At 44.7% G+C, this 72,089-nt stretch overlaps 1 protein-coding gene across 1 annotated transcript; it reads right to left on the reverse strand.

The window, feature by feature from the left end:
* Positions 1-4,782: 4,782 nt before the first annotated feature.
* Positions 4,783-31,422, reverse strand: SMIM13 (small integral membrane protein 13). Its single transcript, XM_069730656.1, has 3 exons — positions 31,341-31,422; positions 24,907-24,996; positions 4,783-10,193 (listed from the first exon to the last, which is right to left on the reverse strand). Exons 2-3 carry the CDS (start codon positions 24,980-24,982, stop codon positions 9,985-9,987), a joined length of 285 nt encoding a protein of 94 aa, XP_069586757.1. The 5' UTR covers positions 24,983-24,996; positions 31,341-31,422; the 3' UTR covers positions 4,783-9,984.
* Positions 31,423-72,089: the final 40,667 nt, after the last annotated feature.

Raw genomic sequence — 72,089 nt, forward strand, 5'->3', positions numbered from 1 at the left:
ATCCGTTGGGTTTCCTACTTTCATCTTTGGAGAAGTGAACAATTATGGACTCACGATAAGTGAAACAGTTAAATGCCTAGACTGGCCTTAAGTTAACCTGTTCTTTGCATTCTGTAGCCTAAAATCTGTTTTAATCCCTTTAGCTCCCTGCGAGGAGAAACCTCTATGTGTCAATTTAGTTGAGTTAAGGTACCGTCACACTCAGCGACGCTGCAGCGATATAGACAACGAGCCGATCGCTGGAGCGTCGCTGTTTAGGTCGCTGCAGAGACGTCAAACACAGTAACTCCAGAACGATGCAGGAGCGATCCAGTGACGTAACGGCGACTCACTTATCGTTCTCGCTGGTTGTTAGCTCCATGCAAAACATTGCTGGCATCGTTGCTTTGATGTCAAACATGACGATACACGCCGACCTGACGACCAAATAAAGTTCTGGACTTCTAGCTCCGACCAGCGATGTCACAGCGGGATCCAGATCGCTGCTGCGTGTCAAACACAATGAGATCACTATCCAGGATGCTGCAACATCACGGATCATTGTCGCTCTCGTTGTAAAGTTGCTGAGTGTGACGGTACCTTTAGTTGCTGCATCCAATTTACCTGCATTACATAGACAAGGTGCTCATTGCTATCAGTACTTTCAGTGTTTGTCTGTTCTGAGCTCAGCTATTTTACGGTGATAATTATTTTAAATATTTGATTAAAAGTTAATTTTTAATAAGTTAATGAGATCCTTTGGCTGTGGATTCGCAAAAAAAACTTCCACATTTTTTTATGGATTCAATTAGTCATCCAGTTTATCATGCTTTGTGTAAAATTACGGTGGGTTAAAATTTTTAAAAACACTTGGCCTGGTAAAGTTCACAAAATATTTTTGTAAAAAGAAATTGACTATTGTCAAATATACTGTAGAACCTGCTATGTGTGAAAATTTGTTGGTTTGAAATAAAAACTAAAATTGGCCTGCTACAAATGTGGTTGGTCAAATATTGACTATTGTCATATATACCGTAGAACTTGGTTTGTGTTCAATTTTGTTTGAAATAAACACCAATACTGGCCTGCTACAGCTGTACAATTTTGGACCCTCGGTACTCAGTCCCCATTCGCCACTATTTCTCTTGGTGTGGCATTACCGCCTTGTACCAGCATTTGTCCAGAAAAATCACTTGTGTGCTTACCAACAAGGTTACTGGGATTGTCCACTTAGCAAACAACACATTGGCAAGCGCTTCTGGCCAGGTAAGCTACATTTCATTGACGACACACTGGGCGAACATTGTGGAGGCCAGGGCCAAGTCCCACTCTGGCACAGCATATGTGCTACCAACGCAGAGGATTGGTGGCCCTACTTCTGTCAGGGTTTCCTTCACCTCTTACACCAGTTCTCGCAACCCCTCCTGCTCCTACTCATCCAACATCTCCAGCGTGCTATCTCAGAGAACACTTCAGTTGGAAGCCCGGCAGCACTGCCTCAGTGAAGCGGCAATAGGCTCTGCTGAAACTAATTTGCTAGGAGACAAACCACACACCATGGCACAATTATTGAAATGAATAACAGACTTGACAGATCTGTGGCTTTTGACGCTATACCTACAACCAAGCATGGTCTAGTGTGATAATGGCTGTAACCCGGTGGCGGCTGTGAAGCTTGACAAGATCACACATGTACCATGCTTGGCCCATGTGCTCAACTTGATGTGGATGCTTCCTCTTTAAAAGGGATATTTCCTTTTAAGGGAAGGTACCGAATAATTCTTCCTATCTGGCCTCCCCATTCTTTTTTAATTAAGGCCTGGATATTCTCATTAAGTGGAAACACCCTGCATTTCTTTTGGCCTAATCCTCCAAACATAATATCCTGGACAGATTTATCAGGGCGAGGGTCCACCACCCCCATAGTGGATATAACTGCCTTTACTAGCGTGTCTACCTCATCCAGGAGAAAACAATGATGTCCCCCCATTACCTCATCCTAGGATGAGGAGGAGTCTGACATATTCAAGTCTATGCCCCCTGAGGAAGAGGGGTCAGATTGGGAGGAAATTATGGTATCCCTATTTTTAGCTTTATCCCCTTGTTTTAGGGATGAAAGGGCACTCTGGACCTCTGATCTGTTTACAGGTCTAAGTTCCAAAGCAAAATCCGGGGTTTCCTCACAAAGTATTTGTTGTGTACAAGACTCGCAGAGTTTCTTGTTCCAGGACTCCGGCAAGGCTCTGTTACAGGTGGGATAACTCCTGTTTTTCCATTTTACCCAGTCTCTTACTTCCCTAATAAGGGGAAGAGAAGGGGCCCACATTACAATGGTGAACTTTCTCGAAGGTCACTCACCAGTGGATGCTGTCGTAAGTACCAGGAGGAATAGGATCCTGTAGAGGATCATTTATAGTCCTTTTACTAGGCACTGCTCCCAATAGCCAGTTTCCTACTCCACACTGATGAGGGGAAAATACCCCGAAACAGCTGTCTGTGGATGGATACCATGTTTTGGCATAGGTGGCTTTCCTTTTTGGCTGCTGCCCTTCCCGTGGTTGTTCCTTCCCGGTGAAAGACCTGGCTATTTATTACTTGCATTGAGAAACATGTGATGGTGTCTCCACGGCTTTTCTACATGCATTTGCATATTTCCCATAAGGGATGGGAGCAGTGTTCTGGATCACTGCGTTGAGAAACACGTGAGGGTGTCTCAGCGGTGTTGGATGTTTTGATCTCCCTGAGGTCATTCATCCTTATGTTTATAGTCCTTTTACTAGGCACTGCTCCTAATAGCCAGTTTCCTACTCCACACTGATGAGGGGCAAATACCCTGAAACAGCTGTCTGTGCATGGATACGATGTTTTGACATAGGTGGTTTTCCTCTTTGGATGCTGCCCTTCCCGTGGTGGTTCCTTCCCGGTGAAAGACCTGGCTATTTATTTCTTGTGTTGAGAAACAAGTGATGGTGTCTGTGCGGCTTTTCTACATGCACCTGTAGAGGATCATCCACGGAAGGCGACTTGCTCATCACAGATCTGCTGCACTGCATGGAGTGGCTGCTGGACTGGCTTTTTCGTCAATGCTTCTGCCCATCTGTTTGTGGCAGCAGTGCTGCTGCTCCTGGTCACTGTCCTCCATTTTAAGAGGGACTACCTTCAGCCAGGAATACTCTATTGCAGTTTTTAAATCTGGAGCGCGTGTGACGTCACTTTCGGTCCTCCCCTGCACTGCATTACTTGGGAGTGTCTATGTGCATGCGTCTGCCAGTGGACCCGGAAGGAGTACTCCGTTTCCAGAGCGGTGGCCATCTTGCGCCACCTGCGTCCTCTGGCACCGTTCTCATGTGCCTCTGACCGAACCCCGGTAGCCCCTGCCTCCTCTACGAAGAGGATCGATGGCCCAGCTTCCCCTGCTCACCCTACAGACACATCAGTCCTAGCGGTGGTGGCTTCAGGCACCGCACCAGCTGTGGCCTCCCTGCTGCCAATACTCGGACTGGCCAGTCCCGGATCTTCAGCTCCTGCCTCTTCTTCCCAGGTACCGCACACTTAAGGTTTACCAGTCAGGGACAGGAAACCAAATGACGCGAGGGAGAGGTACCGCCCTTTTATATGTAGGTTTCCTGTCCCTGAAGGGCGGTCCCCCTCTCTCCGTGGTGCTGGCATGGTGGGCTGAGAAACCACGGTGAATTTATGTTTTTGGGAGAGAGGGGATTACTTGTTTACACAGCCTTGTAGATTTGGATCTCTCTTTCCCTTAATAAAGACCTGCCTTTAAAAACTGCATTTTGTGTTAGCCTTGTCTAATATTTAAATTTGTTTTTTTTAATCTGAAACATTTAAGTGTGACAAGCATACAAAAGAATAGGAAATCAGAAAGGGGCAATCACTTTTCCGAGAAGGCTCAAAGATTAAAGGTACCTTCACACTGAGCAACTTTACAACGAGAACGACAACGATCCGTGACGTTGCAGCGTCCTGGACAGCGATCTCATTGTGTTTGACACGCAGCAGCGATTAGGATCCTGCTGTGACATCGCTGGTCGTAGTTGAAAGTCCAGAACTTTATTTGGTCGTCAGGTCGGCGTAATTCGTCATGTTTGACAGCAAAAGCAATGATGCCTGCAATGTTTTTTCACAGAGCTAACAACCAGCGAGAACGATAAGTACGTCACTGGATCACTCCTGCATCGTTCTGGAGTTGCTGTGTTTGACATCTCTACAGCGACCTAACAGCGACGCTCCAGCGATCTAGTTTAGGTCGGATCATTGTCTATATCGCTGGAGCGTCGCTAAATGTGACAGTACCTTAACTTTCGCCACACGTCGTAGATAACAGCTGTTTTCACAGCCCCAGCTGAAGGGAAGCTCTAAACGCTGCAAACTCGTTTGTTCACCTCAAACAAGGTTATCACCTAATGACTAGTGATAATCGAACGTGCTCGTATAAGGGGTTATCCAAGAATGCTCATGTGCTAAACGAGTGTCTTCGATGTGGTTGAAAAATATTTTGAGTCCCCAAGGCTGTTCGACAGCCGCAACACATGCAAGGAATGCCAAACAGCCACGAGACAAGCAGCTGCAGGAACTCCAACATATTTTTCAAGCACACCAAAAAAACGCTCATGGCACCTTATCTGAGCACGTTTTCTCATCATTGCCAATTACTTGACAGGCAATCCAATGTTACATTTCTGTGGGTCCCACTATACAGACCCCTAACCAATCCCACAATTTACTGAACAGATGTATAAAATGTAAGCAAAGAAAGCATTACACAGAAATAAAAGCAAAAAAGGAGAGGGTGCAGTTTACCTTTAATGAATGCAACAACATCATAAATAAATCTGAAATTTCAGTAAAACACACAAGGTTTTAACTACTGTCTTTTCTATAAAAGGTACATCGCCTTTAATAATGGTTTATAACACTGAAGAGGCATATTCTAAGACAAGACATTCCTCAGCGAGCCTTAATAAAATGCCCTATGAGAACAAAGACCCACATGGTGTAAACATACAGTGACGCAGCAGGTAATAGTGTGCATAATTCTGCTGCTTGGTGCCATTACTTGCTATGAAGGATCTGCCATCATTGCTTTAAGATAATTAAAGACTAAAGAAATACAAGCTGTCATATCCATGTAAAATATACACATCACACTGTCCGTATGTATGTACGTACAATCACTTAACGTACAAGTTAAATTCTTAAAACGCTAGTGGTACAGAGTATAAAGTGCGTTTGGTGAGGCACAGACAAGTAATTGACACAATTATCCAACATTAACGTGACACCATTGGTTTAAACTGTATTCCTAAGGCAAAGTTCCTGAATCTTAAACAGAGTGTTTGGATTTCCCCACTTAAAAATTAAATACATCCAAATCTAAAAACTTCCCTTATACAAGATTTGGTCTAAAAAAAAACCACAAATAAACAATTATACAGTAGTGTTCAAAATAACAGCAGTCCAATATGACTAACCAAATTAAATCACCGCTATTGGTATAAATTATATTACCACATGTCAAGCAATTTACTAATTGGTGCAGCGGATTCTAAGAAAACCAACAGACTCGGCATTCATGATCTGTATGTTTTTGCATCTATGTATTAGATTCAAAATAATAGCAGTGTGGAGATCAATTAGTGAGGTCAATCATTCTGTGAAGAAACAGGTATGAATCAGGTGGCCCTTATTTAAGAGGAACCTGTCACCAGGTTTGTCCGATACGACTTATGGCCACTGCCTTTCATGGCTTATATACAGCATTCTATAATGCTGTAGATAAGCCCCCGAGCCGACCTGCAAGAGAAGAAAAAAAAAAAAACTTAAAGGGAACCTGTCACCTGAACTTGGCGGGACCGGTTTTCGGTCATATGGGCGGAGTTTTCAGGTGTTTGATTCACCCTCTCCTTACCTGCTGGCTGCATGCTGGCCGCAATATTGGATTGAAGTTCATTCTCTGTCCTCCGTAGTACACACCTGCGCAAGGCAATCTTGCCTTGCACACGCGCAGTATGCTTTGCCCAAATGCGGGCAAAGCCGAAAAGCATTAGTGCGCATGCGCTGGCGCACTTTGTCCCAGAAGTATTTTGCTGTGTTCCGGGACATAGTGCGCCTCTTTTTCTCTGAAGAAGCAATTTGCATATTATATGTCCCCAATGCATGGAAATAAAAAGTAGCATAAAGATTTTGTGATTAACTCATTATTTAACATACTGCTATTATTTTGAACACTACTGTATATATTTGCAATTATCAAACTGGCCACCGGGTTGTTTTTGGACTACTACACCTCAATACACAGCTGACAACACAGGATCCACCAAAAACAAAAAGGTTGTATTGCAGCTCCACCTTCCTTCACAATGACCTTTGCACACGTTCATTAGACACTTTAATAAAAAGATAGGGTCAGACCTTGACCCTTGCAGCTATGTACATGTGTTTCCTAAAACATAAAAAGGAAGTTAGGGTCTGAAATAGTCCTGATGGCCAATGTAATTTTTTTCTTCTTTAAAAATGCAGATGATATGTAAGAGGAAAAAAACAACGAAATACCCCAAAAATTAAAAACAAAAGCTTGATTTACTCAATTCAATAGGTAATATTCTGATGATCACTTCCATTTAATTGATGTAACGCCACAGCACAAAAATTAAAAAAAAAAAATTGACAAGAAGTCAGTTGCCTCTGGTCATTTGGGTTGAAAAATGAAAAAAATGCAACAGTTAGAGGTTAAATAACATTTAATAGAGTTAAAACCTATAAACTTACTTATTGTTGATAGCCTCTGTAATCAAGACCTCGCAGAGCTTGGCAGCAAGTGTTTAATTCCTCTGCAGCAACAACACAGGATAAGTGGAGCATTATACAGGTCCTATTGAAACAAATGACCGGGATGCATAATGCACACATTAGATCTTTCAGAATTCTCAGCTTTGACTAAAGGTACCGTCACATTAAGCGACGCTGCAGCGATCTAGACAACGATCCCGATCGCTGCAGCGTCGCTGGAGAGCTGTCAGACAGACAGCTCTCCAGCGACCAACGATGCCGAAGTCCCCTGGTAACAAGGGTAAACATCGGGTTACTAAGCGCAGGGCCGCTGCGCTTACACAGTGCAGAGAAGCAGAGCGCCGGAGAGGACAGACGCCGGAATATAAGTATGTAGTGTTTGGTTTTTTTTACATTTACACTGGTAACCAGGGTAAACATCGGGTTACTAAGCACGGCCCTGCGCTTAGTAACCCGATGTTTACCCTGGTTACCAGTGAAGACATCGCTGAATCGGCGTCACACACGCCGATTCAGCAATGTCTGCAGGAGGTCCAGAGACAAAATAAAGTTCTGGACTTTCTGCGCCGACCAACGATGGCACAGCAGGATCCTGATCGCTGCTGCCTGTCAAACTGAACGATATCGCTAGCCAGGACGCTGCAACGTCACGGATCGCTAGCGATATCGTTCAGTGTGACGGCACCTTAAGGCCGGTTTCACACCTCTGTATTTTACGGCCTGACAGACCAGGCGTGGATCTCCTGATCCAACTCTACAGCCACATTCATCTAAGATTACCTCCGTCACACATTTCCAGTTTAGAAAACTAGGAGAGGTCGCTTATTGTTTGAGGAGAGCTGAACCAAGTAAGGGGCTGAAAACATGTAGGGCTCAACTAGTCAAGACTGGCATTTTATACCCCACAGTAAAATTTAAAAAAGGCAGTGGTAGTGCAGAACCACAAGAACGTCCTTCAGTCAGGTCACTGACTGGAAATGAGATCATTTAGAATAAAATTGAGCAATTTTTTACAATAATTGAGTTACTTTTAAGAGCTTTATTTTAAGCTCTTTCCTTCATTCAGCATCAGCACTTACTCTACCACTAAAGGACCCCATGTACCACCATTAGTGATGAGCGAACATGCTCAGATAAGGTCTTATCCGGGTATGCTCAGGTGTAACCGAGTGTCTTCGGCAATCCCTGCACGTGTTGAAGCTGTCTAACAGCCACAAGACATGCATGTGTGGGGACTCGAACATATTTTAAGCACGCTGAAGACATTCTGTTAGCACCCGAGCACATTAGTTCATCACTAACCACCATATATTGCCTCTTTTCTGGGGGAAAATACCTCTATAGTATGGTATACCTAGCAGTATTCATGATTCCCCCTCCCCCCCCCCCTTATTGCTTCAAACAATCGATGAGAAATAAATAAAAAATAAAAAAACATGATCCTCTAAAGCCGGAGATTGACAAGTTTTGGATTTCCCGCAGGATATGGCCACCATGTTTGTACATCTGTACAACAGAGATTTTAATAGAGTCACGTGCAAATGCTCTAAATCACGGGCTGTGCATTACAGTCACATTTGCATATAGATTTTTTGTTTAATTAAAAAATTAGTAAGTTGAACATTTTGCAATCTTATGGGTAGGTAAAAGCAGATGTACAGAACTATGCATTCAGAACCTACTCTCCACCTATATTATTTAGCTTATGTTGGCGTCCAAAGAAAAAAAATAAAAAATACGTCTCACTGATGCTCCAGTACACAGAAATATTTACATTGAGGAGTTTCTGATCAGTCAGTAATTGAGTATTAGTTCCAATTCATGATCTACAACCGTGGCCATTGATATCATACGCATGTCAACATCATTATACACTTGTTAGTATAGATAGTAATGTTAGCTTATTATATATTGGATCTTGTCCTTATAAACTGCCACTTTTCAATATAAAAAAAACAAAGAACAAAAGAAAAAAAAAAAAAAAACACAACAACATCCAAACTTGAACCTTCATATAACAAAATCCGACCTTCCAGGATTTTTGGAAACACATTCAAATTAATTTGCTCTGCAAATACATGCGCCATACATCAAGTGTTATCCAAGAACCTCTGCTCTGTATTATTACAGATACATGAACCATTAGTAATAATGCGTTACAGTACTTTAAAACCTAAAAAAAACCACATCTATAAATGTAGAGATCTATGGTTACTGAGAGTATGGCGTAGGGGGTAATAATTTGCCTTTATATTACAATGAATGGATATGACGACTTACGGAGCGCCACAGACCGTACTACTGTCATCATATCGCCAATATGCATGTCTAACTGGGAGATATGACCGCCTCTGGATTCTGTATGGAGCGAGAAACATTCCGCAATGTAAACATACGAATGGAAAAATTACACCATCATCGTCACTGATGATCATTTCACAGTAAGAAAGGAATAATATTGCATCAGTGCTACTGATAATGGCCATGTAAATGCCCATTATGATGCCACATCCAGTGTGAAATTAGAGAAGTCCAGGATCAAGAAGGAGTAAGATACTTCTTGAGGCTGACGAGTGGTGACAATGGTATGCTGCATCAGACGGAATAGTGAAGGGGTTTGTTCCGTATTTAGCGAGTAACATGCCGCAGCTCTGACGTTGATAATCCTGATGTTCCCATAGTGCTTTGAACTTGCTGGGGGAAGAAAAATAAAAAGCAAGACAAATGATACAAGAACAAGGCAGAAATAGCAGCCAGGCAAACCGTAAACCAGTATGGTGGAGGCTGCGGTCCGTCACATGACATCATGGCTCTAGAACTGATCAATGATTTCGTTACAAGGCGTCTTAGGCTGGTGTTTGGTAATCCATAAAGTACTAATGGAGGCGCATACTGACCGCTCTGACATACTATATAATCCAGCATTTGTAGATGGAGAGCAGATAACGCTCGAGCAGCCAAGTGAATACAGTGAAGCTAGTCCGAGAATCGCTGCAGCTTTACAATGTAGGTTATGTCTCCATGGCTAAGGTCATGCGATGAATGATTTCTACCCATTGACAACGCTTCATACGTATTTCAAAAAGATTTGATGATCAATGTGATATAAGCTCGGCTTTATTACCAAAAGTCATAGTGTTGCCGCCTACAGTGCATATGCTAATATAAGAGATTTCCGATGATGAAGTCCATGGATCGTTAAGTTGCTTCATCGGCTGGGATTTTCCTCTGTCGTGCAGTCTTTGGTCTTGTTCTTTGTGGCGTGGATGAAGGTTCAGACTCTGATACAGATGATGAGGATGATGATGATGACGACTCGCTATCTCCTTGTAGTGATCCGCTGTCACATACAAGTTCTCTGAGGAACTTAAACTTAGACAAGAACAGATGCCACACAACGTACCAACCTAAGGGCAAGAAAAAGGTTATGTTACTTCCAATATACGTTTTGAAACCACTATCCTAAAGAGGCAAAAAAAAAAGCCAAAATGTAAAGCAAGCTTGCTGTGGATAGTCTAAGATCTCTTAATTATGGACAAGGGGTTCAACTGCATACCATTTGTCACATCTGTTTAACCTCATAAGGATCAAGCAATTTTTAAATTTTTGGGGGTGGCTTTCGTTTTTCCTCCCCTTATTCCAAGAGCCATAAAACTTTTTTATTTTTCTGTCGACATAGCCATTGAAGGCTTGTTTTTTTGCGGGAAGAGCTGTACTTTTGAAAGGCACCATCCATTTGATCGTGTGATGTACTGGAAATGGGAAAAAAAAAATCCAAGTATAGTGTGATAGCAAAAAAAAAAACAAACATGCAATTCCACAAGTTTTTTTGGGTTTTTCATTTATAGCGTTCATTTTTCGTAGAAAATTACCTGGCAATAATAATCTCAAGGTCATTACGATTATGGACCTCCAGAAGAAAACCATATTTGCCAAAACGTACATCAGGGTCTGGCACCACACTCCACAGGAGCAGGAGGTCATTTATACCTTTCTTCTCACTTTTTTCCCCATATTTTCTTCCTTATATGCAATACCTAAATTGCATTGTTTGTACTCTGCGGCAGCCATTTTTTGGTTATCTATCTATTTCTAGTAATATAGTGTACATAATACTAGTAGTAATTTAAAGTAAGTAGTTTATGTCTAACTTATTGCTAATTAAAGATCTTTTCACAGACTGTAGAATTATGACTGCCAATATAATGAAATTAAATTTTTATTTTACATAGAACCAAAAAATTCTGCAGCACTTTACAGTCACGCGGGGACATATACAGGCAATAAATTCAAACACAAGGTCAGACAGCTTAACCCCTTTACCCCCGAGGGAGGTTTTCACATTAATGACCGGGCCAATTTTTAAAATTCTGATCACTGTCCCTTTATGAGGTGGTAACTCTGGAACGCTTCCATGGATCCCGGTGATTCTGAGAATGTTTTCTCGTGACATATTGTACCTCATGATAGTGGTAAAATTTCTTTGATTTGATTTGCGTTTGTGAAAAAAAAAAAAAAGAAATGGAAATTTGGCGAAAATTTTGCAATTTTCCAACTTTGAATTTTCATGCCCTTAAAATCACAGAGATATGTCACACAAAATACTTAAGTAACACTTCCCACATGTCTACTTTACATCACCACAATTTTGGAACCAAAATTTTTTTTTGCTAGGAAGCTATAAGAGTTAAAATTTAAACAGTGATTTCTCATTTTTACAACACCATTTTTTTTTTTTTTTTTTTTTTTTTATTAGGGACCATATCACATTTGAAGTCACTTTGAGGGGTCTACATGATAGAAAATACCCAAAAGTGAAAGCATTCTAAAAACTGCACCCCTGAAGGTGCTCAAAACCAGATCCAAGAAGTTTATTAACGCTTCAGGTACTTCACAGGAAATTTTGGAATGTTTAAAAAATAAAAATAATTTTAACAAAAATGTTTTACTTCAGATCCAATTTTTTTTATTTTACCAAGGGTAGCAGGAAAAAAATTGGACCTCAAAAGTTGTTGTACAATTTGTCCTGAGTACGCTAATACCCCAAATGTGGGGGTAGACCACTGTTTGGGCGAATGACAGAGCTCGGAAGGGAAGGAGCACAGTTTTACTTTTTTTAACTTAAAATTGGCTGGAATTAAGATCGGATGCCATTTGGAGAGCCCCTGATGTGCCTAAACAGTGAAAAAAACCCACAAGTGAGACCATTTTGGACACTAGACTCCCCCAAGAAACTTATCTAATGGTGTGGTGAGCACTTTGAACCCCGAAGTGCTTAACAGAATTTTATAACATGGAGCTGCGAAAATAAAAAAAAAAATCTAATTTTTTTCCCCACAAAAATAATCTTTGCACCCCAATTTTTTATTTTACCAAGGGTAACAGGAGAAATTGGACCCCAAAAGTTGTTGTTTAATATCTCTTGCACACACAGATACCCCATATGTAAGGAAATACTACTTTTGAGGCAGTGCAAAGCTCAGAAGGGAAGAGGCACTATATTGGAGTTCAGATTTTGCTGGAATGGTTTGAGGGTGCCATGTCACATTGGCAGAGCCCCTGAGGTGCCAGAACAACAGAAACCCACTATGTGTGAACTCATTTTACAAACTATACTCTCCAATGAATTCATCTAGGGGTACAGTGATCATATTAACACATGTGCCTCACAGAATTTTATACCACTGAGCGGTGAAGAAAGAATATATTACATTTTTACCACTAAAATGTTGTGGGTAAAAATGGCATCACAATTTCTACTGAACGTGGCTGTACAGTACTACTTAGCCATATGGAGAGACTCAGGTGGAACGGAGTGCTATTTGCTCCTCGAGTGCAGATTTTCCTAGAACAGTTTGCGGACTACATGCACAGAGGCCCTAATTGCTAGAAAAGCAGAATCCCCCTCAAGTGACCACATTTTAGAAATTATATTGCTTTGGGAATTTATCTACAGATGTAGTGTTGATTTGACTCGTTATGCCATGGGGTCTCAGATCCTAGGGCAGAGGGGCTGTCATCCCTCTGCCAGCTCCAGGAATGCTGCAATCGCGTTCAATTGCAGCATTTAGGGGGTTAAAGTGCAAGGAGTGGCGATTGACCACTCTCCTGGCACTTAGTGCTGGGTGTCAGCTGTCAGAATCAGCTGACACCCGCCGGCAATCACGCACAGCCTGTGTGTGCGCCCGATCGCCTAGACTTAATAATCCATCCCTGGTCAATAAAGCCCAGGGACACATCATTATGTCCAATGTCAGAAAGGGGTTAAAGAAGCCTTAAAACGTAGGGGCTAGGTAACAGCCGGATAGTGCATTCCAGAAAACTGGTGCAGCACGGGAGAAGTCCTGCAGACGGAGGTGGGAGGTTCGAATTATGGAGGTTGTTAGTCTTAGGTCAGTTTCAGAACAGAAGGAACGTGTAGGGTGATAGAGATGATAGGATGGTGCAGAAGTGTGGAGGGCTTTGTGGGTGAGGAGATATGAGTTTACATTGTATTCTGTAGCAAATGGGTAACCAGTATAATGACTGGCACAAGGAGGAGGCTTCGGTGAAGCGGCTGGACAGAAATACCACCCTAGCTGCTGCATTCAGGACGATTTGGAGAGGAGAGTTTACTAAAAAGGAGACCAATCAGAATAGAGTTGCAATAGTCCAGACTAGTGTGATTAAAGAGCGACAGTAAGAGGTTTAGCAGTTTTTGAGAGGTGAGAAAAGGCTGTATTTTGGAAAAGTTTTTAAGATGCAGGTGACATGAGCAAGTTAGTGATCGGACATAGGGAAAAAAGGGAAGTTGAGTGCCAAGTATAACCCCAAGACACTGGGCATTCTGCTTGGTAATGTAATTTCAATGTCAGGTAGAGTTAGGTTAGTAGAAGGAGGAAACACAAGAAGTTCAGTTTTGGAGAGATTCAGTTTCAGATAGAGGGAAGGCATTATGTTAGAGAAAGCAGACAAAGAGTCCTTGATATTTTGTTTTAGGGTGGGAGTGATGTCAGGAATATAATTGGGGCTCATCAGCATATAGAAGATACTGGAACCCACATCTATTGATTGTTTGTCCAATAGGTGCAGTGTATAGAGAGAAGAGAAGGGGGCCCAAGACTGAGCCCTGAGGAACCCCTATAATAAGGGGACAAGGAGAGGAATAAAAGCTGGCAAAAGATACAGTGGTCAGAGAGGTAAGAGGAGAACCAGGAAAGAACAGTATCCTTGAGGCTGAGAGTGGAGCATAGTGAGGAGTAGTTGGTAATCCACAGTGTCAAATGCAGCAGAGACATCCAGGAGAATCAGCAGGGAGCAGTGACCATTAGATTTAGCTCTTAATAGATCGTTAGGGTCTTTAGTAAGAGCAGTTTAGGTAGAGTGTAAGGAGTGGAATCCAAATTGTAGAGGGTCAAGAAGAAAGTGATCTGAGAGATAGTGGATTAGACAGGAGAGGACCAAACGTTCCAAGAGATTAGTTATGAAGGTAAGATTAAAGACAGGTCTATAGCCAGCAGCACAGTTCTGGTCAAAGGAGGTTCTTCTAAATAAAGGGGTTATGATGGTATGTTTAAATGAGGAGGGAAAGATGACAGAAGAAAGAGAGGTTAAATATTTTGGTTAGGTGAGTGGCGACAAATGGTGAGAGACTGCAGGAGATGTGAGGGAATTCAGTCACTATTGCATGTTGTAAGCCAAGAAGAAGTGAGGAGCTGGGTAACTACTTCTTCTGTAACAGGATCAAAGAAGGCACGTGGATCCAGGGTCTGAAGAGATTGGGCAGAAATGTCCAGATGGATTTGGTTGATTTTTCTAGAAAATGAGTGGCCAGATCCTCACCACTGAGGTTTGTGATGGGGGCCTGTGCTTTAGGGCTTAGGAGAGAGTTTAGGGTTTCAAAAAGTAGTTTTAGATTGTTAGCTAGTGAAGTGATGAGGGTAGTGATGTAGGACCGATTGGCCAGATGAAGGGCAGAGTTTAAGTTTTGAGCTTGAACTTATATTGGATGAAATCCTCTGCTAAAAGCAATGTTCTCCACTGATGCTCAGCGCACCTTGAGTAACAATGAAGAAAGCTCGTTTGCATGGTGTGCCAGGGTTGCTGTCATCTGTATCAGGAAATTCTGTGTGTAGCAGGTGTTACTTCATACAGGGTGCTCTGCAATGTATTATTGTAGTGTGGCAATGCTTGGACAGGAGTGGGAAGGAATGGGAGCTACAAATGAGTGTAGATTATCCATAAGCTGCTGGGTGTTAATGGTACGTGTATCCCTATAGGTGTGCTAAGTGGGGGTGTCCCAGGAGAGGGGACAGTTCTTGACAGAGAAGGAAAGAAGGTTGGGGTCAGAAGGTTGTGGTAAGAACAGGAAGGGAGAGTTAGTATAGTTGTGCAGTGAGTAGAGTCGGGAAAAGACCAAGTCCAAAGCATTCACATCTTCATGCATAGGAGAGTTAGAAAATTGTGAGATGCCAAATGAGTAGGATAGAGAAAGATGAGAGGTAGATTGGGAGAGTGGATCATCGATAGGGAATGGATATTAACATCTCCAATCATGACAGCGTGAATGTCACAGGATAGAAAGTGAGGAAGCCAGGTGACAGTGATCCAGTGACCGATTGGAGGAGCCCGGAGAAAATTTTAGACCACCAAACAAGAGTGCAGCAGCGGCAGTGTCCGACTGCTGGATCCAGGTTTCTTTAAGAGCTAGAAGGTTAAGGTAATTAGAAACTAAAAAAAAAATCGTGAATGCTGACTGCGCTCCAGAGGGCACAATTAAAAGAGATAGGTGAGGGCAGGCACTTAATGTTAATAAGGTTAGCAACGTTTCTATATACAGCTGGAAGCAGGGGATACTCCTTACTATTGGAAGGAGGCCCAGTGTTGGGGGAGATGTGACCAGCGACTAGAAGGAAGAGGGGAAAAAAAAAAAAAAAAGATAGCGTAGGTGATGCAACGATTTGTATGAGCATTTTGAGTGCTTTCATGGTGGTAGTGGATGGTTTGGAATGAGTGAGAAATGTTAGTAGAGCCTCAGAGTTATACAAGGGAAAGGGGAGAAAGGAAGGAGGGGCTGAAATGGAGAGAGTGCACAGAATGTGTAGGAGGGCGGGAGATAGTTGAGAGAAAGCAGAAGTTGAAAGACATATGAAGCAAAGCGATATGACGACTACATAATGCCGTACAACTGATCAAGAAACACGTTTGTTAGAATGTCTGGTTCTGGTGCAACTTGTCTCCTGCCCAACTGGCATGTATACCTGCAGAATACACTTTAAAAGTATAGCACGTGACCGAGCACACGTGCTATCCCCTAGCCAGAGAATGTGAGTATATTATATAACAAATACACACGTATAAGTACCATTGACAATGGACATTTTGTGTCCTTATGGGAGGAATACATATTGTGATTGCCCCTGCTATGTAATTTGCTGGTTTTCCAACATCTTAACCCCTTAACGACCACCGATACACCTTTTAACGGCGGCAGTTAAGGGGCCTTATTCCTCAATGATGCTTTTTAGCAGCGCTGACAAATAAGTGTATAGCGCCCCCCACACCAACATCGGAGAATCTCCGGGGTCTCGGCTACCAGGGGTTGGGTTTTACCGTCCCCAGTCAAGTGATCGCCTTTACTCACCAAATAACGGCGATCACAAAAAAAAAAAAAAAAAAAAAAAAAAAGTCAGATTTTCCATTCACTTCTCTCTCCTCTGATATGAGCTAGCATATCAGAGGAGAGAGAAATGGGGTTCCCCAAGCATCCCCCGGTACCTCCACCATACCCGGCCCTCCTGCTCCGTCCCCCGGCCCTTCGCGTCCTCCTCCTGGAAGAAAATGGCGGGCACATGAGTAGTGCACCCCCCAAGATCTTCCGGCCGATACCCTGCAACAATAGGAGATTTTAACTATTGGTTCATTTTGATCACTGTGATAGATCCTATCACAGTGATCAAAATAAAGAAAAAAAAAAAAAGTACCGTAAATCAAACACCTACTTTGTCACACCCTTAGCTAGATAAAAATAATAAAATAAAAAAATGGTATTTTTTTCCCCATTCGCTGGGGTTACGGTTGGGGTTAAAGGGAATCTGTCACTCCCCCAGGCGTTTGTAACCAAAAGCCACCTTGTGCAGCACAAATGCTACATTGTGATAAGGTGGCTCTTTTAGTTCTTGTTGCTGTAACCGCTGAAATAAATCGTTTATGAAATTTGTCCTTCATACTTTGAAATCGTCCTGGGGGCAGGTCTTTCCCCCCTAATCCAGACGCACCACAGCCGTGACTCATGGCCTCTGCGCACCGCATCCTCAGCGTTATTCAATTGTCCCGGCGCCTGCACTGTCATATTAGGCCTTGGGCGCTGCCCGTCCACTGACATCACTTGATGTCTTGCTTACTGCGCCTGCGTGCATGCAAGGCCCGAGATCCCGCCCCACAGTCTCTTATGATTTACTAGATGGCAGCCCGATTCTAAAGAATCGGGAGTCTAGAATCCATATATACTTTATTTATTCAAATGTAAGAATAATACAATTAATAAATAATAGTAAGAAAGAACAAAAATAATAGGCAGTATATGGAGAAAACACCAAACAAAAGTTCAAAATTGGTGTGAAAATGTCACTGAACCACTTCACAACTAAATATATATAGTTTTGGTAAATGGTATTATAATTTTTTTGACGAAATTCGGCAGGAGCTTGAAGAGCAACGTCACTGGGCCCGCCTCCACGCAGTAGAAACTTGCTGTGAGGTAAAAATTCAAAAATCACACCAAAATGGCGGGCGGAGTGTGTCACAGTACGGCACGTTTCTGATTGGTCGCTCGCAGCAGGCGGCAACCAATCAGACACTGGACACTGTTGACGTCACTTATCTCCGGACATTAGCTCCGGACATTATCTCCGGACATTAGCTCCGGACAAAGCCACGGAAGTTGGCACAAATTGCAGGAAGTAGTATTCTAGGCAATTAATCTCCGGACATTAGCTCCGGACATTAGCTCCGGACAAAGCCACGGAAGTTGGCACAAATTGCAGGAAGTAGTATTCTAGGCAATTATATATTAGATTTACACTGCGGGGCTGGGATTCTTGGGTATGCGCAGTACTTATCTGCGGCTCTCCCTCATCTCCTTCCGCCTTCCTCCTACTGTGCAGAGTCATAGAAATGGGAGAGCTGCAGATAAGTACTGCACAATTTTTATTTCTCTTCTGTGACTGCATTTTTCCGAATTCCAGCTTGAGACTCAGTGACTTTTACTCATTTAGGATGCGGGAAAAAAAAAAAAAAAAGTGTACTTTTTTTTTTTTAAATGTACCTTTAAATTACCAAAGGGAATTATTTTGACTCCCTACTATATCTTGCTAGTCTTTCGCTAAAATGTTATTATTTATTTTAGTTTTCATTTTCTTGTACGCTTAGAATAGATGTTGGCTTTGACTTAGAATAATTAGCATTTTTGCAAATATACTCGACATACACAGGACATCCGTCAGTGAACTCTCGAGTGGACTACATAATTTCTGTAGAATACGGCCTGCAGTTTTGCTAATTGCTAATATGGCTAGAAGAAGTGCTAAAGTCTGACGATATTCTTGCTATTTTGCATTCTATACATTCTATATACACTCTATAAATTAAAGTTACAACAATAACAGGAGCAAGAAAATCTAAAAATAAACAAAAAGAAGCCAGGAGTCAAAATGACTCCATTTGGTAGTTCTGGGGGGAAGGGGGGGACCAGTCTGGTAGTCATAGTGTTAAAGGGAATCAGACAGCTGATTTACATTGTCTTAACCCCTTAGTGACCAAGACAATTTTTTCAAATTTGACATGCGTCACTTTATTCTGCAATAAGTCTGGAATTTTTCAACATATCCCAGTGATGCCAAGACTGCTTTTTCGTGACATAATGCACTGCTCAAAAAAAATAAAGGGAACACAAACAACAGAATATAACTTCAAGTAAATCATACTTCTGTGAAATCAAACTGTCCACTTAGGAAGCAACACTGACTGACAATCAATTTCACATGCTGTTGTGCAAATGGAATAGACAGCAGATGGAAATTATTGGCAATTATGAAGACACACTCAAAGGAGTGGTTCTGCAGGTGGGGACCACACACCACATCTCAGTATCAATGCTTTCTGGCTGATGTTTTGGTCACTTGAATGTTGGTTGTGCTTTCACACTCGTGGCAGCATGAGACAGACTCTACAACCCACACAAGTGGCTCAGGTAGTGCAGCTCATCCAGGATGGCACATCACTATGAGCTGTGGCAAGAAGGTTTGCGGTGTCTGTCAGTGTAGTGTCCGGAGGCTGGGGGCGCCATCCGGAGACAGGCCAGTACACCAGGAGACGTGGAGGGGGTCATAGGAGGGCAACAACCCAGCAGCAGGACTGCTACCTCAGCCTTTGTGCAAGGAGGAACACTGCCAGAGCCCTGCAAAATGACCTCAAGCAGGCCACAAATGTGCATGTGTCTGCACAAATGGTTAGAAACCGACTCCATGAGGATGGTCTTAGTGCCCGAAATCCACAGATGGGAGTTGTGCTCACACCCCAACACCATGCAGAACTCGTGGCATTTGCCACTGAACACCAGGTTCGGCAAATTTGCCACTGGCAACCTGAGCTCTTCACAGATGAAAGCAGGTTCACACTGAGAACATGTGACAGACGTGACAGAGTCTGGAGACGCCGTGGAGAACGATCTGCTGCCTGCAACATCTTTCAGCATGACCGATTTGGCAGTGGGTCAGTAATGGTGTGGGGTGGCATTTCTTTAGAGGGTCGCATTTCTTTAGAGGGTCGCACAGCCCTTCATGTGCTCGCCAGAGGTAGCCTGACTGCCATTAGGTACCGAGATGAGATCCTCAGACCCCTTGTGAGACAATATGCTGGTGCGGTTGGCCCTGGGTTCCTCCTAATGCAGGACAATGCCAGGCCTAATGTGGCTGGAGTGTGTCAGCAGTTCCTGTAAGATAAAGGCATTGACGCTATGGACTGACCCGCCCATTCCCCAGACCTGAATTCAAATGAACACATCATGTCTCGCACCATCCACCAATGTCACGTTGCACCACAGACTGTCCAGGAGTTGGCAGATGCTTTAGTCCAGGTCTGGGAGGAGATTCCTCAGGAGACCATCTGCCGCCTCATCAGGAGCATGCCCAGGACTTGAAGGGAGGTCATACAGGCACGTGGAGGCCACACACACACTACTGAACACCATTTATTTGTCTTGAGGCATTTCCACTGAAGTTGGATCAGCCTGTAACTTTATTTTTCACTTTGATTTTGAGCATCATTCCAACCCCAGACCTCCATGGGATATTAGTTGCGATTTACATTGATAATTTTTAGGTTTTATTGTTCACACATTCCACTATGTAATGAATAAAGATTTACAGCTAGAATATTTCATTCAGTGATATCTAGGATGTGGGATTTTAGTGTTCCCTTTATTTTTTTGAGCAGTGTATATTATGAGTCTCGGAAAATGGTGACAACCCCCAATTTTATTTTCTTTTGCAAACCTTCCGATTGTACTTTTCACCACTAAATACAAAAAACTGGACATGTTGGATATCACCATAATTGCATTGATATATCGCATAGTCATTTTGACCACAAAGTATATACCGTAAAAACTATTCGCAAAAAAAACAAATGTCAAAATTGCATTTGGTTTTTTTTCCCCCTCCTCTCCACAATTTCACCACACTTGGGATTTTTTCCCCCCATTTTCCAGTAAACTGTGTGGTAAAACGAATGGGGTCATTCAAAATTACAACAACCCGCAGAACACAAGCAGCCATATGTCAATGTGGACAGGAAAATTAAAAAAAAAAAAAGTTATGACTGAAAAAAAAAAAAAAAAAAAAAAGAGGGAAAAAACAGATTGGCTGTGAAGTAAAGGAGTTAACGCATGAGATGACTGTGCTGCACTTTATGCACCTGCTCAGTAGTGAGGCAGGGCTGTGGAGTCAGGGAAATTGAAGAGTCGGTGCTGATGGGCGACTGAGACAGTGGTAATGTTTGATGTAAACATACAATAAAGGCACTTAACCCCTTAGTGACAGAGCCAATTTGGTACTTAATGACCGAGCCAATTTTTGCAATTCTGACCACTGTCACTTTATGAGGTTATAACTCTGGAACGCTTCAACGGAAAGTTGACCAGCAATTTCTCATTTTTACAACACCATTTTTTTTTTTAGGGACCACATCACATTTGAAGTCATTTTGAGGGGTCTATATGATAGAAAATAATGAAGTGTGACACCATTCTAAAAACTACACCCTTCTAGGTTCTCAAAACCACATTCAAGAAGTTTATTAACCCTTTACGTGCTTCACAGGAACTGAAACAATGTGGAAGGAAAAAATGAACATTTAACTTTTTTTTGCAAACATCTTAATTCAGAACCATTTTTTTTTATTTTCACAAGTGTAAAAACAGAAATGTAACCATAAATTTTGTTATACCCCATATGTGGGGGTTAACCACTTTTTGGGCGCACCGCAGAACTTAGAAGTGAAGGAGTGCCGTTTTACTTTTTTAATGTAGAATTGGCTGGAATTGAGATTGGACGCCATGTCGCGTTTGGAGAGCCCCTGATGTGCCTAACAGTGGAAACCCCCCACAAGTGACCCCATTTTGGAAACTAGACCCCCCATGGAACTTATCTAGATGTGTGGTGAGAACTTTGAATGCCCAAGTGCTTCACAGAAGTTTATAATGCAGAGTCGTGAAAATAAAAAATATTTTTTTTTTTCCACAAAAAAGATTTTTTAGCCCCCAAGCTTTTATTTTCACAAGGGTAACAAGAGAAATTGGACCCCAAAAGTTGTTGTCCAATTTGTCCTGAGTATGCTGGTACCCCATATGTGGCGGTAAACCACTGTTTGGGCGGACGGCAGAGCTCGGAAGGAAGGAGCGCCGTTTTGGAATGCAGACTTTCATAGAATGGTCTGCGGGCATTATGTTGCGTTTGCAGAGCCCCTGATGTACCCAACCAGTAGAAACCCTCCACAAGTGACCCCATTTTGGAAACTAGACCCCCCAAGGAACTTATCTAGATGTGTGGTGAGAACTTTGAATGCCCAAGTGCTTCACAGAAGTTTAGAATGCAGAGTCGTGAAAATAAAAAATATTTTTTTTTCACAAAAAAGATATTGTAGCCCCCAAGTTTTTATTTTCACAAGGGTAACAGGAGAAATTGGACCACTAAAGTTGTTGTCCAATTTATCCTGAGTATGCTGATGCCCCATATGTGGGGGTAAACCACTGTTTGGGCGCACGGCAGAGCTCGGAAGGGAAGGAGCACCGTTTTGGAATGCAGACTTAGATAGAATGGTCTGTGGGCGTTATGTTGCGTTTGCAGAGCACCTGATGTACCTAAACAGTAGTAACCCCCCACAAGTTTTGGAAACTAGACCCCCCAAGGAACTTATATAGATGTGTGGTGAGAACTTTGAATGCCCAAGTGCTTCACAGAAGTTTATAATGCAGAGTCATAAAAAAAAAAATATATATATATATATATATATATATATATATATATATATATATTTTTTTTTTTTCCACAAAAAGGATTTTGTAGCCCCCAAGTTTTTATTTTCACAAGGGTAACAAGAGAAATTGGACCCCAGAAGTTGTTGTCCAATTTATCCCGAGTATGCTGATGCCCCATATGTGGGGGTAACCCACTGTTTGGGCGCACGGCAGAGCTCAGAAGGGAGGGAGCACCATTTGACTTTTTGAGCGCAAAATTGGCTATCGTGTTTGGAGACCCCCCGATGTACCTAAACAGTGGAAACCCCCCAATTCTAGCTCCAACCCTAACCCCAACACACCCCTAACCCTAATCCCAACCTGATCCATAATCCTAATCACTAACCCTAACCATAATCACAACCCTTACCCAAAAACAACCCTAATGTCAACCCTAACCATAACCCTAATCAAAACCCTAAATCCAACACACCCCTAATCCTAATCTCAACCCTAACCTCAAACCTAACCCTAATCCCAATACACCCCTAATCACAACCCTAACTTAACCCTAATCCTAAACCTAACCCTAATCCCAAGCGTAACCCTAATGCCAACCCTAACCCTAATACCAACCCTAATCCAAACCCTAACCCTAACCCCACCTCTAACCCTAACTTTAGCCCCAACCCTAGCCCTAACCCTAGCCCTAAGGCTACTTTCACACTTGCGTTGTTTGGCATCCGTCGCAATCCGTCGTTTTGGACAAGAAATGGATCCTGCAAATGTACCCGCAGGATGCGTTTTTTGCCCATAGACTTGTATTGCTGACGGATCGTGACGGACGGCCACATGTCGCGTCCGTCGTGCACTGGATCAGTGTTTTGGCGGAGCGTCAGCACAAAAAACGTTCAATATAACGTTTTTTTGTACGTCGCATCCGCCATTTCTGACCGCGCATGCGTGGCCGTAACTCCGACCCTCCTCCCCAGGACATATATTGGGCAGCGGATGCGTTGAAAAACTACATCCGCTGCCCACGTTGTGCACAATTTTCACAACGTGCGTCGGTATGTTGGGCCGATGCATTGCGATGGCCCCGTACCAACGTAAGTGTGAAAGAAGCCTAACCCTAAATTTAGCGCCAACCCTAACTCTAAATTTAGCCCCAACCCTAACCCTAAATTTAGCCCTAACCCTAATCCTAACCCTACCCCTACCCCTAATTTTAGCCCCAACTGCTCTTCTCCTGCCGGCCGGCAGATGGAGACAGATGGCGGGCGCACTGCGCATGCGCCCGCCATTTTCTTTTGCCGGTGGCCAGGACGAGCAGCAGGAGGACCCAGGGACACAGGTGAGTATGGCAGTGTCCCCGAATCCCCCTATTTCTCTGTCCTCTGATGTGCGATCACATCAGAGGACAGAGAATTACACTTTGACTTTTTTTTTTTTTTTTTTTGCGGTCGCCGGTAAACAGTTAATTACCGGCGATCGCAAAACAGGGGTCGGTAAAACCGACCCCGATCATGCTCTTTGGGGTCTCGGCTACCCCCGGCAGCCGAGACCCCAAAGATTTTTGCGGCGCCGGCCGGCGGGCGCACTGCGCATGAGCCCGCCATTTTGAAGATGGCGGCGCCCACCGGGAGCCACGAGGAGCATCGGGGGAGATAGGCGAGTATTGGGGGGCCACCTGGGACCCCTTTTCTCTGTCCTCCGATGTGCGATCACATCGGAGGACAGAGAAATTAAAAAGAGATCGCGTTTTTTTTTTTTGCGATCGCCGGTAAACGGTTAATTACCGGCGATCGCAAATGCGGGGTGGGTTAAAAAAAACCCGAATCATGTTCTCTGGGGTCTCGGCTACCCCCGGCAGCCGAGACCCCGGAGAAAATCCGACTCTGGGGGGCGCTATTTACTTTTTCCACCGCGCCGTTAATTAACGGCGCTGTGGTTTAAGTACCCTTAGCGGCCGCCGTTAAAAGGCGTATCGGCGGTCGCTAAGGGGTTAAAGGGACTCTGTCACCTGAATTTGGTGGGCTCTGTTTACGGTTCGATGGGGGTGTTTTCTGTTCTTTCATGCACCCCTTCCTTTCCCGCTGGCCACAATATTGTCTTGAATTTGATTAGGTTTCCTCCGTAGTACACGCGTGCGCAATGCAATCTTGCCTTGCGCACTCGCAGTATGCTTTGCCCAACTGCGGGCAAAGCCGAAAAGCATTAGTACGCATGCGCCAGCGCACTATGTCCCGAAATACAGTGAAATACTTCCGGGACATAGTGCGTATGCGCCAGCGCACTAATGCTTTTCGGCTTTGCCCGCAGTTGGGCAAAGCATACTGCGCGTGCGCAAGGCAAGATTGCATTGCGCACGCGTGTACTACGGAGGAAACCTAATCAAATTCAAGATAATATTGCGGCCAGCGGGAAAGGAAGGGGTGCATGAAAGAACAGAAAACACCGCCCATTGAACTGTAAACAGAGCCCGCCAAATTCAGGTGACAGGTTCCCTTTAAGAATGAAAGGTCAGAATGTAAAAGGTAAAGGCCTACAGCTCAAAAGCACATTATACACAGCTCAGATTTGTGGAACGATCATATACAGTAGTAGAAAGAAAACACTGTACTCACCGCACAGCATAAATAGCAGAACACAGATTAATGTGGCCACGAAGACCAGAAACGTTAGACCAACACTCTGCCACATGTTCTAATTAAATCCTGAAATACAAAATCAGAAAGAACACATTGGTAAATTGTGTAATTGGGAAAACCGCCGCTCTGCCATCACAGGATCCTACATTAGATTATTGGCCGCAATAGTTGCCATCCCAAAACACTTGCACACCCTCTTACAGACCCTTTCACCTGAATGGACAACTTTGATGCACAAAACAGAACAAAGCAATTTTTCCAAAACCCCCTAAGGCCTAAGGGTACCGTCACACTAAGCGACGCTGCAGCGTCGCTGTAGAGCTGTCACATAGACAGCTCTCCAGCGACCAACGATCCCGAGGTCCCCGGTAACCAGGGTAAACATCGGGTTACTAAGCGCAGGGCCGCGCTTAGTAACCCGATGTTTACCCTGGTTACCAGCGTAAACGTTAAAAAAACAAACACTACATACTTACCTTCAGCTGTCTGTCCTCCGGCGCTCTGCTTTCCTCTGCACTGTCAGCGCCGGTCAGCCGGAAAGCAGAGCGGTGACGTCACCGCTCTGCTTTCCGGCTGACCGTGCTTGACACAGGATGCAGGAGGAGTGCAGAGAAGCACAGCGCCGGGGACAGACAGCTGAAGGTAAGTATGTAGTGTTTGTTTTTTTAACGTTTACGCTGGTAACCAGGGTAAACATCGGGTTACTAAGCGCGGCCCTGCGCTTAGTAACCCGATGTTTACCCTGGTTACCAGTGAAGACATCGCTGGATCGGCGTCACACACGCCGATCCAGCGATGTCTGCAGGGAGTCCAGCGACGAAATAAAGTTCTGGACTTTCCTCAGCGACCAATGATCTCCCAGCAGGGGCCTGATCGTTGGTCGCTGTCACACATAACGATTTCCTTAACGATATCGTTGCTACATCACAAAAAGCAACGATATCGTTATGTGTGACGGTACCTTAAGAATGATACTACATGCTATAGCTATGCATCCATCTAATACTTCCCCCACCATGATGCCCAATGGCCACAAGATTTTGAAAACAAAGCTTGCAACCACAGGGTGTGCTCGGATGTGCCTCATTTTTGGGTGCATATGTCTACTGGGGATGGACTCTCAGATGCTGACAACTATGTATGGCAGGGGTGTCAAACTGCATTCCTCGAGGGCCGCAAACCATGCGTGTTTTCAAGATTTCCTTAGCATTGCACAAGGTGCTGCAATCATTATGTGTGTAGGTGATTAAATTATCACCTGTGCAGTACAAGGAAATCCTGAAAACATGACCTGGTTGCAGCCCTCGAGGAATGCAGTTTGACACCCCTGATGTATGGGGTCCACCTCCAGTAGGCATAAATGCCCGAAAATAATGCACGTCAGAGTGAACTTTCGATCTGCCAACACCATTATAGTCTATGGCCCTATCGGCACACACACCTGAATCCCGTTTTGCGGGGGGTTCGGATGCAAGCTCCAACAGGACCAACGAACATGGGCAAAAAAAAAGTGTAAAAGGAGCCTAAGAGCCGATTCAGAAATCAGTTATCTTTTTACATGAGTGCTGTTAGTTTTCATGAATATACATTTCATGTCCACTATAGGTTAAGGCAGAGGTCCCCAACGTTTCTGACCTCGAGAGCCACATTCAGCTCTGACAGAGGGTTGTGAGCCACATCCAGCCTTGAGAGAAGGTCACGAGCCACATTTCAGCTCCCGCCCCCCTCACAGTAGTGGCAACTAAAGCCCCCCATTACAGGCATAATGGTAACCAAAGCATTTCCACAAAAATCAACCACCCCAAAGCAGTATACAAAGATCCAGTCCAGGGGTTCCTACAATACTCCCCCATTCAGTATTCTCCTATAAAGTACTCCCAAGACACTGTCACATCCGGCTTCAAACACCTCCTCTGACAGGTGGTGTCATCTTGTCTCCAGCGTACCATACTTAAATCATCTCAAAACCCCTAAGACCAGTATATGTGCATCCAGATCTGCTCTTCTGTGCAGGGCTACTCACAAAATTCACCATTTTCAGATGTGATCTTCATACCTGTTTGCTATAACTGGAGCTAATGCACCAAGCTGCCAGACAGCCGCGAGCCACAGTTCATGGGACCGCGAGCCACATGTGGCTCCCGAGCTACAGGTTGGGGACCCCTGGGTTAAGGGGTGTCTACATTCTGGTTTTTTTTTGCTCCATGTCACAGATCAAATTTGCCAATGCAAGTCTATAGGTTAATGACAGGAAAAAAAAACACAGCTAAAACTAGTGGTAAAAACTTACTTCAACAAGAAAAGCTATTTGCCCAAGGTAGATTTAACCCCTTAGTGACGGAGCCAAATTTTTGAAATCTGACCAGTGTCACTTTATGTGGTAATAACTCTGGTACGCTTCAACAAATCCCAATGATTTTGAGATTGTTTTTTTCAGGACACATCATACTTTATGATAATGGTAAATTTAGGTCGATATATTTTGTGTTTATTTATAAAAAAAAATATATATATATATATCAGAAATTTGAGAAAAATGTTAAAAAATAGCAATTTTTTAACTTTGGATGATTATCCCTTTAATCTAGATAGTCATACCACAGCAAAATAATAAACAACATTTCCCACATGTCTGCTTTACATCGGCATCATTTGTAAAATATTATTTTATTTTGTTAGCATTTTAGGAGGTTTAAAAATATAGCAGTAATTTTTAATATTTTTCAAGAAAATGTACAAAATTTATTTTTTTAGGACTTATCCATATTTGAAGTGCCTTTAGGGGTTCCATATATTGGGAAACCCCCAAAAGTTATACCATTTTACGAACAGCACCTTCTGACATACTGAAAACTGCTGTCGGGTAGTTTATTAACCTTTCAGGTGCTTTTCAGGAATTAATGCAAAGTGGCATGACAATTGAAAATGTGTATTTTTACCACCTAAATGTCGCTAACTTCTAAACAGATTACTACAGCCGTCAGACTCTAAGGCCGCTATTTGGTCATGAATTGCCATGGCAAACATCAGGACCACACAATCATGATCTGAGGGCACCAATTGGGATAAAGAAGAAGCCCCAACACTCTGTTAACCATTTATAATGATGTAGTCACTATTGACAGCAGCATCTAAGGGGTTAAAGAGATTTGGACGGTGCAAACACTGATCGTGGGTGATACAGCAAGTTGTCAGCTATAGTGTACAGCCGACAGCTGCTGGATTGTCACCTGTATGGGGAGGCTATTCTCTTATATGTGAGGTCAGTTAAAAGACGTATTGGCTGTCATTAAAGGGTTAAGAAAACTTGCAATTTACTTTCATTTTTGGAGCAGACAACAGGATGGTAGTGGGGCAGTCCGCTTCCTCTCGGCCTGGTTTTCCAAGTGGCCTACGGCCACAGGTTCCTTGTAAAGACCCGACAGCAAAGGGCTGGGCGTGACAGTCTTGGTTTGTAAACTGCAAAGCAGGAGGCTCTGCAGAACTTCAGCCTGTGCGCAGTAACATGGATCCAAAAGATCTGGCACCCCTCAGTGAACACGGCGGTGCAGTCGCCCACGGCAACAGGTCTCAGATACAGACTGTCTTGTTTCCCGGCTGCGATATGGAGGATACCTTATGCTGTTTATGGTGCGAGTTTGGACATTAAACTATGTTTACCGTATTTTTCGGATTATAATACGCACTTTTTTCCCCAAAACTTTTTTGGGGAAAATGGGGGGGGGGGGGGCTAGGGAAGAGGGGTGCGTCTTATATTGCGGAAATACCTTACTGGCCGCAGTGGAGCAGGGTCTTAGGGTCGCTGCTGGAGGATGCAAGAATGGAGCGTTGCTGCAGGCCGGGTGTCCGGATGTGTGGCGCGCCGCTGCGGGTGTTTGGTGCTGCGGGGGCTCTTCCGACATTTTGTGATAGCCTAGAGCCCCTGCACTTACATAGTTTCCTTTGCAGTGGACTCCGGGAAAATGGCTGCAGGGGGCGGCGCATGCGCACATGGAGATCTCGGCACCAAGATCTCGGGAGATACAATAAAAACAGATTTCTCTGGAATAAGACATCAGTTCGCAGATATCAATGTAAAATAAAAAAGTGACTAATTGTCCCACAAAAGTACACTGGGATGCGGTCAGTTTTAATCATCTCCAACATGAGAAAGGCCTCCAAAGACGTTCCCCCGTCCCTGCAAGTCAGAAGGCCACAGCGAGGGTCAGGGACACATAGCCTCCCCTAGCTGAAGAAAAAGGAAGACCCAATCTCGCCCCTAGCAGCGGCCTGGGCTACCACCCAAGCGAGAACAGGGAGCCATCAATGGTCATCTCCCCACCTCCAAACTATCAAAGGGAAGACGTAAGGGAACCACATCCTGACAAATCCAAGAGCAAGACATAGTGAAATAATAGCGAGTGTGCTCCGTGTGTAATGCTAGCCAAACCTTTGGCCAGGAATTTTAAAAATGGCCCATCCTACCCAAAAGACCTGGAAGAGGGTGTGTGCACGCAAATAAGAAAAAGCACTTGCGCAAATGTGCCAAAACTCAAGTGGGTTTCACAGGCCCTGAAAGTTAGAGCACCCCATGATCCAATCTTAGGGCACTTCAGGCTTTCAAACTTACCCGGCCTAATGGAATCAATCCTGGAGGACCAAAGTTTACACTGGATGAATCTAGAAGCCACATGGTGTACTAACCAAGGCACCGTACCCAGTGTGAATGACATGAGCCATCAACCTACTAGTGCGGCCCAGGCCAAAGCCGCCATTTCCAAAGTTACTACATTTGATCTTACCCAAAAGGCCGACAAGCAAAAGAATACACTGTAGGATACTGCTATTCTGAATATACTACCAAGCCTGGGGAATAACGGCCAAGCGCTAATAAACATGCACTAGAGCTATGCCCCCTGGTGTCATACAATTCAATGGATCAAAGTCTGATCACAAGTGGCATGTTGGCTTAGGCAATGTGATGTATATGAGGAGTATCCTTGTGCTGCAAACCCTGGCATAAAAGGAAAGACATCTGGAGAGGAGATAAGATTCAGAGCAAAAAAGTCATAGCCCAAACAGATGTCAGCATTATGGCAGTCTAAATATGTACTGTGGCTTTAAATGCCTGGACAGAGCAGTGTTTCCCAATGCAGGTCGCTAGCAGGACCCACAGATCACTTTGAGATCCACTTTTAAGGTGACAGAATTATGTGAAAGGTCGGGTTCATTTTTTGCTCCTTCACAAGTCACCTTCCTGGCAGCCATGCAGCACTGGCATGAAGCACAGGCCTCTTACCATCTGTGTGGTCACAGAACCACAATGTTTGCAGGTTGCCTAGCAACCCAAAACCTGAGGCTCCACAAAAAATTCTTCAGAGAACCTGTAACCTTTTCCAAAAAAGACAAACTACAGCAAACAGAATATTGTTCTGTCGCTGGCACCCACATGGGAAGGTTGTGCCACCTATGGGTGCTTCCTGGCACTGGCGCGCCCAGCTGTGGGCATAGCAGGGGCTGAATGGACACCAGCAGTATGGCAGGAGGGCAAATGGAGCAGAGCTGAGGCGGGTGATGTTCCACGAGGTCTTACATAGGACTGCAGGATGGTTATCAGCGCCAAGCATTGTGATAGTAGCTGGTTATTTGGACATTGAGGGCAGAGTTCAGAGTTTTCACCAGATTCATCCCTGGCAGATTTTCTAAAAGTAGTAAAAGAATAATAAAAAAAAAAAATAAAAAAAATGTAGCAAATACACTCTGCCCATTCCCATGCACAAGGTATTTGTGTACCATTTTTTATGCAAAATGTTCAACTTAAAACATTCTCAAAAAAGGTTAAAGTACAAAATAGAAGTTTATTTTGTGCAAAATTCTCGCGCTACATCATGTGCCATTATGAGGAATATGACGCAAAACAGCAACGAATACAAGTAGATTATAAAGAAGTTAAAAACCCCACAAAGGAGGACCGGCGACCGGGAGGACCAGCGACCCGGAGGACCATCGACCGGGAGGACCAGCGACCCGGAGGACCGGCCATCCCGGAGGACCCCGCTCTACTACATAGGCCTCCACCCACTGACACCACTGTGGCACCAGCAGGGGAGTGCACTCCCGCTACTTCCATGGACAGGCCTGGGTGCTGCCCCCTGCCGGCTGAGTGTCGCACTGCAGCTCATTGTTTATGACTGACTGCTCCATAGTGAACGGGAACATTTGCCGTCACCTCGGCAGCCCCGGCCAGGAGAGCCGCAGCCATGGGAGAAGAGTACCGGCTTCTCAGCATATGTGCAGCGGTCCGCACACACTGCTTGTCCTTGGCAGCCACGGACATACGTCAGTCCCGGCCACCAACCGCGTCCGCCAACACACCGGCTCCCAGCTCAGGCCCCGCACCCGCTGCCCGGTGCTAGATATACTGCTTTTACCTGTGCTCCGCCTGCCCCGGGGAACCGCAAACAATGCAATGGAAGCTCGTCCCAGGGCCGCTCATGACACAGTCACCTCATAGCTCCGCCCCCACACTCAACTATTGGTCAAGGAATCACTGCTGGCCTATCAAGAAGCGCTATTCTTCCGGTAGCTGTGACGCAATGGCCACGCCCACTAAGCAGGCTGTGTTTAGTCTTGGAAGCGAGAGAAAGAATGTTATGCGGCAGCTGCACTGGGAGGCGCCTGCCTGGGGTGAGCATGGCCTGCGGCCACTAGATGGCGCTGTGGGGCGCAGAGAATAATCCTGTGAATCCGGTTTGTTACTATGTGGGAAACAATGTCGCTAATAACTCGTGCGACACGACACGGCAGTCTAAGTGCACGGACACGCCCCCTGTGCACTTCTACTCTGATTTGCATGTGGCTTGTAACAGGTGTGTAACAACAGGTGCAGGGGTTGCAATCGCACCCCGGCCCTGGAGCCTAGGGGGGGCCTAAAAGTCCCTTTGGTCTATAAAAAAGGACTATTAAAGATTTAAAATTTTTGGGGGCCCAGTTGGAGCTTTCACATCGGGGCCCATGAGTTACAAGTTACGCCAGTGGCTTCTATGCTGATTTCTCATAGCACCTCAGACCTGTGCCAAAAGGCTAGCATTGTTATTGGGCGCCTCTTAGCTATGTCAGACTCCCATTGATTAGCTCTTTTCAATCCGATACATCCTACAGGGGAGACATTTAGATTCTAGGAGTAACACTTTATCAGCGTTTACCCCAGAGATCAGCGAAAAAGGAGAATTTCATGATTTCTATGAATCATTATTCTAGCTATCCAATGTGCAAAGAGAGAAGGCAACGCACTCAGTGGCCCATTAAACGTCCTTTATTATGGATTACATGAAAATAGCAGCAGAAGAGCCCCGGGTGGAGCCGCACTGGATGACGGGTCACGTAGAAGAGCAGTGTTGTGCGAAACAGGTGTGGTCCAGTGCGGCTCCTCCCTTGGGCTCTTCTGCTGCTATTTTCATGTAATCCATACTAAAGGACGTCGTGTAATGGGACGGTGAGTGCCTTGCCTTCTCTCTTTGCACATTGGATTTGGATTTTCTCGTCAATTTCAATGTCGCTGCACCCGTGAATCCCAGGAGTCGGAGGTAATTGATTATCTCGGTCACTTGTGTTCCTTCACAGCACCTATTCATTATTCTAGCTATACTCTGTGAGTCTCAGGGGTCAAAGTGAAAAGGGTTTTATTTATGTAATTTTTTTAAAAAAAAGGTTAATTTTTTTTCTTGTTATAGATCAGATTAGTTGATTTTATATTCTGATGGATTGATTTTTACAAACGCAGCAATACCACACGTGTATTTTTTTAAATTAATTTTTAATGGGAGGAAAAGGGACTTGATTTGAACTTTTATATACTTTGTATTTATTTATTTTTTACTTTATTTTGCAGTCCCCTAAGGAAACTTGAACCTGCGATCACTTGTGCTGTACAAACTGACTTTCACAGAAATACCATCATGACAGGCACGGGGGTCTTCAGCAGACTCCTGGCTGTCAAGGCAATCCACGGGTGTCCTACAGACGTGATGATTGGAAATTAGAACAGCACCTCCTCGGTATACGAGTTGCAAATGCTACTGTCATAAATTGACATCAGAATTTAATAGGTTAACAGCTGCGGGCGGGCAGAAGTTTATTACTGACACTGAGCTCTCATCTCAAGACATTCAGCAGAGCTGATTGTGCTACAGCAATAGGAGAGCTGGTAGAAGGTTTTGTAACGTGACACAACTAAACTCAGCTGTGCTGTCCCTACCTTGAAGGGAGCCAGTGCTTTTTAATCATGCTGGAAGTCAGACCAGGAGATCAGAGCTGCTCTTCTTTCCTTTAACCCCTATCTGACATATGACGTACTATCCCGTCGAGGTTGAGGTGGGGTGGGCCCATATGACCACCGACGGGATAGTACGTCATACGCGATCGGCCGCACTCACGGGGCTGATCGCGGACGGGTCTCAGCTGATTATCACAGCTGACATCCAGCACTATGTGGTCACGGACCGCCCCCGGCACATTAAGCCCCGGCACACCGCGATCAAACATGATCGCGGTGTGCCGGCGGTATACGGAAGCATCGCGCAGGGAGGGGGCTCCCTGCGGGCTTCTCTGAGACCCCCAGAGCAACGAGATGTAATCGCATTGCTCCGAGGGTCTCTTACCTCCTCCTCCCTGCAGCAGGCCTGGATCCAAGATGGCCGCGGCATCCGGGTCCTGCAGGGAGGTGGCTTCACTGCGCCTGCTCAGAGCAGGCGCCGGGAAGCCTAGAGCAGTGCACGTCAGATCACTGATCTGACACAGTGCACAGCAAAGTGTCAGATCAGCGATCTTACACTATCACATAATGCCCCCCTGGGGCAATGTTAGGCTACGTTCACATTAGCGTTGCGCCGCCCTGCGTCGGCGACGCAACGCGCGACGCATGTTAAAACGCACGCAAACGCGCGCAAAAACGCGCGCGTTTTGCGACGCGTGCGTCGTTTTTGACGAAAATCGGACGCACAGAAAATGCAACTTGTTGCATTTTCTTGCGTCCGACGCTAGCGTCGGAAAACACGCACGTGGCGAAAAACGCCACCCAAAAAACGCACGCGTCCCCTATGTTAAACATAGGGGCGCGTCGCCGCTGCGTCGCCGACGCAACAGCGGCGCAACGCTAATGTGAACGTAGCCTTATAGTGTAAAAAAAAATATTCACATGTGTAAAAAAATTTTTTAAAAATTCAAAAAAAAAAATATATATATTCTTCCTATAGTAACATAGTAACATAGTAAAGCCGAAAAAAGACATTTGTCCATCCAGTTCAGCCTATATTCCATCATAATAAATCCCCAGATCTACGTCCTTCTACAGAACCTAATAATTGTATGATACAATATTGTACTCTTGAACCCCTTGACTGAGTTCGCCATCACCACCTCCTCAGGCAAGCAATTCCAGATTCTCACTGCCCTAACAGTAAAGAATCCTCTTCTATGTTGGTGGAAAAACCTTCTCTCCTCCAGACGCAAAGAATGCCCCCTTGTGCCCGTCACCTTCCTTGGTATAAACAAATCCTCAGCGAGATATTTGTATTGTCCCCTTATATACTTATACATGGTTATTAGATCGCCCCTCAGTCGTCTTTTTTCTAGACTAAATAATCCTAATTTCGCTAATCTATCTGGGTATTGTAGTTCTCCCATCCCCTTTATTAATTTTGTTGCCCTCCTTTGTACTCTCTCTAGTTCCATTATATCCTTCCTGAGCACCGGTGCCCAAAACTGGACACAGTACTCCATGTGCGGTCTAACTAGGGATTTGTACAGAGGCAGTATAATGCTCTAATCATGTGTATTCAGACCTCTTTTAATGCACCCCATGATCCTGTTTGCCTTGGCAGCTGCTGCTAAGTTTATCATTAACTAGGATCCCCAAATCCTTCTCCCTGTCAGATTTACCCAGTGGTTTCCCGTTCAGTGTGTAATGGTGATATTGATTCCTTCTTCCCATGTGTATAACCTTACATTTATCATTGTTAAACCTCATCTGCCACCTTTCAGCCCAAGTTTCCAACTTATCCAGATCCATCTGTAGCAGAATACTATCTTCTCTTGTATTAACTGCTTTACATAGTTTTGTATCATCTGCAAATATCGATATTTTACTGTGTAAACCTTCTACCAGATCATTAATGAATATGTTGAAGAGAACAGGTCCCAATACCGACCCCTGCGGTACCCCACTGGTCACAGCCACCCAGTTAGAGACTATACCATTTATAACCACCCTCTGCTTTCTATCACTAAGCCAGTTACTAACCCATTTACACACATTTTCCCCCAGACCAAGCATTCTCATTTTGTGTACCAACCTCTTGTGCGGCACGGTATCAAACGCTTTGGAAAAATCGAGATATACCACGTCCAATGACTCACCGTGGTCCAGCCTATAGCTTACCTCTTCATAAAAACTGATTAGATTGGTTTGACAGGAGCGATTTCTCATAAACCCATGCTGATATGGAGTTAAACAGTTATTCTCATTGAGATAATCCAGAATAACATCCCTCAGAAACCCTTCAAATATTTTACCAACAATAGAGGTTAGACTTACTGGCCTATAATTTCCAGGTTCACTTTTAGAGCCCTTTTTGAATATTGGCACCACATTTGCTATGCGCCAGTCCTGCGGAACAGACCCCGTCGCTATAGAGTCCCTAAAAATAAGAAATAATGGTTTATCTATTACATTACTTAGTTCTCTTAGTACTCGTGGGTGTATGCCATCCGGACCCGGATATTTATCTATTTTAATCTTATTTAGCCGATTTCGTATAAATACATTTCTTTATCTAAATAAAAAGAAACAATAAAAGTACACATATTTAGTATCGCCGCATCCGTAACGACCTCACCTATAAAACTATAACACTAGTTAACCCCTTCAGTGAACACCGTAAAAAAAATAGAAAAAAACAAGGCAAAAAACAACGCTTTATTCTCATACCGCCAAACAAAAAGTGGAATAACACGCTATCAAAAAGACTGATATAAATAACCATGGTACCACTGAAAACATCATCTTATCCCGCAAAAAACGAGCTGCAACAAAGCATCATCAGCAAAAAAATAAAAAAGTTATAGTCCTCTGAATAAAGCGATGCAAAAATAATTATTTTTTCTATAAAATAGTTTTTATCGTATAAAAACGCCAAAACATAAAAAAATGATATAAATGAGGTATCGCTGTAATCGTACTGACCCGAAGAATAAAACTGCTTTATCAATTTTACCAAACGTGGAACGGTATAAACGCCTCCCCCAAAAGAAATTCATGAATAGCTAGTTTTTGGTCATTCCGCCTCACCAAAATCGGAATAAAAGCGATCAAAAAATGTCATGTGCCCTAAAATGTTACCAATAAAAACGTCAACTCGTCCTGCAAAAAACAAGACATAACATGACTCTATGGACCCAAATATGGAAAAATTATAGCTCTCAAAATGTGGTAATTCAAAAAATATTTTTTGCAATAAAAAGCGTCTTTCAGTGTGTGACGGCTGCCAATCATAAAAATCCGCTAAAAAACCCGCTATAAATAGTAAATCAAACCCCCCTTCATCACCCCTTTAGTTAGGGAAAATTAAAAAAAATTAAAAAATGTATTTATTTCCATTTTCCCATTAGGGTTAGGGCTAGGGTTGGGGCTAGGGTTAAGGTTACAGTTAGGGTTGGGGCTAAAGTTAGGGTTAGGGTTGGGGCTACATTTACAACTGGGAATAGGGTTGGGATTAGGGTTAGGGGTGTCTGGGTTACAGGTGTGGTTAGGGTTACCGTTGGGATTAGGGTTAGGGGTGTGTTTGGATTAGGGTTTCAGTTATAATTGGGGGGTTTCCACTGTTTAACATCAGGGGCTCTCCAAACGCGACATGGCGTCCGATCTCAGTTCCAGCCAATTCTGCGTTGAAAAAGTAAAATAGTGCTCCTTCCCTTCTGAGCTCTCCCGTGTGCCCAAACAGGGGTTTACCCCAACATATGGGGTATCAGCGTACTCAGGATAAATTGGATAACAACTTTTGGGGTCCAATTTCTCCTGTTACCCTTTGGAAAATACAAAACTGGGGGCTAAAATATAATTTTTGTGGGAAATTCTTTTTTATTTATTTTCACGGCTCTTATTATAAGCTGTAGTGAAACACCTGGGGGTTCAAAGTTCTCACAACACATCTAGATAAGTTCCTTGGGGGATCTAGTTTCCAATATGGGGTCACTTGTGGGGGGTTTCTACTGTTTAGGTACATTAGGGGCTCTGCAAATGCAATGTGACGCCTGCAGACCATTCCATCTAAGTCTGCATTCCAAATTGAGCTCCTTCCCTTCCGAGCCCTCCCATGCGCCCAAACGGTAGTTCCCCCCCACATATGGGGTATCAGCGTACTCAGGACAAATTGGACAACAACTTTTGGGGTCCAATTTCTCCTGTTACCCTTGGGAAAATACAAAACTGGGGGCTAAAAAATAATTTTTGTGGGAATTTTTTTATTTTTTATTTTCACGGCTCTGCGTTATAAACTGTAGTGAAACACTTGGGGTTTCAAAGTTCTCACAACACATCTAGATAAGTTCCTTGGGGGGACTAGATTCCAATATGGGGTCACTTGAGGGGGGTTTCTACTGTTTAGGTACATTAGGGGCTCTGCAAACGCAATGTGACGCCTGCAGAACAATCCATTTAAGTCTGCATTTCAAATGATGCTCCTTCCCTTCCGAGCTCTGCCATGCACTCAAACGGTGGTTCCCCCCACATATCGGGTATCAGCGTACTCAGGACAAATTGGACAACAACTGTTGGGGTCCAATTTCAACTGTTACCCTTGGAAAAATACAAAACTGGGGGCTAAAAAATAATTTTTGTGGCAAAAAAAATATTTTTTATTTGCACGGCTCTGCGTTATAAACTGTAGTGAAACACTTGGGGGTTCAAAGCTCTCACAACACATCTAGATGAGTTCCTTAGGGGGTCTACTTTCCAAAATGGTGTCACTTGTGGGGGGTTTCTACTGTAGGGACATTAGGGGCTCTGCAAAGGCAGTGTGACACCTGCAGACCATTCCATCTAAGTCTGCATTCCAAATGGCGCTCCTTCCCTTCCGCGCCCTCCCATGCGCCCAAACGGTGGTTCCCCCCACATATGGGTATCAACGTACTCAGGACAAATTGGACAACAACTTTTGGGGTTCAATTTCTCCTGTTACTCTTGGGAAAATATAAAACTGGGGGCTAAAAAATAATTTTTGTGTGAAAATTTTTATCTTTTTATTTTTACGGCTCTGCATTATAAACTTCTGTGAAGCCCTAGGTGGGTCAAAGTGCTCACCACACATCTAGATTAGTTCCTTTGGGGGTCTACTTTCCAAAATCGTGTCACTTGTGGGGGGTTTCAATGTTTAGGCACATCATTGGCTCTCCAAATGCAACATGGCATCCCATCTCAATTCCTGTCAATTTTGCATTGAAAAGTCAAACGGCACTTCTTCCCTTCTGAGCTCTCCCATGCGCCCAAACAGTGGTTTACCCCCACATATGGGGTATCAGCGTACTCAGGACAAATTATACAACAACTTTTGGGGTCCAATTTCTTCTCTTACCCTTGGGAAAATAAAAAATTGGGGGCGAAAAGATCATTTTTGTGAAAAAATATTTTTTTTTATTTTTACGGCTCTGCATTATGAACTTCTGTGAAGCCCTAGGTGGGTCAAAGTGCTCACCATACATCTAGATAAGTTCCTTAGGGGGTCTACTTTCCAAAATGGTGTCACTTGTGGGGGATTTCAATGTTTAGGCACATCAGGGGCTCTCCAAACGCAACATGGCATCCCATCTCAATTCCAGTCAATTTTGCATTAAAAAGTCAAATGTTGCTCCTTCGCTTCCGAGCTCTGTCATGCGCCCAAACAGTGGTTTACCCCCACATATGGGGTATCGGCGTACTCAGGACAAATTGTTCAACAACTTTTGGGGTCCATTTTCTCCTGTTACCCTTGGTAAAATAAAACAAATTGGAGCTGAACTAAATTTTTTGTGAAAAAAGTTAAATGTTCCTTTTTATTTAAACATTCCAAAAATTCCTGTGAAACACCTGAAGGGTTAATAAACTTCTTAAATGTGGTTTTGAGTACCTTGAGGAGTGCAGTTTTTAGAATGGTGTCACACTTGGGTATTTTCTATCATATAGACCCCTAAAAATGGCTTCAAATGAGATGTGGTCCCTAAAAAAAAAATGGTGTTGTAAAAATGAGAAATTGCTGGTCAATTGTTAACCCTTATAACTCCCTAACAAAAAAAAATTTTGGTTCCAAAATTGTGCTGATGTAAAGTAGACATGTGGGAAATGTTATTTTTAAGTATTTTATGTGAAATATCTCTGTGATTTAATTGCATAAAAATTCAAAGTTTGAAAATTGCGACATTTTCAAATTTTTGCCAAATTTCCATTTTTTTCACAAATAAAAGCAGGTAGTATCAAAGAAATTTTACCACTATCTTGAAGTACAATATGTCACAAGAAAACATTGTCACAATCACCAGGATCCGTTGAAGCGTTCCAGAGTTATAACCTCATAAAGGGACAGTGGTCAGAATTGTAAAAATTGGATCGGTCATTAACCCCTCTGTGACCTTAGACGTACTATCCCGTCGAGGTGCCCTGGGCTTATCTGACCCTGGACGGGATAGTACGTCATAGCCGATCGGCCGCGCTCACGGGGGGAGCGCGGCCGATCGCGGCCGGGTGTCAGCTGCTTATCGCAGCTGACATCCGGCACTATGTGCCAGGAGCGGTCACGGACCGCCCCCGGCACATTAACCCCTGGCACACCGCGATCAAAGATGATCGCGATGTGCCGGCGGTGCAGGGAAGCACCGCGCAGGGAGGGGGCTCCCTGCGGGCTTCCCTGAGCCCCCCGCAGCAACGCGATGTGATCGCGTTGCTGCGAGGGTCTCCTCACCTCCCTCCCTGCTCGAGCCCCGGATCCAAGATGGCCGCGTATCCGGGTCCTGCAGGGAGGGAGGTGGCTTCACAGAGCCTGCTTAGAGCAGGCACTGTGAAGGCTGCAGCGCTGCATGTCAGATCAGTGATCTGACAGAGTGCTGTGCAAACTGTCAGATCACTGATCTGTGATGTCCCCCCCTGGGACAAAGTAAAAAAGTAAAAAAAAAATTTTCCAAATGTGTAAAAAAAATAAAAAAAAATATTCCAAAATAATGAAAAAAAAAATATATATTATTCCCATAAATACATTTCTTCATCTAAATAAAAAAAAAAAACCAATAAAAGTACACATATTTAGTATCGCCGCGTCCGTAACGACCCGACCTATAAAACTGTCCCACTAGTTAACCCCTTCAGTAAACACCGTAAGAAAAAAAAAAAAAAAATGAGGCAAAAAACAACGCTTTATTATCATACCGCCGAACAAAAAGTGGAATAACACGCGATCAAAAGGACAGATATAAATAATCATGGTACCGCTGAAAGCGTCATATTGTTCCGCAAAAAAAGAGCCGCCATACAGCATCATCAGCAAAAAAATAAAAAAGTTATAGTCCTGAGAATAAAGCGATGCAAAAATAATTATTTTTTCTGTAAAATAGTTTTTATCGTATAAAAGCACCAAACCATAAAAAAATGATATAAATGAGGTATCGCTGTAATCGTACTGACCCGAAGAATAAAACTGATTTATCAATTTTACCAAACGCGGAACGGTATAAACGCCTCCCCCAATAGAAATTCATGAATAGCTGGCTTTTGGTCATTCTTCCTCACAAAAATCGGAATAAAAAGCGATCAAAAAATGTCACGTGCCCAAAAATGTTTTCAATAAAAACGTCAACTCGTCCCGCAAAAAACAAGACCTCACATGACTCTGTGGACCAAAATATGGAAAAATTATAGCTCTCAAAATGTGGTATTGCAAAAAATATTTTTTGCAATAAAAAGGGTCTTTCAGTGTGTGACGGCTGCCAATCATAAAAATCCGCTAAAAAACTCGCTATAAAAGTAAATCAAACCCCCCTTCATCAACCCCTTAGTTAGGGAAAAATAAAAAAAAATGTATTTATTTCCATTTTCCCATTAGGGCTAGGGTTAGGGCTAGGATTAGGGTTAGGGTTAGGGTTAGGGCTAGGGTTAGGGCTAGGGCTAGGGTTAGGGCTAGGGTTAGGGCTAGGGTTAGGGTTAGGGCTAGGGTTAGGGCTAGGGTTAGGGTTAGGGCTAGGGTTAGGGCTAGGGTTAGGGCTAGGGTTAGGGCTAGGGTTAGGGTTAGGGCTAGGGTTAGGGCTAGGGTTAGGGTTAGGGCTAGGGTTAGGGTTAGGGCTAGGGTTAGGGTTAGGGCTAGGGTTAGGGCTAGGGTTAGGGCTAGGGTTAGGGTTAGGGTTGGGGCTACAGTTAGGGTTGGGGCTAAAGTTAGGGTTAGGGTTTAGATTACATTTACAGTTGGGAATAGGGTTGGGATTAGGGTTAGGGGTGTGTCAGGGTTAGAGGTGTGGTTAGGGTTACCGTTGGAATTAGAGTTAGGGGTGTGTTTAGATTAGGGTTTCAGTTATAATTGGGGGGTTTCCACTGTTTCGGCACATCAGGGGCTCTCCAAACACGACATGGCGTCCGATCTCAATTACAGCCAATTCTGCGTTGAAAAAGTAAAACAGTGCTCCTTCCCTTCCGAGCTCTCCTGTGTGCCCAAACAGGGGTTTACCCCAACATATGGGGTATCAGCGTACTCAGGACAAATTGGACAACAACTTTTGTGGACCAATTTCTCCTGTTACCCTTGGGAAAATACAAAACTGGGGGCTAAAAAATAATTTTTGTGGGAAAACAAAAAGATTTTTTATTTTCACGGCTCTGCGTTATAAACTGTAGTGAAACACTTGGGGGTTCAAAGTTCTCACAACACATCTAGATAAGTTCATTGAGGGGTCTAGTTTCCAATATGGGGTCACTTGTGGGGGGTTTCTACTGTTTAGGTACATTAGGGGCTCTGCAAACGCAATGTGACGCCTGCAGACCAATCCATCTAAGTCTGCATTCCAAATGATGCTCCTTCCCTTCCGAGCCCTCCCATGCGCCCAAACGGTGGTTTCCCCCCACATATCGGGTATCAGCGTACTCAGGACAAATTGGACAACAACATTTAGGGTCCAATTTCTCCTGCTAACCTTGGAAAAATACAAAACTGGGGGCTAAAATATAATTTTTGTGGAAAAAAAAATATTTTTTATTTGCATGGCTCTGCGTTATAAACTGTAGTGAAATACTTGGGGGTTCAAAGCTCTCACAACACATCAAGATGAGTTCCTTAGGGGGTCTACTTTCCAAAATGGTGTCACTTGTGGGGGGTTTCTACTGTTTAGGTACATTAGGGGCTCTGCAAATGCAATGTGACGCCTGCAGACCATTCCATCTAAGTCTGCATTCCAAATGGCGCTCCTTCCCTTCCGAACCCTCCCATGCGCCCAAACGGTGGTTCCCCCCCACATATGGGGTATCAGCGTACTCAGGACAAATTGGACAACAACTTTTGGGGTCCAATTTCTCCTGTTACCCTAGGGAAAATACAAAACTGGGGGCTAAAAAATAATTTTTGTGGGAAAAAAATTTTGTTTTATTTTTATGGCTCTGCATTATAAACTTCTGTGAAGCCCTTGGTGGGTCAAAGTGCTCACCACACATCCAGATAAGTTCCTTAGGGGGTTTACTTTCCAAAATGGTGTCACTTGTGGGGGGTTTCAATGTTTAGGCACATCAGTGGCTCTCCAAACGCAACATGGCGTCCCATCTCAATTCCTGTCAATTTTGCATTGAAAAGTCAAACGGCGCTCCTTCCCTTCCGAGCTCTCCCATGCGCCCAAACAGTGGTTTACTGCCACATATGGGGTATCAGCGTACTCGGGACAAATTGGACAACAACTTTTGAGGTCCAATTTCTTCTCTTACCCTTGGAAAAATAAAAAATTGGGGGCAAAAATATAATTTTTGTGAAAAAATATGATTTTTTATTTTTACGGTTCTGCATTATAAACTTCTGTGAAGCACTTGGTGGGTCAAAGTGCTCACCACACATCCAGATAAGTTCCTTAGGGGGTCTACTTTCCAAAATGGTGTCACTTGTGGGGGGTTTCAATGTTTAGGCACATCAGTGGCTCTCCAAACGCAACATGGCGTCCCATCTCAATTCCTGTCAATTTTGCATTGAAAAGTCAAATAGCGCTCCTTCCCTTCCGAGCTCTCCCATGCGCCCAAACAGTGGTTTACTGCCACATATGGGGTATCAGCATACTCAGGACAAATTGGACAACAACTTTTTGGGTCCAATTTCTCCTGTTACCCTTGGTAAAATAAAACAAATTGGAGCTGAAGTAAATTTTTTGTGTAAAAAAGTTAAATGTTCATTTTTATTTAAACATTCCAAAAATTCCTATTAAACACCTGAAGGGTTAATAAACTTCTTGAATGTGGTTTTGAGCACCTTGAGGGGTGCAGTTTTTAGAATGGTGTCACACTTGGGCATTTTCTATCATATAGACCCCTCAAAATGACTTCAAATGAGACGTGGTCCCTAAAAAAAAATGGTGTTGTAAAAATGAGAAATTGCTGGTCAACTTTTAACCCTTATAACTCCCTAACAAAACAAAAAAATTGGTTCCAAAATTATGCTGATGTAAAGGAGACATGTGGGAAATGTTACTTATTAAGTATTTTGTGTGACATATCTCTGTGATTTAATTGCATAAAAATTCAAAGTTTGAAAATTGCGAAATTTTCAAAATTTTCGCCAAATTTCCGTTTTTTTCACAAATAAGCGCAGGTACTATCAAAGAAATTTTACCACTATCATGAAGTACAATATGTCACGAGAAAACAATGTCAGAATCACCAGGATCCGTTGAAGCGTTTCGGAGTTATAACCTCATAAAGGGACAGTGGTCAGAATTGTAAAAATTGGCCTGGTCATTAACGTGCAAACCACCCTTGGGGGTAAAGGGGTTAACATGCAAACCACCCTTGGGGGTAAAGGGGTTAAATATTAGTGCCTGCTTATAATAATGAAAATTAAATCATTAGAGGTCACATACTTTTATTGCTAATATCTGCATAGGGGAGAGGTGAAATTAAAAAATAAAAGAAAACAATGTTGATTTTAGGTTGCCTATCTTTTTGCTGTCCCTGAAGATAAGGTGCTGCCTGAGGATTCTGGAAGTGGCTCTCTCATAGAGAATACAGGAGTGCTCAGGTGAGTCAAGGCCAGGCTGGACTGGCCATCGGGCACTTCTGGCAAATGCCAGAAGGGCTGGTGCCAGTAGTGGGCCGTTTGATCCGCCTCCCCCCGCTTCCGACTCACCCCCCCCACTGTCGCATTCAACTAGCCGGTACAGTTGAATGCAATGATGGAGGAGAGAGCGTCTACAGACGCTCCCTCTCCCATCATTCCCCGCTCTGCATTTGACACTGCGGGTGCGCGCTGACGTCATATCATTGTGCACCTGCTGTATCCCGGGCAGACTACAGCCGCTGAGACTGGAGTAGGTAGCAACGCGAGGCACGAGGAGAGGTGAGGAGTGTGTTTTTTTACTGAACTGTGGGGCCATTCTCAGGGGGGGAGAGGAGGAGCAGAGATGCGAGCTGTGCTGTATACTACTGTGTGGGCTGTGCTGCATATAGTACTCTGTGGGCTGTGCTGTATATACTACTGTGTGGGCTGTGCTGTATGTACTACTGTGTGGGTTGTGCTGTATATACTACTGTGTGGGCTGTACTGTATATAGTACTGTGTGGGTAGTGCTGTATATAGTACTGTGTTGGTAGTGCTGTATATAGTACTGTGTTGGTAGTGCTGTATATAGTACTCTGTGGACTGTGCTGTATATAGTACTCTGTGGGCTGTGCTGTATATAGTACTGTGTGGGCTGTGCTGTATATACTACTCTGTGGGCTGTGCTGTATATACTACTGTGTGGGCTGTGCTGTATATAGTACTGTGTGGGCTGTGCTGTATATAGTACTGTGTGGGCTGTGCTGTATATAGTACTGTGTGGGCTGTGCTGTATATAGTACTGTGTGGGCTGTGCTGTATATAGTACTGTGTGGGCTGTGCTGTATACTACTGTGTGGTCTGTACTGTATTCTACTGTGTGGGCTGTGCTGTCTACTACTACGCGGGCTGTGCTGTATACTACTACGCGGGCTGTGCTGTATACTACTACTGTGTGGGCTGTGCTGTATATACTACTGTGTGGGCTGTGCTGTATATACTACTGTGTGGGCTGTGCTGTATACTACTACACGGGCTGTGCTGTATACTACTGAGTAGGCTGTGCTATATACTACTGTGTGGTCTGTGCTGTATAATACTGTGTGGGCTGTGCTGTATACTGCTGTGTGGGCTGTGCTATATTATGCAGGCTGTGCTATGTACTATGCGGGCTTTGCTATACACTATGGGGAGTATATTATACTAGATTGTGGCCCGATTCTAACGCATCGGGTATTCTAGAATATGCATGTCCCCGTAGTATATGGACAATGATGATTCCAGAATTCGCGGCAGACTGTGCCCGTCGCTGATTGGTCGAGGCAACCTTTATGACATCATCGTCGCCATGGCAACCATTATGACATCATCGTCGCTGTGCCCGTTGCTGATTGGTCGAGGCCTGGCGGCCTCGACCAATCAGACGCAGGATGTCTACGTCCTTTATGACATCATCGTCGCTGTGCCCGTTGCTGATTGGTCGAGGCCTGGCGGCCTCGACCAATCAGACGCAGGATGTCTACGTCCTTTATGACATCATCGTCGCTGTGCCCGTTGCTGATTGGTCGAGGCCTGGCGGCCTCGACCAATCAGAGATGCGGGATTTCTACGTCGATGCTGTGCCGGTCTCTGATTGGTCGAGGCCTGACGGCCTCGACCAATCAGAGAGCCGGGATTTCCAGGACAGACAGACAGACAGACAGAAAGACAGACAGACAGACAGACGGAAAAACCCTTAGACAATTATATATATAGATTCTGTGGGGGAGGCCACGTTATGTACTATGGGGGGCTGCATTATATTCTATGGGGGCTACATTATATATTATGGGGAGGTGGTCTGTATTATATTCTATGGGGGGTTATATTATACTCTGGGGTGGATGCATTATACTCTAGGGTGGCTGCATTATACTCTGTGGGGTGGCTGCATTATACTCTGGGATGGCTGCATTATACTGTGTAGGGTGGTGGCTGCATTATACTATATGTGAGCTGCTTTATACTGTATCGAGGACTATGGGGAATACGTTATACTATATGAAAACTATGGGGTGCATTATACTATGGGAAGTGAATTGTACTATGGGAAGTGAATTGTACTACATGGATGACTATGGCAGTGCATTATACTATATGGAGCACTATGAGGAGTGTATTATGCTATATGGAGGACTATGAGGAGTGTATTATACTATGTGGAGGACTGAGCAGTGTATTTTAATATATGGAGGACTATAGGGAGTGTATTATACTATATGGAGGACTGTGGAGCACATTATAATATACTAGATTGTGGCCCGATTCTAACGCATCGGGTATTCTAGAATATGCATGTCCCCGTAGTATATGGACAATGATGATTCCAGAATTCGCGGCAGATTGTGCCCATCGCTGATTGGTCGAGGCAACCTTTATGACATCATCATCGCCATGGCAACCATGGCGGCCTCGACCAATCAGAGAGGCGGGATTTCCAGGACAGACAGACAGACAGAAAGACAGACAGACGGAAAAACCCTTAGACAATTATATATATAGATGGAGGACTATGGGATGTATTTTACTAAACAAGGAAAATGCTGCATATTCAGATTGTTTTTGCTGGAACAAAAATCATTGTTCTCAGCAGCACATCGCCGGTGTAAACTGTTTATGTGCTGTGATAACATGATACTGTATGGTGATGTGTTAGTGATCTATTAGTGATCGTTCTGTCCCATCATTATTCCTCAGCTGGTGAAAAGAGGCCGGGAAACAAGCGTTGAACAACTTCAGTATTGTCGATCAAACTCATTTACCGGCCTGAACTCAGCGCACGTAAATACAACAGAAATGCTTTTGTGTGATGCGCAATATGTTAGCATTTGGGGCCCCATTTTAAACTTTGCCTAGGGCCCCACTTTGCTTAAAACCGGCCCTGCCAACAACTGTACACGGATATTATACAGTCACCATGTGACAAGTGGGCCTGTGTAACTTCAAATGCCAGGGCTGAATTTTAGTACCAGTCCGGCCCTGGTCAAGGGTTCCTGTGTATGGGAGTCAGGAGAAATTGCTGTCGGTCCAACTGTGTGAGGAAAAAATTGCAGCATACACTACTTTCTTCTGAGTCTTGGCAAAGGCTAGGGTCACATTGCGTTATGTTACCGTGTTTAACGGACTACGTTACACCGCGGCATAACGCGGTGTAACGTAGTCCGTTAATGCCACCATTAACTGTAATGGTGAACGCATCGCTAGCGCACGCCCACATTGGGCGTGCGCTAGCGATGTGCCGTCATTTGAGTGACGGACCGCGAACGCTGCTTGCAGCGTTCGCGGTCCATTCCTCGCTAGCACAGATCGGGGATCTGCACTAGCGGGATCGGCTAACGCGATCCCTTTTGGGACATTGAGTTAGCGCAGTCCGTAGCGCTATGTGCTAAACGGACTGCCCTAATGCAATGTGACCCTAACCTTAGACTCACACATTCAATCTATGGATGCATAAGAAAAAGCACCTCCCACACAGAACATCCGAGTGGCATCCAACTTTTACTGATCAAGAAAAAATTATACAGAGGACAAAACCACGTGGTAGTAAGGATACTATTCATATGGAAGTATTTAAAGTGACGTGTAAGTGCTTACTACCCGTGAAGGACCTATGTACTAAGCCATGGACAGTCGGACAATATCAAAGACGAAGGCAAAGAGCCGAAACGCGTGTTGGGGAGGACGCCATTCAGGAGTCAGGGTCTTACCATTTCATAGTAAGTGATTATGCACAGTTAATATTGTTTCCGATATAACTTTACTTTGATCCCTTGACTGCCTTTCACTTTCCCTTCACGGCAATTCTAATGGTTCACATATACAGTAAGTGATTGTGCACTTATGTTACTGCTTCAAACAAATTTTATAGTGAATCCTTGTGTGCCCTTCACCTTCACGGCACGATATTATCTTTCACTTGGCACTTTTATATTTTTTATTCTGCAGGTGGTTGGATGCACTGTAGTATATTAAGTGTTTGTATTTTTGATTTTTGATTGTTTTGGTGATTTTCACTTACACGTTGTTTGTTGTGACAATTCCACAGATTATACTCAATGATAGCAGCACAACCACTAGTTGTTTTATATAGGTTCAGCCATGATCCATATTGGTTTTACATAGCTCTCCTTTTTCCTCTTATAATGTATATGTGATAGACTCCTGGATATGCGTCCTTTTTTGGATTCTCAGATACATATTGTTACTTAACTTGCTAAATTGGTAAATTGGCATACTTACCTGTATATTTTCCCATTACTTTATCTTTTATTGCTACAATTTTTATATAATAAGATTACTCTATTGGACTTTCTGGTCGGTGTGTGGTGCTCCTTTTCAGGTTCAACTTTTACTGATGCATTTTCTATTATAAAGTAAGGAAACTATAAGTGACCAAATACTTTTTTAATGTAGTTGTATGAAAACAGATCGCACACAGATCTAAAAAATGGACACATGGATGAAAATAAAGACGCAAATTAGAAAAAAATAATTTTTCTGGATGAAACTGGGATGATTTCTCATACTCTTATCTGCAGTCGCCCTTAGGCCATGTTCACACGTTCAGTATTTGGTGAGTTTTCACCTCCGTATTTAAAAGCCAAAACCAGTAGTGGGGTAAAATGCAGAAATGGTGACGTGGTTTTATTCTACTTTTCCTCTGATTATTCCACTCCTGGTTTTGGCTTACACATACTGATGTTAAATACTGACCGAATACTGATAGTGTGAATGTGACCTTAGTCTGACAGCTATATAATGTTTATGGAAGCCTATCAGGGCTGCCACCAGGAATTTCAGGGCCCCATACTGGCAACATTTTTGTGCCCCATTGAGACTCTGCCCAGGCTCCTCCCTTGCTCTGCCTCCACCCCTCGAACCTTCCACAGTCCCACCACCCACTCTTGGAAAAACTCCACTTGTGCACCACATCCACACCAATCACACATTAGCAGTTCCCATCACCATATCACATGCATTGCCAGCACCTTGTGGCCAAAAGAATTTTTAATCCGCCCCCATGACAAGGTGGACTCTTTTTTTGCTGGGCCATACTCTACTCTAAAGTATTAAACTTTTGTTAAAATATCCAGTACTCTTTTTAGGAATATTTTTATTTATTTTCAATTTTTAACCCCTTCATGACCCAGCCTATTTTGACCTTAATGACCTTGCCGTTTTTTGCAATTCTGACCAGTGTCCCTTTATGAGGTAATAATTCAGGAACGCTTCAACGGATCCTAGCGGTTCTGAGATTGTTTTTTCATGACATATTGGGCTTCATGTTAGTGGTAAATTTAGGTCAATAAATTCTGCGTTTATTTGTGATAAAAACGGAAATTTGGCGAAAATTTTGAAAATTTCACAATTTTCACATTTTGAATTTTTATTCTGTTAAACCAGAGAGTTATGTGACACAAAATAGTTAATAAAATTTTCCACATGTATATGTACACGAAATTTACAAAACCATTTTTTTAGGGACCACCTCACATTTGAAGTCAGTTTGAGGGGTCTATATGACTGAAAATACGCAAAAGTGACACCATTCTAAAAACTGCACCCCTCAAGGTGCACAAAACCACATTCAAGAAGTTTATTAACCCTTCAGGTGCTTCACAGCAGCAGAAGCAACATGGAAGGAAAAAATGGATCCTAAAATTTGTTGGGCAATTTCTCCCGAGAACGCCGATACCTCATATATGGGGGTAAACCACTGTTTGGGCACACGGCAGGGCTCGGAAGGGAAGGCGCGCCATTTGACTTTTTGAATGGAAAATTAGCTCCAATTGTTAGCGGACACCATGTCGTGTTTGGAGAGCCCCTGTGTGCCTAAACATTGGAGCTCCCCCACAAGTGACCCCATTTTGGAAACTAGACCCCCCAAGGAACTTATCTAGATGCATATTGAGCACTTTAAACTCCCAGGTGCTTCACAGAAGTTTATAACGCAGAGCCATGAAAAAAATTAAAAATAAGTTTTCTTTCCTCAAAAATGATTTTTAGCCTAGAATTTCCTATTTTGCCAAGGGTAATAGGAGAAATTGGACCCCAAATGTTATTGTCCAGTTTGTCCTGAGTACGCTGATACCCCATATGTGGCTCGGAAGGGAAGGCGCGCCATTTGACTTTTTGAATGGAAAATTAGCTCCAATTGTTAGCGGACATCATGTCGTGTTTGGAGAGCCCCTGTGTGCCTAAACATTGGAGCTCCCCCACAAGTGACCCCATTTTGGAAACTAGACCCCCCAAGGAACTTATCTAGATGCATATTGAGCACTTTAAACTCCCAGGTGCTTCACAGAAGTTTATAATGCAGAGCCATGAAAAAAATAAAAAATAATTTTTCTTTCCTCAAAAATGATTTTTAGCCTAGAATTTCCTATTTTGCCAAGGGTAATAGGAGAAATTGGACCCCAAATGTTATTGTCCAGTTTGTCCTGAGTACGCTGATACCCCATATGTGGCTCGGAAGGGAAGGCACGCCATTTGGCTTTTTAAATGGAAAATTAGCTCCAATCATTAGCGGACACCATGTCACGTTTGGAGAGCCCCTGTGTGCCTAAACATTGGAGATCCCCCACAAATGACCCCATTTTGGAAACTAAACCCCCAAAGGAACTAATCTAGATGTGTGGTGAGCACTTTGAACCCCCAAGTGGTTCACAGACGTTTATAACGCAGAGCTGTGAAAATAATAAATACGTTTTCTTTCCTCAAAAATAATTATTTAGCCCAGAATTTTTTATTTTCCCAAGGGTTACAGGAGAAATTGGACCCCAAAAGTTGTTGTCCAGTTACTCCTGAGTACGCTGATACCCCATGTGTGGGGGTAAACCACTGTTTGGGCACACGTCGGGGCTCAGAAGGGAAGTAGTGACTTTTGAAATGCAGACTTTGATGGAATGGTCGGCGGGTATCACGTTGCGTTTGCAGAGCCCCTGGTGTGCCTAAACAGTAGAAACCCCCCACAAGTGACCCCATTTTAGAAACTAGACCCCCCAAGGAACTTATCTAGATATGTGGTGAGCACTTTGAACTACGAAGTGCTTCACAGACGTTTACAACGCAGAGTCGTGAAAATAAAAAATCATTTTTCTTTCCTCAAAAATGATGTTTTAGCAAGCAATTTTTTATTTTCACAAGGGTAACAGGAGAAATTGGACCCCAGAAATTGTTGCACAGTTTGTCCTGAGTATGCTGGTACCCCATATGTGGGGGTAAACCACTGTTTGGGCGCACGTCGGGGCTCGGAAGTGAGGGAGCACCATTTGACTTTTTGAATACAAGATTGGCTGGAATCAATGGTGGCGCCATGTTGCGTTTGGAGACCCCTGATGTGCCTAAACAGTGGAAACCCCTCAATTCTAACTCCAACACTAACCCCAACACACCCCTAACCCTAATCCCAACTGTAGCCATAACCCTAATCACAACCCTAACCACAACTCTAATTTCAACCCTAACCCTAAGGCTATGTGCCCACGTTGCGGATTCGTGTGAGATTTTTCAGCACCATTTTTGAAAAATCCGCGGGTAAAAGGCACTGCGTTTTACCTGCGGATTTACCGCGGATTTCCAGTGTTTTTTGTCCGGATATCACCTGCGGATTCCTATTGTGGAACAGGTGTAAAACGCTGCGGAATCCGCACAAAGAATTGACATGCTGCGGAAAATACAACGCAGCGTTTCCGCGTGGTATTTTCCGCACCATGGGCACAGCGGATTTGGTTTTCCATAGGTTTACATGGAACTGTAAACCTGATGGAACACTGCTGCGAATCCGCAGTGGCCAATCCGCTGCGGATCCGCAGCCAAATCCGCACCGTGTGCACATAGCCTAATTCTAAAGGTATGTGCACACGCTGCAGAAAACGCTGCGGATCCGCAGCAGTTTCCCATGAGTTTACAGTTCAATGTAAACCTATGGGAAACAAAAATCGCTGTACACATGCTGCAGAAAAACTGCACGGAAACGCAGCGGTTTACATTCCGCAGCATGTCACTTCTTTCTGCGGATTCCGCAGCGGTTTTACAACTGCTCCAATAGAAAATTGCAGTTGTAAAACTGCAGTGAAATGCGCAGAAAAACCGCGGTAAATCCGCCATAAATCCGCAGCGGTTTAGCACTGCGGATTTATCAAATCCGCAGCGGAAAAATCCGCAGAGGACCAGAATACGTGTGCACATACCAAAACCCTAACCCTAACCCTAGTGGAAAAAAAAAAAATGTCTTTATTTTATTATTGTTCCTACCTATGGGGGTGACAAAGGGGGGGTCATTTACTATTTTTTTTATTTTGATCACTGTGATAGGTTTTATCACAGTGATCAAAATGCACATTAGAACGAATCTGCCGGCCGGCAGATTCGGCGGGCGCACTGCGCATGCGCCCGCCATTTTGGAAGATGGCGGCGCCCATGGAGAAGACGGTAAGTATGATGGGGTGGGGGGAGCACGGGGGGGTGGATCGGAGCATGGGGGGTGGATCGGAGCACGGGGGGGTGGATTGGAGCACGGGAGGGGTGGATCAGAGCATGGGGGGTGGATTGGAGCACGTGGGGGTGGATCGGAGCACGGGGGGAGCGGTCAGGATGACGGAGGGGAGCGGAGCAGTGCATAGGACAGATCGGTGGCTTGGGGGGGCGATCGGTGGGGTGGGGAGGGCAGACCAGTGTTTCCAGCCATGGCCGATGATATTGCAACCCCTGGGCTGTACTACCACTCCCCCTGTCCCTGCAGACCGGGTGAAATTGGAGGTAACCCTTTCACCCGATCTACAGGGACGCCATCTTTCCATGACGCCACATAGGCGTCACCGGTCGGATTGGCACCGACTTTCATGACGCCTACGTGGCGTCAAAGGTCGGGAAGGGGTTAAAATGACCAATAATACCACATACAGAATCTTTCTATGTGGGCTTCCTTATGCTACAGAGTCTGCCTATGGGGGCATTCTTATACTACAGAGTCTGCCTATGAGGGGGCTTCCTTATACTACAGAGTCTGCCTATGGGGGCTTCCTTATACTACAGAGTCTGTCTATAGGGGTATGCCTTATACTACAGAGTCTGCCTATGGAAGGCTGCCTTATACTACAGGGTCTACCTATGGGGTGCTGCCTTATGCTACAGGGTCTGCCTACGGGGGGCTTCCTTATACTACAGAGTGTGCCTATGCGGGGCTTCCTTATACTTTAGAGTCTGCCTATGGGGTGCTGTCTTATACTACAGGGTCTGCCTATGGGGGACTGCCTTATACAACAGAGTTTGCCTAAGGGGTGCTGCCTTATACTACAGGGTCTGCCTATGGGGGGCTGCCTTATACTGCAGAGTCTGTCTATGGGCTGCTGCCTTATACCAGAGGGTCTGCTTATGTGGGGCTTCCTTATGCTACAGAGTCTACCTATGGGGTGCTGTCTTATACTACAAGGTCTGCCTATGGGGGGCTGTCTTATACAACATAGTATACCTATGGGGTGCTTCCTTTTACTACAGAATCAGCCTATGGGTGCTGCCTTGTGCTATAGAATCTGTCTATAGATGGTGATGGGACTGGAATATGAGAAGTGAAATATGTCTTTGTTGTATTCTCTGCAGCCGAGTCGTGGCAGGAAGAAATTGTCATGTCGGTTTGGGCCAGATGGAAAAGATGGGAAAAGTGAACAATTACATCAGAAAACACATCAGCTGTAAGTCACCATCTATAACTGTGCTGTGATCACTTATATGTTCTGTAGGGCTGGTATCTACCACTGACCATATGGCAGTAATATCCATGTTGGTCTTTGCATAGCTTTGTATAGAGATTATTTTCAGCAACATCACTGTCATCTGCTGAGGTTCTCCTCCACTATTAGGGTGCGTCACCAACTTGCAATCAAGGTTACCTTGTTAGGGGCCCACTAAGAAGTTTCCCCCCTGAACCAAAACCCTAGCTACGCCTCTGCCACCACATCATGACCAGACCACATATTATCACCATATAGTGATCGAATACTACCACACCATGGCTGAACCACTTTTACCCCCACATAATGACCAATAATATCACATACAAAGAACAAATACCACCAAACAATGACCAGATCACATATTACCACCACAGTGACGGAATAATACAACACTGGTCATTAACCAAAAAATACAATACTAATATTACCATAAGTGCCATTATACACAGGAGTTCTGTATATAATGTCAGTGTATAGATAATACAGGGATCAACAGGGACATTATACACAGAAACTCGGGATATAGTGTCAGTGTACAGGTAATACAGGTATCACCAATGACATTATACACAGGAGCCAGGGGCGTAACAACTGCGGTCGCAGGGGTCGCGACTGCGACGGGGCCCACAGTGTTTTCAGGGCCCGCCCAGTCCAGCAAACAAGTAGCAGGGGAAGGAGACAAGTCACGCACGCATCCTGCTGGCCACGCCCACAGCTTCCCCAGACTTTCAGCAGTGTGCGGCGAGTGGGCGTGTCCGTGACGGACATGTGACCTAGCAGAAGGGCTGTGCGTGTCACTGACTGAAGCTGGAGAGATGGCAGGCATTAGCTGGTGAGTGATGTGCTGCTTACACCTGACACACACACACACACACACACACACACACACACACACACACACACACACACACACACCTACCTGTTCTATGCGCACAGGACCTGTGATGAGGTCACAGGAGGGGAGGAGTCAGGGGTCACATGATCAGTGGCCTCAGTGTATGCACTATGCAGGACTCTGCTGTGCTTGATTGTCATGGTGCTGAATGAGGGGATGTTTATGTAACAGAGCCGTGTGTGTACAAGGTGTTCAGAGCGGAGCCGTGTATGTATATAGTGGAGCAAGGTGTACGGAGCGGAGTCAGGTGTGTACAAAGCTGAGCCGTGGGTGAAAGAGGTGAGCGGATTCGTGTATGTATGGGGTGTATGGAGTGGTGCTGCGTGTGTAAGAGGTGTATGGAGCGGAGCCGCGTGTGTACAAGGTGTAAGGAGTGGAGCCGCGTGTGTACAAGGTGTACGGTGCAGAGCCGCGTGTGTACAAGGTGTAAAGAGCGCAGCCCCATGTGTACAAGGTGTAGGGAGCGGAGCCGCGTGTGTACAAGGTGTAGGGAGCGGAGCTGCGTGTGTACAAGGTGTAAAGAGCGCAGCCGCATGTGTACAAGGTGTAGGGAGCGGAGCCGCGTGTGTACAAGGTGTAGGGAGCGGAGCCACGTGTGTACAAGGTGTAGGGAGCGGAGCCGCGTGTGTACAAGGTGTACGGAGTTCTCGGAGCGAAGCCGTGTGTTCAAGGTGTAGGGATCGGAGCCGCGTGTGTACAAGGTGTAAGGAGTGGAGCCGCGTGTGTACAAGGTGTACGGAGCGGAGCCGTGTGTGTACAAGGTGTACGGAGCGGAGCCGTGTGTGTACGGGTTCTCGGAGCGAAGCCGTGTGTGTACGGGCTGTACACGGCTGTGGGCAGAGCCCAGCATGTGCACTGTGGGGGAGTATTGCGTGTACTTGCCAGTGTCAGAATGTGCAGTGCGTATGCTCCAGAGCCAACCAGTACACCCAATACACCCCCACACTGCACAGGTCTGGAAATGACGCACTGCAGCGTCATACCAGGAAGAAACAGCACACAGAGTTCAAACGCCGGGAGTGCGCTTGGAATTAGAGCGAGGGAGGACATATTACTATAGGGACATGTTAGTTATAAAATCATTTTTCTCAGCGAGTACAGGGCAGTATTAGGTCAGACTACACAACATTGCAACACGACTATAGTGTGCGAAATGAATAGGGAAAATGTGAATTTCGGTGGGAAATATTTTGGCGCGGGGGGGCCCCATTTGAAAGTTCGCATCGGGGCCCCTCACTTTGTAGTTACGCCACTGACAGGAGCTCTGTATATAGTGTCAGTGTACAGGTAATACAGTGATCACCAGTGACATTATACTCAGAAGCTCTGTATATAGTGTCAGTGTACAGGTAATACAGTGATCACCAATGACCTTATACACAGGAGCTCTGCATATAGTGTCAGGGTACAGATAATACAGTGATCACCAGTGACCTTATACACAGGAGCTCTGTATATAGTGTCAGTGTACAAATAATACAGTGATCAGCAGTGACATTACAAACAAGAGCTCTGTATATAGTGTCAGTGTACAGATAGTACAGTGATCATCAGTGACATTATACACAGGAGCTCTGTATATAGTGTCATTGTACAGGTAATGCAGTGATCACCAGTGACATACACAGCAGCTCTGGATATAGTGTCAGTCTACAGGTAATACAGTGATCACCAGTGACATTATGCACAGGAGCTCTGTATATAGTGTCAGTATACAGGCAATGCAATGATCACCAGTGACATACACAGGAGCTCTGTATATAGTGTCAGTGTACAGATAATACAGTGATCACCAGTGACATTATACACAGGAGCTCTGCATATAGTGTCAGTGTACAGGTAATACAGTGATCACAGTGACATTATATACAGGAGCTCTGTATATAATATATAGTGTATAGTGTAAGTGGAGATAAGGTGGACTTTTTTCAACCCGCTCAATGGCTGTCCACATAAAAAAGCCCATTATATAAATTAGCTTAACCCCTCATCACAATTAGTGTGGCGGAGAAAAAACTCTGTTTTATATCACTGATGCCATTAGGCGTAGTGAAACATATCTCCCCTCCAGCACTGTACCAGTGACTTTGTCACATATTCCCCCCCCTGCCCAAAGTCGGGGGTTTTGGAACCTTTATTCGCTAAGCAGGGGAGACTGGACAGGGCATCTGTGTTCCCATGTAAATTCCCTGGCCTATGCTCTAAATGAAAACCAGAGTCGTGGAGAGTTAGAAACAACCTAGTTACAGTGCATTGTTCCCCTTCTTTTCCCACATCCATCTCAGGGGCGCATGATCTGACACTAGCCTGATCTTCCTGCCTAACAGGTAGTATCTCAGGGTATTGATTACCTACTTGATGGCCAAGCACTCTCTCTACGATGGCATAGTTTTTCTCACAGGAGGGGAGTTTCCTACTCGGCTATAGGACTGGATGTTCATCCCCATCTATTTCCTGGGACAATACAGCTCCCAAGCTGACCTCGGAGGCATCCGTCTGTAGCACGAGCTCCTCGTTTTTTTTATTACACACATGGATGTACCTTCTGTAAATCCAATTTATGGTTTACTTTGTATACCAGCACTTGCACTTTAATATAGTTGTATTTTTATTTCTTGGCATTTAGTATGTCCCAGGTCTATGCAATTGATACCTAAATACAGTATTAATTACCCAAATATCCAGGCGTTCCCACCTTTGGGTTTCTTGCACTTGTATCTTATGTGTTTTTTATTGGAAATTATGCATTTATGATTAAAATAGTATTTTAATTTTGCTTAAAAAAACCCATATATATGCAGTACAGACTAAAAGCTTGGACGCGCCTTCTCATTTAAGGATTTTTCTTTTTTTTTCATGACTATGAAAATTGTACATTCACACTGAAGGCATCAAAACTATGAATTAACACATGTGGAATTATATACTTAACAAAAAAGTGTGAATCAACTGAAATGATGTCTTATATTCTACATTCTTCAAAGTAGCCACATTTTGCTTTGATGACTGCTTTGCACACTCTTAGCATTCTCTTGATGAGCCTCAAGAGGTAGTCACCGGTATTGGTCTTCCAACAATCTTGAAGGAGTTCCCAGAGATGCGTAGCACTTGTTGGCCCTTTTGCCTTCACTCTGCGGTCCAGCTTACCCCAAACCATCTCGATTGGGTTCAGGTCTGGTGACTGTGGAGGTCAGGTCATCTGGCGTAGCACCCCATCACTCTCCTTCTTGGTCAAATAGCCCTTACACAGCCTGGAGGTGTGTTTGGGGTCATTGTCCTGTTGAAAAATAAATGATCGTCCAACTAAACGCAAACCGGATGGAATAGCATGCTTCTGCAAGATGCTGTGGTAGCCATGCTGGTTCAGTGTACCTTCAATTTTGAATAAATCTCCAACAGTGTCACCAGCAAAGCACCCCCACACCACCACACCTCCTCCTACATGCTTCACGGTGGGAACCAGGCATGTAGAGTCCATCCGTTCACCTTTTCTGCGTTGCACAAAGACACGGTGGTTGGAACCAAAGATCTCAAATTTGGACTCATCAGACCAAAGCACAGATTTCCACTGGTCTAATGTCCATTCCTTGTGTTCTTTAGCCCAAACAAGTCTTTTCTGCTTGTTGCCTGTCCTTAGCAGTGGTTTCCTAGCAGCTATTTTACCATGAAGGCCTGCTGCACAAAGTCTCCTTCTAACAGTTGTTGTAGAAATGTGTCTGCTGCTAGAACTCTGTGTGGCATTGACCTGGTCTCTAAACTGAGCTGCTTATAACCTGTGATTTCTGAGGCTTGTGACTCGGATAAACTTATCCTCAGAAGCAGAGGTGACTCTTGGTCTTCCTTTCCTGGGGCGGTCCTCATGTGAGCCAATTTCTTTGTAGTGCTTGATGGTTTTTGCCACTGCACTTGGGGACACTTTCAAAGTTTTCCCAATTTTTCAGACTGACTGACCTTCATTTCTTAAAGTAATGATGGCCACTCATTTTTCTTTGGTTAGCTGCTTTTTTCTTGCCATAATACAAATTCTAACAGTCTATTCAGTAGGACTATGAGCTGTGTATCCACCAGACTTCTGCACAACACAACTGATGGTCCCCACCCTATGTATAAGGCAGGAAATCCCATTTATTAAACCTGACAGGGCACACCTGTGAAGTGAAAACCATTTCTGGTGACTACCTCTTGAAGCTCATCAAGAGAATGCCAAGAGTGTGCAAAGCAGTCATCAAAGCAAAAGGTGGCTACTTTGAAGAACCTAGAATATAAGACATAATTTCAGTTGTTTCACACTTTCTTGTTAAGTATATAATTCCACATGTGTTAATTCATAGTTTTGATGCCTTCAGTGTGAATGTACAATTTTCATAGTCATGAAAATACAGAAAAATCTTTAAATGAGAAGGTGTGTCCAAACTTTTGGTCTGTACTGTATATATATATATATATATATATATATATATACCTTTTAGCCCATTATTGAAAAGCTTGCTTCATCTTAAGCTAGGTTCACATTTGCGGTTGAGTCCGCAGCATTTCGTGTGCAACTGCAAACGCATTGCAAAACGCATGCAAACGCATGATAGCTCTGAGTTTTTTATCCGCATTAACTTACGCATGACGGATAAAAAATGCAACGTTTGCACACGTTTGCATGCGTTCACGTTGTTTCTGTGAATGCATTATGAAAACATTTTTCAAGGAGAGTTTCATTGACACAAGCCACGCCGAATGGGCGTGGCTCATGGGATTTCTGTATATAAACCATTGTGCAAACGCAAGCGATCGCATGTCCTTGCGTTCCTATGCGTTCCCATAAACTGTAATAGGTTGTTTTGACGCACTCTTTCCGCAAGCGTCCGCATGCTTATGGCGGCGGAAATTTGATGCCAAAAAAATTCTAGCACGGTGCCTCAGCAGCGCCCAGCCACACACGTAAGCAAACGTGGGCGAACGCATGCGAACGCATGCACCTGCGTCTACAATGTTAAAGATAGGAAATCAAGATGCATGCGGATGTATGCGTCAGAAACGCTGCGGACACAACCGAAAATGTGAAACCAGCCTTAGTGTTTGTTTATAATTATCTCCTTTTTCGTTGGGTACATAATTTGGGATCTAAGGTGTTAGACCCATAATATGACCAGTGGTGAACCCTTTGTGTTCTGACTAACATAGTCACTCCCACGCATGCCAAAATTCCAGTTTGTAATTTGGCATACTCCTGCGCATCCTGTACTGCCACATCATAATAAGCCTTTTGGGGCTCACCAGTCAGATAGGGGGCCAGCACCTCCGCATTTGGTTGGAGGCTTCAGCAGGTAACCATCTCTGCTTTTTTCTCTGTGACTTTTTTCAATTTTTTTGGAGGATTTCTACGTCCTCTTTTTGTGTCGGTGAGTTTGTGTTAAAAATCAGATTGTACTCACATGAATATCGCATGACACTTGCATGACACTCGTCTGACTTTTCTGGACCGAAATCGGACTGTTTTTTTCACGGTGATGGCTATGAGCCCTAACACTGGCAATCGCTGATGGCCAGAGGCGAATGCATATAGCAAAGGGGAGTGGCCAACACTGAACAGCTGAGACTATCAAATCAGGACCAGGAAAGCTCCAGGATTTAACCCTTTACAATACATAGGGTAAAATACGCAGCCAAATCTGCATGTAATAAGGGTGTTATTGGCAACACAGATCCATGAGGGAAATGTCTAAGGTTTTCTTTTCTGAAAAAAAGAGATGAAAAAGTATATTCACTGTTATAGGTCTGTGATTTATCTGCATACATGATGGATAGCACATAGTGATGAGCGAGAATACTCGTCGCTCGGGTTTTCCCGAGCAAGCTCGGGAGGTTTCCAACTATTTGTTAGTGCTCGGAAATTTAGCTTTTGTCAACGCAGCTGCATGATTTATGGCTGCTAGCCAGCCTGAGTACATGTGGGGGTTGCCTGGTTGCTAGGGAATCCCACATGTATTCAAGCTGTCTAGCTGTAAATCATGCAGCTGCATTGAGAAAAACTAAATCTCCAAGCACTAACAAATACTCAGAGACCCGAGCAACGAGTATACTCGCTCATCACTAATAGCACACTTACCAAAAACTCTGATGTGTGAAAGAGCCCTTATTGACTGAGATGGGAGATAGGAGGGGGCCTTTAACCAGTTATGGCTTTATTAATATAGAAAGAGAACTTTCTGTAACTTTCCATCATTATAGACTGTTTCTGAAAAGTTCTGTTTCTATATCACCTATAAGGTCATAACTGATTGAGGACTCATCGCTTAACCCAGACAGATGTGTACATCCGTATAAGGAGTATGAATGTTTATATTCATGCATAATGCATGTTAGTGTGGGGCCCTCATTCAGTAAAGGATGATACAGGTGTAGTGGGATGGGAGCCCTTAGTTACTCATAACTGATTGTGGGCCCCCTCACTCACACTGGCCATTATACACACTTTATACACGAGTATAAGTACTTACACACAGTGTACATAATAAATACATACACAAGTAATATACACAAAGAAAACCTTGATTTACAGATGAGTTGTTGAGTGCACATAAAACGCTCCACTCCATGTAGATGTAGCCTGCAGACTCCTCCATTTTTCTGCCCTTACAGCAGAGAAGACAGAAGTTTGTGTGAGATGCTGAAAGGAGGAAGGAGGTGTTAAGATGGCATAAGGACTTCTGCAAAGGTAGTACTGCAGAAATCAATGTAGATGCCAGTACTACCTTAAATGATGCTTCAGACTTGAGCCAAAGTGTCTCTGCTCCAAACATACAGAAGAAAAAGGGCCCACTGGAAGATCCTCTGATGCTCTGCTAGGCATTTCTGACTCTGGTGGGCATAGCTAGCCTAGACTGGTGTAAAAACACCAAAAGTCCTAAACATTTTTGTGTAACTTCATTTGAGTTGTGAAAATTTTTTGAAGAAATTCAGTTTTACATCAGAATTCTAATGAAATCTGTTTGATAGATAGATCCATATTGTTTTTTTCTTTAACCCTTCACCGACATATGACGTACTGATACGTCATATGCCAGCTCCCTAACTTTGATGTGGGTTGTATGCGGAGCCCTCATCTTTCCCAACAGATGATGGCTGATTTAATCAGCTATAATGTACTTTTGAAGCTGCGAGTGGAGGGTCTGTTAAACTGTTAAATGCCTCACAATTTCTGATAGCAGCATTTAACATGCAGTGGCTGGGAGGTGCACCCATGACGTGATTGCAGTGTGCCAAGGGTTGCTGTGATAGCCGGGGTTCTGCTGAAGAGCTCCGTGCCTGTCATCACAATACTCCTATGAAACCCAGCGTTTAGCTGGCGTTCATACGAGATTGTGATTTTCACTATACATAGCAGTACTGATGCGCTGCTATGTATAGTATGAGCAATCAGATGATCAAAGCTTTAAGTTCAAACGAGTGATTGCGTGCCCTTCGGGCGTGCGGTAATTACGAACCACGCAATGGGGTGTACCCACGCACCAGACTGGTGTATATGCAGACTAATAGCAAGCATAAATACCTGGTGTACCTCTCCTGCCACTCCTACCGTGTGTATGAAAAAAAATCTATAGTTAATACTATTCGGGTAGAGCTATCCATGAAGAAAGTGAACGGGTAGAGCTATCCCATAGCCCTATTCCTAAAAGAAATGAATGGGTAGAGCTATCCAATAGCACTATTCCTCAATGTTCCTGAGCGTAAGCTATTTCACATGGTTGAGCACACTTGGGATCTGCCCCCAAGGCCCTGCCCATGCCCAATGTTTGGTCCGTAGACCGCGGCTAGGAGTTAGTCCCGCTTTTGTGTACAAAATTTTTTGGCTTTTACAATTGTTAAAAAGCTTAATAAAAGACTTATTTGTACACACAGTTGACAGTAAACCATTTGTCAGCTTTAGGAATAAGTTTACCCTGCTCCTGTGTCTCAAATATTTTTTGTTGGCTTTTCCTTCCCCTGGAGAAAGCCACATATAACTGCTCGTGTGAAAACACTGGGAGAGGCAAATAAATTCCTACAATATCCAAGCACTGTCCCTGAGATTTATTGATGGTCATTGCAAAAGCCAACATGACAGGAAACTGACACGTGGCATCTGGACTGGCAAGTTTTTATCTTTGGAAATCAGGTCAATTCTTGGAATAAAAACTGTCTGACCTTTTGCTTTTCCATTTAAAGCAACGGCATGAATAACGTTTGCTTTTAAGCTTTTCATATAAAGCCTTGTGCCATTACAAAGCCCACGCTTTCTGTTAAGATTACGCAGGAGCATAATTACAGCTCCTGGTTTCAGCTTTAGTTCATGAGGAGGCATCCCAGTGGGATTCAAAGAGTTAAGAAACTCTACAGGGTAATCTGTGAGAATCACACCCTCCTCTTCAGCAATTGTGTTGACGGAGCGATATATTCACCTTGAACTTGACTAAAAATTTGGTCATTCAAGGCGTGAACGTCATCATTCAATGGTGTAAGAATTGCTTTATTGGCAATTGCTTCTACCGTTGCATCGGTAATCTCAATTGAGTTGCCAAAAATAGCTGTAATTAAATCACCCTCTTCAATAAAATAATTCAGAATTTCTATTGTGTCTTCTGGTAGACCATATACATTTGCCAACTCGCCATTGGCAAGTTTCAGTAACCATGAGTTGTACTCAACTTCATACTGAGACGTTCCCAGATTCTGTTGTAACTGGAATCGTGAATACTGACTCCATGATTTTGAGTATTTAATGGTGGACTGTACAATTTGGGCTCTTTTTCCACCTTCCACTATTGGTAGGGTTTGACGAAAGCCACCACCGTTTCTGAAAATTTTTCCACCAAATGGTCTTTTTTTTTCACATACTGTATGTCGTGGAACAAATTATCCACAGCGTTCATATTAAAACAGGGAGTCATTGTTACTTCGTCCCAAACAACGACAGATGACTCCCTAATAGTGTTGAGCCACCTCCCTAGTGTTCGGGTTGGGTTGGGTTCGTTGAACAGGGAGGTGTTCACCGAACTGTTCGTCGAACCCCATTGAAACCAATGGCAGGCAAACACAAACACATACAAACACATAGAAAACACATAGAAAACACCTTAAAAGGTGTCCAAAAGCTGACAAACTGCTCAGAAGACACAACAAACACATGGAAAAGTCACAACTACATATAGTCATGCGAAAAGAAAAGAGTTGGAGGAGTAAAAGGAGGAGGAGACACAGATAAAGGCATGTCATGCCCTTTTAAAATCAAGAAAGGCTGGAGTAAAAATCTAAACTCACTATACCAACACCCAGACGTCTTGCCAAAAAAAAATATATATATATATCTTGGGGTAGAATGGCGACGGGTCGTTTCATAACACTTTCCTTAGAAGATGTAGTGGTACCCCCGTTGGGAGTTGTGCCAAAAAATGAACCCAATACATTCAGACTAATCCACCATTTGTCATATCCAAGGGGCAGGTCAGTAAACGACAACATCGACGCGGGACCAAGTACTGTACCTTCTTTGACGAGGCAATCAGGCGGGTCAAGAAGTTGGTAAGGGGCACCCTAATGGCCAAAACAGACATTGAGGGGGCGTTCCGGTTACTACCTGTGCCTACGAATAGTGTCCTCCCATTGGGCTGCTTCTGTGAAGGAGCATACTACATAGATCGCTGTTTGCCCATGGCGTGCTCCATATCCTGGTCACTATTTGAGGCGTTTAGTTGCTTCCTCGAATGTGTCATCATGGACGTTTGTAAGGCGACACATATTATCCATTACCTCGACGACTTCTTATGCCTGGGCCCAAAAGATTCGCCACAGTGTGAAAACATGCGGTAGTCCACCTGTGAGATGGAGAGAGCTGGAGGGAGAGTGGACACCCCAGAGCCGAGAGGTTAGATTGAGAAAGAAAGAAGGCGGTGTAGCTTGCTTCATGGGTGGGGTACTCTTCTGAGATGCACCAAATTCTACTAGGCCCAAAATTATTTCCTGGGCTAGATGCTGATAAAAAATAGTACTTAGGTAAACAGGCGGTGTAGCTTGCTTCATGGGTGAAGTACACTGCTGAGTAGCACCAAATTCTATTAGGCCCAAAAGGATTTCCTGGGCTAGAAGCCGTTACAAAATAGTAGTTAGGTAAACAGGCGGTGTAGCTTGCTTCATGGGTGGGGTACGCTGCTGAGTAGCACTAAATTCTACTAGGCCCAAAAGGATTTCCTGTGCTAGATGCCATTACAAAATAGTAGTTAGGTAAACAGGCAGTGTAGCTTGCTTCATGGGTGGGGTACGCTGCTGAGTTGCACCAAATTCTACTAGGCCCAAAGGATTTCCTGGGCTAGATGCCGTTAAAAAATAGTACTTAGGTAAACAGGCGGTGTAGCTTGCTTCAAGGGTGGGGTACGTTGCTAAGTAGCACTAAATTCTACTAGGCCCAAAAGGATTTCCTGTGCTAGATGCCGTTAAAAATAGTGCTTAGGTAAACAGGCAGTGTAGCTTGCTTCATAGGTGGGGTACGCTGCTGAGTAGCACTAAATTCTACTAGGCCCAAAAGGATTTCCTGCTCTAGATGCCATTACAAAATAGTAGTTAGGTAAACAGGCGGTGTAGCTTGCTTCATGGATGGGGTACGCTGATGAGTTGCACCAAATTCTACTAGGCCCAAAAGGATTTCCTGGGCTAGATGCCGTTAAAAAATAGTACTTAGGTAAACAGGCGGTGTAGCTTGCTTCATGGGTGGGGTACGCTGCTGAGTAGCACCAAATTCTACAAGGCCCAAAAGGATTTCCTGGGCTAGATGCCGTTACAAAATAATAGTTAGGTAAACAGACAGTGTAGCTTGCTTCATGGGTGGGGTACGCTGCTGAGTTGCCCCAAATTCTACTAGGCCCAAAAGGATTTCCTGGGCCAGATGCCGTTAAAAATAGTACTTAGGTAAACAGGCGATGGGTGGCTGGGCTACTCTGCTGACTAGCAGACACTGAATCTTTGGAGCAGAACTCTGAGTCCCAGGCCATAGTATGAGTAAACAACTCTGCAGACAACCTCACCCACCTGGAATTGACAATGGCAACGTCATGTAAAACTCAGCAAGGGGACTAAATAAAGAGTCTCAATTTTTTCAAAAAAAGTGGCATCAATTTCACCAGAGTTTTTTAAAACAGTTGGCGAGGTGATTTTCAAAAATCATCAAGCTTTTAGTCTGCCCAAGATGACACAGGGGTAGAAAAGTCCTTGCGGATCCAGGATTTGTTCATCTTGATGAATGTTAGTCTGTCTACATTGTCACTGGACAGCCGCGTGCGCTTATCTGTCAGCACACCACCAGCAGCGCTGAACACACGTTCAGAGAGAACGCTGGCTGCGGGGCATGACAAGATCTCCAAGGCTTGAGTGGTGAGCTCAGGCCATTTTTCAAGATTGGAAGCCCAAAATGAGCTAGGGTCCAGTTCCACAGTCATGGCAGCAATGTTAACTTGGAGATACTCTTGTACCATCCTCTCTAGGCGTTGGCTGTGCGTCAGACTTCTTGTCTCCTGTGGCCTTGCAAAGGATGGTCTAAAAAAATCTTGAAACGATTGGAAAAAATTGCTGTTACCACCAGATACGATGTTACTGTTACGGTTTGAGTGATGACTCGATAGTCCCACGGTTGGCAAGTTAGAACTCAGAGATTCACTTCGTGCACCACTGGTGTTTTGTGGAAAAGCAGATGTTAGATTCTGTAACAGTCTCTGCTGATACTCCTGCATGCGTGAATCCCTTTCTATGGCAGGAATTATTTTGCCAAATTTGCTTTTGTACCGGGGATCTAAGAGTGTGGCAACCCAGTAGTCGGCATTACTTCGGTAGCTGGAAATCCAAGGGTCATGTTGCAGGTAATGCAGCAAGAAGGCACTCATGTGTCTTGCGCATCCAGGAGGACCAAGTCCTTGTTGTCTTGGTGGTGGCGAGGTGAGAATCATGCTTCCTTCGTTTGCCCTCTCCCCCCAACCTCGCACAACAGAAATTTGATCAAGGTCACCCACATCTGATGGGTCTCCCATGCCCAGCGCCAGTTCGTCCTCCACTTCTTCCTCGCCTCCTGCACCTTCCTCAACAGTTTGGCTGCTACTATGCACCCTCGGTAATCCCTCTCCCCCAGCCTCCAATGCCAGCCGCCTTGGTGCTGCCAACCTTCTTGACCTTGGAGATATGATCCCTTCCGCATACAACTCCTCCTGTTCCTCCTCCTCCTCTTGTTCCACCACCTGACTCCGAACACTGTGTAAGGTGTGCTCCAGCATGTAAATCACCGGAATGCTCATGCTGATAATGGCATCGTCAGCACTAAACATCGTCGTTGCTATTTCAAAACTGTGCAGAAGGGTGCATAGGTCCCTGATCTGAGACCACTCTTGCAGTGTGATTTGCCCCACCTCTTGATCTCGTTGGCCCAGGCTATACCTCATAACTTATTGCACCAGGGCTCATCGGTGCTGCCACACTCGCTGCAACTTGTGCAGAGTTGAATTCCACCGTGTGGGCACATTGCATTTCAGCCGGTGAACTGGCAGGCCCAATGACTTCTGTAGAGATGAAAGTCATCGAGCTGCGGGATGCAAATGGCGGAAGTGAGCACACAGTGACCGTGCCCTCTGCAGAAGTCCATCTAGTCCGGGATAGTGGGCTAAGAATTGCTGGACAACCGGTTCAAAACGTGAGCCATACAAGGCACGTGTGTAACATTGTCCCGGCGAAGTGCCGCAACAAGGTTTGCAGCATTGTCGCACACAGCCTTCCCTGGCTGCAGGTTGAGTGGAGACAACCATTGATGGAACTCGGTCTCCAGAGCGGACCACAACTCCTCACATTTCCCAGACATTTCAATGTAAACACTGCCTGATGCCGTTGAGCCCTGGTGACAGCATAGTGAGGAGGTGTGTAGGATTCCTTATGCCCAGTTACAACGTGGGTGGCATTACCAGACAGGCTTTGGGTGCAGGAGGAGGACCGAGAGGAGGTTGAGGAGGCAGAAGTAGTGGGGGAACTTCTAGATACAGAGGATCAACGAGCAACTCATGGGGACAGCAAGACTTGGACAGCAGCCCCTTCTCCTGATGTCGCCGTAGTTACCCAGTGCCCAGTCACTGATATGTAACGCCCCTGTCCATGTCTACTCGTCTAAGTGTCTGTGGTGAAATGCAGCCTGTCACACACAGAGTTTCTCAAGGAAGCGGTGATGTTGTGTGCGACTTGCTGGTGTAGCGCAGGCACAGCTTTCTTTGATAAGTAGTGGCGACTAGGCATCTGGTACTGGGGCACTGCGACGGACATAAGGTCTCGAAAATCCTCTATGTCCACCAGGCAGAAAGGCAGCATTTCTGTAGCCAACAGCTTGCAGATGGAGAAATTCAACCTCTTAGCTTTGTCATGGCTAGGAGGAAATGGTCTTTTACTTTCCACATCTGAGGGACTGAGGGATGGCTGCCGTGCTTAGATGGAGTTGAGTAGGGTGTCCCCGGCAAACTGCTGGTCTGTGATGAAGGTGCAGGTGGAGATGTTATGTTGCCTTGATCAAAATGTGGTGTCGATGTCAGAGAGCGCTCAACACCAGCAGGTGTTTCCACGTGCAAATGTCCTGACGACCTGCCAATCACACTGGCTGTTGCGGGTAAAGAGGTGGAAGGTCTGCATCCAAAACCATGTACGACTGCTGGCCCCACAGTCACAGAGGATAAAGAGGACGCAGATGCACTTGATGGGGCAGACTGTGGATGACCCGGCCTACTAGGCCGCATTGTAGCACAGTGAGCTTCCCACTTTCAACTTATGCCTCATATCCATGTGACGGTTCATGCATGAAGTACTCAAGCTAGTGATTTTTTGGCCTCTACTGAGATTTTGTTGACAAATTTTACAGACAACATGAGTTGGGTTATCCTTTGCAATGTCAAAAAATGCCCAGGCTGGGGCGTGGCCTGTCTGCCAATGGAGTAGGTCGCACAGAGCGGGAGCTCCTCAGCCAGGAACCTTAAAGCGGCACATTTCTACTTCTCCGGCATCCTCGTTTGCCTCCACGACATCGGTACTGGTCCCCGGTGCGGCGGTGAGTGTATGGGGAAATCCAGAGCTGGCACCCGTGACCCTGCCAGGAGAATTCCTGACTTCTTTGCGGCCACCCCGCAGCCACCGCCGAAATCCAAGATGGCGCCGCCCTCCCCCAGACCTTCCCGCTCTTCACAACGCAACGCTCAAGCGTCGCAGTCGGGCGCTGCGGCGTCGCATCCAGGCGCAGCAGCGTCGCATTCAGGCGGAGCAGCGTCGCATTCAGGCGGAGCAGCGTTGAATTCAAGTGGTACGGCGTCTGATCCGGCCGATGGTCGGGTGACCGCTTCTCTCCTCAAGGGTCTGCTTGGAGACCTCAGAACCTCCATCCAAGAGGATATGCGCACTATGCTGGCTGAACTAAGAGGGGAGGTGGCGGAGCTGGGTAATCGCACGGACCGTTTGGAGCGTAAGATGGCGGAGCTGGTCTCCTCTCATAACGAGCTCTGGGACGCTCATGAGACCCTGCAAACCCTGGCCGCTAAAACTCACTCTAAAGCCCTGGACCTGGAAGATAGGTCCAGGAGAAATAACGTCAAACTTAGAGGCATTGAGGAGTCTGTCCTGGCAGGGGATTTGAAACTATTTCTGCAGGACTTTATGGCGGCAGCTCTACCGCAGTTCGCACCAAAGGACTTCATAATCGCCCGTGTGCACAGGATCCTTAAACCCTCTGGCCTGGGGCCCTCCATCCCAAGAGATGTGCTGGCACGCATACACTTTTTCGAAATGAAGGAGGATTTTCTACAGGCCCTGAGGAGGAACCCAGCTCTTCCTGAAAGATTTGCAAGCATCTCAGTCTTTCCGGATCTCTCCCCGGGTACTCTGGCCCTGCGGAGGGCTTTTGCCCCCTATACCTCCATCCTCAGAGAAAAGGGCATCGTGTACTGCTGGGGGTTCCCCACCAAGCTGCTCATCCGCAAAGACGGATCAATCACCACCTGCCTAACTCCGTCCCACGCAGCTTCTGCTCTCTCTAAATGGGGTCTCTCAACTCCAGACTCTTCGATCTCCGTGAACCTTCCTAAGCCTGGAGCTGGCGGAGGTCTCAGGGCCCGCATTACACCGGACTGGGAGGTGGCCTGAGCCCACTGCATCTATGGTTCCTGGCTATTCTCCCGCACGGATACACTTGGTTTTTCTTTTTTCTTTTTTAAGCTGCGTTGGTTCCTCTCTTGAGAGTACCCGCAGCATTTGTTTGCCCCATAGGTGAACTGTTTTTCTGATTCTCACCTTCTGGACTCAGGGTATCCCTGAATGGACCTTGGTCCACTGGTTTATTTGTCGTATGTCTTGTTTGTTTCCCGTTTTTTCTCTTCCCTGTTCCCGGTCTGCCCTTACTTATGCTCTAGCCTAATGGCCACATGTTTTCTTCGCCTTTGCACAGGTTATCGGTGTCTAGAAGATTGTAAAACTGTTTTTATGCCTTATCAATGAGTATCTCGCTGTATTCAATTAACGTTAATGGCCTCAACTCGCCGGGCAAGAGGTCTGTGGTGTGGCGTCAGTTGGGCAAATCTCGCCATGATATTTTGTGTCTTCAGGAAACACATTTGCTGGAATGTGATAATTCCAGAATGCAATCAGGTCTATACCCACATCAGTTTTTCGCCAATGGCCCGTCAAAAAAGGCGGGAGTAGCCATTTTTTTCAGCAGGTCCAACTCCTTCCAGCTGGTGCGCTCTATGGCGGACCCGCTGGGTAGGTTCATTGTGGTTCTGTGTCTTATTAATAACGCCCCTTATACCATTGCCTCGATCTACGCCCCTAACGTAGGGCAGCTTAAGTTTCTGGAGGAGGTTTTCAAAACTTTACACGATATCCAACACGGTCACAAACTGATTGCTGGTGACTTCAATGCCCCAATGTCTAGAGTTCTTGACTGCTCTGCCTCTTCTCTGACTAGATGCGAGGTCGGGCCTCTATCTAACTCTTTCAACTTGCATGATGTCTGGAGATATCTGCATTGCGGTGAGAGAGATTACACATTTTTGTCTCCCAGACACAGTTCCTATAGCAGGATTGATTTTGTGCTGGTGAATGACGTGGCTCTTCCTCACTGCATCTCAGCAGATATAGGCAGTATCACCTGGTCGGACCATGCCCCGGTGTCCCTTACCCTGAAAGACCCCTTGGCCATCAGACCCCCTGTGCACTGGCGTCTCAACGCCCATCTCCTTGCTGACCAATCCAACTCCCAATGTATAGAGGAGGCCCTGGGGGAATTTTTTGCCTCTAATGATACTCCTGACATAGATGACACCCTCTGGTTTGCCCACAAGGCGGTAATTAGGGGTCATTTCATTAAGCTGGTGGCAAAGGCCAAGAGGAAGTACAATGCGGCCCTCCATTCAGCCCTAGACGAATTATCTCGCCTGGAGTCTGCTCACAAACTATCTCCTACTCCAGTGCTTCTCTTTGACCTTTCTAAAGCCCGCATGCATGTTCGCAATCTACTCCTCCATAAAGCTGAGAAGGCCCTGAGGAAAACTAGAGCCAAATTTTACACAATGGGAGATCGAGCGGGTGCTGTTCTGGCCAGACGTGTTAGGAAGAGAGAGGCTCAATCCAAGATCCCATTCTTGCTCAGGCCTGACGGCTCCCAGGTTCGCAACCCGATTCAGATTGCTGAGGAGTTTGCTTCTTATTATTCCTCACTCTATGACCTCGGGTCCGACCTAGGGATTCCCCAGCCTTCGCGGGAGTCAATTTTGGCGTTCTTGGAGAGGGCTAATCTCCCCTCAGTCACCCAGGAGCAGCTCTCTTTCCTAAACGCTCCCATTGTCGAGTCTGAACTCTCGCAGATTGTCAGAGAGGCCAATAAGGGTTCCTCCCCGGGGCCTGATGGCTTTTCTTTCCTTTACTATGCTCAGTTCTTCTCTGTCCTCTCCCCTATCTTTTGCGTCTGTTTAATAATTGGTTGGCGGTGGGCAGCATTAGGGCTGAGGGGTTGGAGGCCTCTATTGCGACCCTCCCCAAACAAGGGAAACCCCCAACATCTCCGGGGAACCCGATAGCACTTTTAAACTGCGACGTTAAGATTTATGCAAAAGTCTGGGCCAATAGATTGTTCTCGGTTCTTCCTAGTCTCATCCACCCCGACCAAGTTGGGTTTGTTCCTGGCAGACAGACCAG

This window comes from Ranitomeya imitator, chromosome 6 (genome assembly GCF_032444005.1).
Source record: "Ranitomeya imitator isolate aRanImi1 chromosome 6, aRanImi1.pri, whole genome shotgun sequence".
NCBI lineage: Eukaryota > Metazoa > Chordata > Amphibia > Anura > Dendrobatidae > Ranitomeya > Ranitomeya imitator.

Excerpts from the sequence above, each read along its gene's own strand:
- SMIM13 (XM_069730656.1), bottom strand. The coding sequence starts at position 24,982 with ATGTGGCAGAGTGTTGGTCTAACGTTTCTGGTCTTCGTGGCCACATTA. Across the intron at positions 10,194-24,906 it reads TCTGCTATTTATGCTGTGCG|GTTGGTACGTTGTGTGGCAT; the intron begins GTGAGTACAGTG and ends TCTTGCCCTTAG.